The following is a 72,089-nucleotide window of genomic DNA, read 5'->3' on the forward strand; positions in this document are numbered from 1 at the left end:
GGTGTGCAGGCTTGACCTGTGGCCTGAGCTATCCCAATTTGCGATAGAACTTCTGGCCTGCCCCGCTTCAAGTGTCCTGTCAGAAAGGACCTTCAGTGCAGCAGGAGGTATTGTCACTGAGAAGAGAAGTCGCCTAGGTCAAAAAAGTCTAGATTACCTCACCTTTATTAAGATGAATGAGGGATGGATCCCGAAGGGACTGACACTGGGCGATACATTCGCTTAAAAAAGGCCTGATGAGATGAGCTGCCTTGGGCTAAAAATGGTCCACACGCTGCTGTATTTTAGCTCTGAATGACGTTTGACTTGCGTGACTTATCCGCCACAACTAGGGTTCAAGCCGCCATGTTTTAGGGCACTTTCTGCCTGTGAAACAAACATCAATTTTTCTGGCCGCTGCTACAGCAGCGGCTGCAACAATACCAAATTTTTCAGGCATGTGTACATGCCTAATTTTTAGGCCCACTGGTGCAGCACTGTGGCTTCAAAAACCAAACCCCAAAAAAATCCTCCAAGATGGCACCAATATACCAGTGGTCTAAGCATCTTCCCACCTTGGCCTAAAAAGGGGAGGTGATTCAACAATTAAAAATCTCTGCCATTTACACGTCCACTGATAGGAGACGCGGAAGGTATTAAACTGATATGAACAATACTCCACTCCTATCAGTAGGTCCGTCCCATTGTGATTTATGCCCCCCACCCACCGCGCAGGGATGAGGGCCGGGGGGGAGGAAAGTAGGCCCCCCCATTGTGATTTATGGCCCCCACCCACCGCGCAGGGGTGGGGGCCGAGGGGGGGAGGACAGTAGGTCCCCCCATTGTGATTTATGGCCCCCACCGCGCAGGGGTTGGGGAGGACAGTAGCTCCCCCCAGTGTGTATCATGGGCTTTGAGGACAGGTGTCAATCCATACCTGCCAAGTGACCCTATGTAGGGGTAACAGTCCCTATTCTGCTCTGTGTCAGTGTGTATCATGGTCTCTGTGGACGGGGAACAGTCTCTATTCTGCTCTGTGTCAGTGTGTATCAGGGGTTTTGAGGACAGGTGTCAATCCATATCTGCCAAGTGACCCTATGTAGGAGGAACAGTCCCTATTCTGCTCTGTGTCAGTGTGTATCAGGGGTTTTGAGGACAGGTGTCAATCCATATCTGCCAAGTGACCCTATGTAGGGGGAACAGTCCCTATTCTGCTCTGTGTCAGTGTGTATCATGGTCTCTGTGGACGGTGAACAGTCTCTATTCTGCTCTGTGTCAGTGTGTATCATGGTCTCTGTGGACAGGGAACAGTCTCTATTCTGCTCTGTGTCAGTGTGTATCAGGGGTTTTGAGGACAGGTGTCAATCCATATCTGCCAAGTGACCCTATGTAGGGGGAACAGTCCCTATTCTGCTCTGTGTCAGTGTGTATCAGGGGTTTTGAGGACAGGTGTCAATTCATATCTGCCAAGTGACCCTATGTAGGGGGAACAGTCCCTATTCTGCTCTGTGTCAGTGTGTATCAGGGGTTTTGAGGACAGGTGTCAATCCATATCTGCCAAGTGACCCTATGTAGGAGGAACAGTCCCTATTCTTCTCTGTGTCAGTGTGTATCAGGGGTTTTGAGGACAGGTGTCAATCCATATCTGCCAAGTGACCCTATGTAGGGGGAACAGTCCCTATTCTGCTCTGTGTCAGTGTGTATCATGGTCTCTGTGGACGGTGAACAGTCTCTATTCTGCTCTGTGTCAGTGTGTATCATGGTCTCTGTGGACGGTGAACAGTCTCTATTCTGCTCTGTGTCATTGTGTATCGTGGTCTCTGTGGACAGGGAACAGTCTCTATTCTGCTCTGTGTCAGTGTGTATCAGGGGTTTTGAGGACAGGTGTCAATCCATATCTGCCAAGTGACCCTATGTAGGGGGAACAGTCCCTATTCTGCTCTGTGTCAGTGTGTATCAGGGGTTTTGAGGACAGGTGTCAATCCATATCTGCCAAGTGACCCTATGTAGGAGGAACAGTCCCTATTCTGCTCTGTGTCAGTGTGTATCAGGGGATTTGAGGACAGGTGTCAATCCATATCTGCCAAGTGACCCTATGTAGGGGGAACAGTCCCTATTCTGCTCTGTGTCAGTGTGTATCAGGGGTTTTGAGGACAGGTGTCAATCCATATCTGCCAAGTGACCCTATGTAGGGGGAACAGTCTCTATTCTGCTCTGTGTCAGTGTGTATCAGGGATCATTAGGATAGGTGTCAATCCATATCTGCCAAGTAACCCTATGTAGGGGGAACAGTCCATATTCTGCTCTGTGTCAGTGTGTATCAGGGATTTGACTATCTTTATTCAGATTGAAAAATTACAATTCCAGGAAAAATTTTACAAACATTTACAAGAACATGTTATGCACATCATAGAAACAACGTAAACCTCTTTAAAGCCACAAACTTAAGACAAAAAATACGTACACACAATGTGTAAGGGTTTTAAAGAATATTCTGAATCCTTACACGTTTACTTTATCGTTTGTTTGATTTTTGTGAACCATATATAAACTACAAGCAGCGTGAAAACTATAAAAACTCAAGTGGCCATGCTGATCAAATTAAATAGTATGCTTTACACAGCGTATAAGGGTGATGTCACAGCACAACGGGAATCTAACAGGGGAAGAGGTGAAAGTCATCCTCCCCCTCCCACGACCCCGCCATATCTGCCAAGTGACCCTATGTAGGGGTAACAGTCTCTATTCTGCTCTGTGTCAGTGTGTATCATGGTCTCTGAGGACGGGGAACAGTCTCTATTCTGCTCTGTGTCAGTGTGTATCAGGGCAGGGCTTTGAGGACAGGTGTCAATGTTAGGTGATTTCTGCCCTTTATGGATTAAAAGCAGACTCTGCATCAACTGTGCAATTTTCCATGGGAGTTTTGCCATGGATCCCCCTCCGGCATGCCACAGTCCAGGTGTTAGTCCCCTTGAAACAACTTTTCCATCACTTTTGTGGCCAGAAAGAGTCCCTGTTGGTTTTAAAATTCGCCTGCCCATTGAAGTCAATGGCGGTTTGCGCGGTTCGTGAACATTTGCGGAAGTTCGCGTTTGCCGTTCGCGAACCGAAAATTTCGGGTTCGCGACAACACTATTGAGGACTGTTGGCATTTACTGTTGTGCAATTGCACCTGTTTGAATTGTACATTTTTAGCTGTTGCTAAAAGAGGATTCCTATCTGTTTTTGAAGACTTGGATTTTAGGGGAATCTTTTCAGAATTACACATTGGGGAGAAATAACAAAATAAAAAAGTAGTGGAGACATGAAGTTGTTGAAAATATATAGTTGTCAGTCTGGCTGTTGAGGACTGTTTTCCATGATTTATGTGCATTTTATGTTGTAGTTGCATGTAAACAGGGTTTTCTGTAATTGTAAAACACTATTGTTGAACTGTACGTTTTGAACTATTGCAAAGAGAGACTTATCTTTTGTTGATTGTAGGACATTTTTGTTTTACTTTTTACAAGTTTCGTATCTGCAAAATCTAATTTTCTCAAGGGACAGATTGGTTGGTAATAGTCCAATACATTAATTGTTGGGATGTGTATTTTAATGGCTTTCATATAAGGTTGAAAGTGGGGAAGAAAAAGGAGACTAAGATTTGAGTGAGGATTGCTCTGTTTCATGAACTGATTCACAAGTTTTAAAGATGTTTTCTGAATGAGATAATGAGCTTCTCTGATTTCTGACTAGGATAGTTTGCCGTTTTATGGATGGGCTATTTTTAAACTGTGTTGAAAGGAAAACAGTGAGATTAAAATTACATCTCTTTTGTATCTTCAAAACATTTTTAATGAAATAATCCATACAAGAACAGTTACACCATGCACTATACAAAGGATTTATGATTTTCAGTTTTACAAAAAAGAAACAGAAGTAAACCAATGGGCTATCAAGATAGATAAGGAAGTATATGACAAAATCATTAGATAATATATTATGGTCTCAAAGATATAGGCATTCTTATTAGATGATTACACAGGATAAATGTTTCTACTACATAAATATTCCATGCACCATAACCACTACAGCATGCTACAATGCTTATGGTGCCGTGAGTGCCGAAATAGTGTATTCCTCACACTATAGTATCCCTTTAACGACTAGAGCATATTGTAGTGGTTATTGGCTAAATCATATAATTGCAATATACAACTTCTTCCGAAACACCTGTGGAAAAATAAAATTAACTTAACTTTTGGATACTTGCTTCCCTCAAGTTACCTCCCAAATTGGTAACTGTATATAATATATTATAGAATACAAATAGAATAGGGATCCAGCTTGTATCACTAAAACATAAACATAAAATACAACATAGTGTGATATTGTTATAGCCTTATTAATCGCTCAATGCTTCAAGGTTGCACTCACAGATTGATGGTGTAAGTAAAGCCTTCAGGGTGCCTCCCATATGGTCAGGGGGTAATCAGGAAATCCACACACTCCAAATGGTTGGATGTAGAAAAAGGATCAATTTATTGGCATAAAATATAATTAAGAATATAAAAAAACAGTCCTACGCATTTCGTTCCCTTTAGGAAACTTCCTCAGGGACCAGAGTTAAAATACATGCAATAAAATACACTGCAACAAACATTGACAAGTGTACCAATAAGCCTACTTTCTCCCTCCCTTCCCTCCCCTTAAAAATGATGGAAGCTGGAAGTCCATTGGTGCTGTAGTGGGTGTTATCCCATATTTCTCTCTGATTGGACTCCTTGTCCGTCGGTGGTTACCTCAGTAGATTGTCCCAGCTGTTTCTGTTCGGTGATTTCTTTTTCGCTGCAAATGTTCCCCTTCCGTGGCTCACTTCCGGTAGGTGGACGTCCCCTTTCCATGATGCACTTCCGTGAGTTCCACTCGTTCTTCTATTGAAATGGCCGTGCGTTCCAATTTACCTGGTCGTGGATGTTCTTTTTATTGCCATCTGGTGGTCGCCGGAGGTATTGTAATAATTTTAGCACTTAGTGTAGTCCAACCCAATCATATAATTCCTTTATTCACAATCCCTAGCAAACCAACCAATAAATAATTCACAGCTCCTTCGTAATAAGTAAAGCCAATAGTAAGATAAAATATTATTTTGTGGGTGAAATCAGGTCCCATACTGAATACATATCAGCTTGTGGAATACTACAATATTCACAAATATTGTAATGTATTAATCATTATCTGCCCTTCTGTCGGACAAATGAACCCCTATAGTCTCCCTTGATAAACATAGGTGCAATTTGTTCACATTTTAATGTACATAAAATAAGAGTTGATGTCAGGGCTCTGTGCAGGCCAGTCAAGTTCTTCCACACTAATTTCATGCAACCATATCTTTATGGACTTTGCTTTTGTACACTGAGGCACAGTTGTGCTGGAATAGAAAATATCCTTCCAAAAACAGTTCCCACACAGCATTGTCCAAAATGTCTCAGGTGTCCAGGGTAGTGTTTATCCTATGGAATAAATGGTTTAATTGATGGAATAGAGATCTTTGGCACTATTTAGGCCCCACTCTTGCCCTTAAAAGGTGAGTTTACTTACCTGTATTCCAGCTCTGCCCCCACTCTGCCTCCTTGGCTGAGTTTATCTAACTTGATGATCTTTGTGCAGCACTACCCCCAAGAAGCACCTCTAGTGACCGTTTGAGTAACAGCACTAGGGTTGTTCTTGGGCAGTCATGTAAACAGTGCCTTTCCTCTTTAAAAAACATGCAGGGACATTCTATACACATCAGAACAACTACATCAAGCTATATGGATTTTAAAGTCTGGTTTTACACGCAAATAGCTTATGCATCTTCTGCATAAAACGAGATATGCTAGTTCTGAGTTACATTGTGCATTTGTATGCTTATACTGTGCAGAATATCTGTGGTCTGGCACTTCTTTTATTCCCTATGTACTCTCTTACTCCCTCCATACCTGTTCACACATTGCTTTTACTTTCACATACCTACATTCACTGTTAGCCACTGTTTTCCTAAAAATAGTTCTGAACATCTTTAGTTGCTCTTGATCATATGACACTTGCAATGCAGAATGTCATTTGGTTTTCATGACAGTTGTTGCCTCAACTACCAGGCTGTGTAGATCAAGCTACAAGGCACAGACGTAGTGGGTAGAAAAGGCCACAGTCATTTTTTTTATTAAGAGTCATTGCCTCCAATTAACATTAAATATATAGTGAACCTTATAACAACATTAGGCAATGACAACGTTTTTTAGCACAGGGTTAACATAACCCCAAATAACTTCCAGACTGTAATTTGCATAATTAACCATTAACAATTTAGCTTTTCCAGCACCAGCTTGCTCCCAGGGATCCCCGCGTTGGAACCGATCCAACCGCTGGAACAGAACCGTCTGCCCAGCCCCCATTTAGGCTAAGAGCCCCTTTTCCGGCTCAATACCTCGCACCAAGCCTTCATTAGGCTATCACCACATCCTCATTGTGAAGCCTAGACCATCCCCAGGAGCAAGCTACCTCCAATGCTGCGACAACGATCTCCTCCGGCACTGCCGATCCAACTGCTGTGACAGAACCATCTGTCCAGCCCCCATTTTGTCTGAGAGCTCCTCTTCCGGCTCAAAACCTTTCACCAAGCCTCCGTTAGGCTATCACCACATACGAGCAAGCCACTGCCAAGGCTGCGACAACGATCTTCTCCGGCACTGCCGTCCTAGTGACCTGTCGTCTCTGAAAGAGAAAGGAAAAAACGTCAGAACATGGAAGTATTACCTCAACAGCACAAGCCCCATAAACCACCAAACTAGGAAGGGAGGGACAACAACAAAAGGGTACAGTTTCAAAACTAAAATGGCTTAAGTGTAACTGTTACACCAATTAGACATAAACAAGTTAGATATTCAACAAGTGCTATCCAGACATATAGAAGGGTGAGAAACTAGGTTTTTCAACATGGTATAAGACCAGAGTATGTTTACAAGTGACTGGCAGCATGTCTAATGAAGAAAATAATTATTTTAAAGCAAACATTTCCAAAAAATCTCCAACTATTTTGGTAAAGTTGGAAAATATGGATAGAAGTCATGATTTTATGAAAGCATCTCATCCTGTCACTTTTGGTATCTTGCATATTACAAGCATTGTTGTGTTTTTCTACTTATAATCCAGCTTGCCCTAAAATGTATTATCATTTTTCTTAAGGTCTTCCTGATCAACAACCCTATGGTGGAGGTTATGGAGCAATACCTCCTGTCCAGAATCAACCTGGTGTACCTTTATCAACTTTGATGCCGGTACCTCCTGCTATTCTCAACTGTCCAGCAGGTTTGGAGTACCTTACCCAGGTATCTTGGTTTCCCAAATTAAAGCTCAACATTTTGAGACCTGAGCTTTTGTCCCTTCTCAAAATTTTCTCTGTTTTTGTTGCAATGGATTTTCTTAGGCCCTAAGTTAAAAGAGTATTCCAGGAGTAGAACCGGTGCTTACTGTATCTAGAAGGATATCAGTTACACCACGCTGATAAGGCCAAAACTATTTTCCAGGGTTGCTGCAGAGGGAACTTGCCAGTATTTTGGGTCTGGACTTCCATTATAGACAGGATCAGTCTGATATGCAAATGGAATAGTTTCTCATACATCATAATTGCCAACATTTGACAAAAAATTCCAGGGACACTTTGTAGCACAGCTATCAATTAACTACCTTAAAAATGTACCACATCCACTGCCGCAAAGCTCCGCCCACTTTGTCCAACCCACATAATTAATCTCCGCCTACTTATCAGATTACAGGGTCTACTCAATAAAGGGTAAATTACAGGGACCTAAAGTTTGAAATTCCTATCTCAATTCCATGCAATTCTCTCTTTACTGATACAGTATACAGGTATACAGTAAGCACACAAGCTCTCTGATACACAAGCTCAAAGACAGACAAGTTCACTGACACAAAACACAAACTCATTGATACACACAAATAGGCTTACTGACAGACAAAACTCCGACTTACACACAAGCTTACTACAGACAAACCCACTAGTATAGACACACAAGCAGGGGCGGACTGACAGGTCGGGCAGATCGGTCACTGACCGAGGGCCCGAGTCTGTCAGGGGCCCGGCAGCACAGCCATGCTTCTGCTGTGGAGATCTCCACAGCAGAAGTTATGCAAAAAAAAAAGTGCTGTAAGAAGGTTGCAGGGGCCCATAATGACTCGAAGGGCCCCTGCAACACATCAATCTGCTAATAACCTCCCCCCCCCATCCAGTGAGAGACCTGGCAGCTTACCTCTTACTGCCAGGTCTCCTCTCTGCAGCGCTCAGTGTGAGGATGGGAGGCGGGGCAGGAAGTGACATCACACCCCCTGCTTCCCTCTCACACGGAGCACACTGACAGCATGGATAGAGGGTGAGAAGGAGCCTGTCTGCCCCACTGCTGCTGGAGGAAGATGGAGGGAGAAAACATCACATTGTACAGGTAAGCAGGCCCATACATACATACACTGCCCTCCCCATACACACAGTGCCTCCCCATACACACACTGCCCCCCCCATACACACACAGTGCCCCCCCCCACATACACACACTGCCCCCCATATACACACACACTGCCCCCCCATATACACACACACTGCCCACCCATATATATACACTGCCCAACCATATACATACACTGCCCACACATATATATATATATACACACATACACACTGCCCACCCATATACATACACTGCCCACCCATATACATACACTGCCCACATAGATACACCCATATATATGCACACACACTGCACACACGGCCCCCCACACACATACACTGCACACCCATACATATACATATCCCACCCATATATGCACACACTGCCCCCATCCATATATACGCACACACTGCATACACTGCCCACCCATAGATATACACACACACACACACTGCCCACCCATAGACACACACACACACACACACACACACACACTGCCCACCCATAGATACACACACACACACACACACTGCCCACCCATATATACACACACACACACACACTGCCCACCTATATATACACACGATGCACACACTGCCCACCCATATTTACACACACACACTGCCCACTCATATATACACACACACACACACACTGCATACACTGCCCACCCATATATATATATGTATATATGTATATATATATATATACACACACACACACACACTGCCCACCCATATACACACACACACACACACTGCCCACCCATATACACACACACACACACTGCCCACCCATATACACACACACACACACACTGCCCACCCATATACACACACACACACACACTGCCCACCCATATACACACACACACACACACACTGCCCACCCATATACACACACACACACACACACACACACTGCCCACCCATATATACACATACACTGCACACCCATATATACACACACACTGCACACACTGCCCACCCATATATTCACACACTGCCCCCATACACACATTGCCCCACACACACATGCACTGCCAACACACACACACACATACATTGCCCCACACACCCTACACATTCACTCACTACACCCCCCACCCCACCCATACACACTGAACCTTTCACACACACACCACTGCTCCTATGCCCTACTACAGCCTCATGTCCCAGCAGACCCCAGGTAAGTTGTCAAACTGTTCTCAAACGGTTTGACTACTTACTTTAAAATTATTTTTACCATTTACTTAGTCCTTAAAGCGGCACTGTCATGCCGAATCCCGTTTTTTTTTTAACCCCCCTCCCGCCTCCACTACATCCAATTGACCCCCTAGTCACCCCCAAATGCCCCTAAGCCCCCCAGATTACCTATTTTTAAATCTGTATCTTCTGCCCCGATCTTTATTCAGGGCGCCGCCATCTTTGTGTGGGTAGGTGAAGTCCCTGTGGGACACGTCATCTACCCACACTAGACAGACTGTGAGATTCCCGCACATGCCCAGTGAAACATCTGGACATGCGAACGGGAATTTCATCTATTCATTCATTCATCAGACAGACGAATGAATGAATAGAAAAAATCAGACGAACAAACTAACACTGAGTATCAGTGTTCGTTTGTTCGTTCAGTTTATTACAAGGAGGGAGCTACCGACGTGCAGCTCCCTCCTTGTAATATGTAAAGACAGAAGCGGTGGGGAGCTGTGCTCCCCACCACTTCATAAGCCCCCCAGGTCCCCCCCTCACTCTATGGGGGTCAATATGACCCCCATAATAGCACAAGGGAGATTAAAATCTCCCCAATGCCCCTACTCGCTATACCGCGAGTAGGGGCATGTCCACTAAACAGTGAGCAGCCTGTGGCTGCTCACTGTAAAAACATAAATGGTAATAAGGGGGGGGACCTACTGTCCTCCCCCCTGGCCCCCACCCCTGTGCGGTGGGTGGGGGCACTAATAAAATAATAAGGGGGGGGGAACCTACTGTCCTCCCCCCCGGCCCCCACCCCTGCGCGGTGTGTGGGGGCCCTAATAAAACAATAAGGGGGGGGACCTACTGTCCTCCCCCCGGCCCCCACCCCTGCGCGGTGGGTGGGGGCCCTAATAAAACAATAAGGGGGGGGCCTACTGTCCGGCCCCCACCCCTGCGCGGTGGGTGGGGGCCCTAATAAAACAATAGGGGGGGGACCTACTGTCCTCCCCCCCGGCCCCCACCCCTGCGCGGTGGGTGGGGGCCCTAATAAAATAATAAGGGGGGGGGACCTACTGTCCTCCCCTCCCTGGCCCCCACCCCTGCGCGGTGCGTGGGGGCCCTAATAAAATAATAAGGGGGGGACCTACTGTCCTCCCCCCTGGCCCCCACCCCTGCGCGGTGGGTGGGGGCCCTAAATAAAGATAGGGGGGGGACCTACTGTCCTCCCCCCTGGCCCCCACCCCTGCGCGGTGGGTGGGGGCCCTAATAAAATAATAAGGGGGGGGACCTACTGTCCTCCCCCCTGGCCCCCACCCCTGAGCGGTGGGTGGGGGCCCTAAATGAACCCCCCCCCCCATCAAGGTGACTAGGGGTCCCAAGCCCCTAGTCACCCCCCCACCCCAAAACATTCTAACCCCTACCTACCCCCCTCACCCTAAAAATAGTGAGGGGGGAATAAAATAACTAACCTGTAAAAAAAATAATTAAACTTACCATTTGACGTCTTCTTTTTTCTAAATTCTTCTTTCTTCAGCCCCCAAAAAGGCCAAATAAAAATCCATCATACCCGTCGCACTTTAAAAAAAAAAAAAAAAAAAAAACGAGCGCAAAAAAAAAAATTAATCCATGTTCACCCATGGAGGGCACGCCGCGTACTGAGCTCCGCAGGGCGGGTCAAGGCTTATATAGCCTTGCCCCGCCCTGCAATTAGGCTTAGAACACACTGATTGGTTGGTTTTAGCCAATCAGAGTGCTCTGTGTCATTTTACAAGCGTGGGAAAATTCCAAAGAACTTTCCCACGCTTGTAAAATGACACAGAGCACTGTGATAGGATGGTTTTCAAGCCATCCAATCACAGTGCTCTGTGTAATTTTACAAGCTTGGGAAAGTTCTTTGGAATTTTCCCACGCTTGTAAAATGACACAGAGCACTGTTATTGGATGGCTTGAAATCCATCCTATCACAGTGCTCTGTGTCATTTTACAAGCGTGGGAAAGTTCTTTGGAATTTTCCCACGCTTGTAAAATGACACAGAGCACTGTGATTGGATGGCTTGAAAACCATCCAATCACAGTGATCTGAATTTTACACAGCGTGGGAAAGTTCTTTTGAATTTTCCCACGCTGTGTAAAATGACACAGAGCACTCTGATTGGCTTAAACCAACCAATCAGTGTGTTCTAAGCCTAATTGCAGGGCGGGGCAAGGCTATATAAGCCTTGATCCGCCCTGCGGAGCTCAGTACGCGGCGTGCCCTCCATTGGTGAACATGGATTAATTTTTTTTTTGCGCTCGTTTTTTTTTTTGTTTTTTTTTAAAGTGCGACGGGTATGATGGATTTTTATTTGGCTTTTTTGGGGGCTGAAGAAAGAAGAATTTAGAAAAAAGAAGACGTCAAATGGTAAGTTTAATTTTTTTTTTTTTTACAGGTTAGTTATTTTATTCCCCCCTCACTATTTTTAGGGTGAGGGGGGTAGGTAGGGGATAGAATGTTTTGGGTGGGGGGGGGGTGACTAGGGGCTTGGGACCCCTAGTCACCTTGATGGGGGGGGGGTTCATTTAGGGCCCCCACCCACCGCTCAGGGGTGGGGGCCAGGGGGGGGAGGACAGTAGGTCCCCCCCCCTTATTATTTTATTAGGGCCCCCACCCACAGCGCAGGGGTGGGGGCCAGGGGGGGAGGACAGTAGGTCCCCCCCCCTTATTATTTTATTAGGGCCCCCACCCACAGCGCAGGGGTGGGGGCCAGGGGGGGAGGACAGTAGGTCCCCCCCTTATTATTTTATTAAGGCCCCCACCCACAGCGCAGGGGTGGGGGCCAGGGGGGGAGGACAGTAGGTCCCCCCCCCTTATTATTTTATTAGGGCCCCCACCCACAGCGCAGGGGTGGGGGCCAGGGGGGGAGGACAGTAGGTCCCCCCCCTTATTATTTTATTAGGGCCCCCACCCACAGCGCAGGGGTGGGGGCCAGGGGGGGAGGACAGTAGGTCCCCCCTTATTATTTTATTAGGGCCCCCACCCACAGCGCAGGGGGGGAGGACAGTAGGTCCCCCCCCCTTATTATTTTATTAGGGCCCCCACCCACAGCGCAGGGGTGGGGGCCAGGGGGGGGAGGACAGTAGGTCCCCCCCCTTATTATTTTATTAGGGCCCCCACCCACAGCGCAGGGGTGGGGGCCAGGGGGGGAGGACAGTAGGTCCCCCCCCTTATTATTTTATTAGGACCCCCACCCACAGCGCAGGGGTGGGGGCCAGGGGGGAGGACAGTAGGTCCCCCCCCTTATTATTTTATTAGGGCCCCCACCCACCGCGCAGGGGTGGGGGCCAGGGGGGAGGACAGTAGGTCCCCCCCATCTTTAACCCCCGCGCAGGGGGGGGGGGGGGTTATTAGGTGTTTTTTTGTTTTTGTTTTTACAGTGAGCAGCCACAGGCTGCTCACTGCTTACTAGACATGCCCCTACTCGCGGTATAGCGAGTAGGGGCATATTATTTACTAATACTAAGTAATCTTTACTTAGTATTAGTACATTTGGCTTCAAGACCAATTCAGGTCTTTCAGCCTTTTAGTAGATAGCTCCCTGATACCGTGGGAATTAGGGAGTTATCTACTAAGCGGCTGCAAGATGCAGCCACAGCAATGAATAGGATCGGAGTTTCATTCATTAGAATGAAATTCCGATCCGAACAAAGTACCGAATTGCATCCTAACACCAATGGAAAAACAGTGCTCATTCTGTTAGGATGCAATTCGGCAGTTTTGCCGGCGTTCTGTCTAAGTGACAGGACTTTCGGCAATACTGACAGGAAGCATTGTGGGAATTGGGAGGAAAGCTAGGGATCATGGGAAAATTGGTCTTACCAGCGGAAATTAAGCACACTTTGCTCCTCCGCTGGTCAGAGCTGGTCAAGCGGAGGAATCCTCCATAAGTCAGAGTCCCTACTTTGTCTTATGATTTTAAAGAAAACTAAAGAAGAATGGAAGAAAAGAATAACAGATCCTGAGAGAGGGGGAGAAGAGGAAGAGATTGAGGAAAGGTAAGTTCGGCATGACAGTGCCGCTTTAAAGGACCACTATAGGCACCCAGACCACTTCAGCTCAATGAAGTGGTCTGGGTGCCAGGTCCCTCTAGTTTTAACCCTGCAGCTGAAAACATAGCAGTTTCAGAGAAACTGCTATGTTTCACTAAGGGTTAATCCAGCTTCTAGTGGCGGTCTCACTGACAGCCGCTAGAGGCGCTTCCGCGATTCTCACAGCGAGAAGACAAGCTGGACATCCATAGGAAAGCATTTAGTAATGCTTTCCTATGGGCGGTTTGAATGCGTGTGCGTCTCTTGACGCGAATGCGCATTCGAATCTGACGTCGGCAGAGGAAGGAGAATTCACCAGAGCCGAGGGAGCCCGGCGCAGGAGAAAGGTAAGTGGCTGAAAGGGTTTTAACCCCTTCAGCCCAGCGGCAGGGGGGCCCTGAGGGTGGGGGGAGACATAATGACCCTATAGTGCCAGAAAAACAAGTTTGTTTTCCTGGCACTATAGTGCTCCTTTAATATTTTGTCTTCGAAGGGCCCTGGATCTAATTTTGTCCGAGGGCCCAGAAGGCTGTCAGTCCATCCCTGCACACAAGGCTCACTACAGACAAGCTCAGTGACACACACAAGTTTACTACAGACAAGCTCACTGACACACACAAGTTGACTAAATAGAGGCTCACTGACACACACAAGCTCACTAAATACAAGCTTACTGACACACACATACCCACTGCTGAGTACACACATACAGACTGCTGAGTACTTACACACAGTACACTGAATACACACACAAAAACACACAGAGACTACTAAATACACACACAGGCTGTTGAATGCACACAGGCTGCTGAATACACACACACAGACAGTTGAATACACACACGCATACTGCTGAATACACACACACACAGACTGCTGAATACATACAGACTGCTGAATACATACAGACTGCTGAATGCACACAGACTGCTGAACATACACAGGCTGCTCTATACACACACACACAGACTGCTGAATATACCCAGACTACTGAATACACACAGACTGCAGTGAGGGGTACAGTGTATGTGTGTGAGGGGTGCTGTGTGTGTGATGGGCCCTGTGTTTATGTGTAAGGGGTGTAGTGTTTGAAGGGTGCTGTATGTGTGAGAGGGGTGCAGTGTGTAACGGGTGCTGTGTGAGCACTGCAGTGTGTGTGCATGAGGGGTGCTGTGTGTGGGTGTGAGGGGATGCTGAGTGTGTGTCAGAGGTGCTGTGTGTGAGGGGTGCTTTGTGTCATTGGTGCTGTGTGTGTGTTAAGGGTGGGCTGCCCTGGTGGTCCAGTGGTTGTGGTGAACTCCTCTGGCTGCAGACTCTCTTCACTAATCCCGCATGCAGCATGCTGTGTCGGAGCATTGTCATGGTAACACATGGCAAGGCTCCATACAGCATGCTCGCGGGAGGAGTGCCCTGCCTCCCAGGTCCTCCAGCCCTCCCTGTCACTAACGAAGGGCCTTTGGGATATTTGATCTTCTCACTGGCTCAAGAGGGCCCACAGCAAGAAAGCAGGTCTCCTCTGCTGGCCTGGTCATTGACACACACACACACACAAGCTCACTACAGACAAGCTCACACACACACACACACACAAGCTTTCTCACTAGCAGACACACAAGCTTTCTCACTAGCAGACACATACAGATACAGAGATACACACACACACACACACACACAAGGCTATTTAAGTAGAGTATTTAAGGCCTACCTGGCACTGAAGGCTGTTGTTGGGAGGTCAGGTATCCATCTTGGTCCTCTTCCTTCTGCAGCAAGGTCTGCTGCTTAGCAGGGACGGAGCTTTCGTGCGGGAGGCAGAGTTACAATATGGGGGCGGATCTTGTGTTGTGGGGGCGGAGCCTGCGTCCGCGAGGCAGAGCAGGAGCAGCTGCTGGGAAATCGGAAGGGAGACTGTCAGTGCTCCCTCCAGCCCTAGCAACCTTAATGCAGCCACTCCAGCCCCCAGCAACTCTCTACAGCCCCCAGCATGTCTGTACAGCCCCAGCAGTTCTCTCCTGAATTCCCTCGGACTGTAACAGGCTGTTACAGTCCGAGGAAACATAATAAAAGCACATGGACAGCAAGTTGCTGGGACTGTCCCGGGAGGGTGATTTACCCAGGACAGACTCCAACTTGCCAGGACTGTCCCTGCAAAAATGGGATAGTTGGCAACTATGATACTTTTTATGAGACCTGCGCTGTTTTTCCCATTCTCAGAGTTCTCATATTCTTTGTTTTTGTTGCAATAAAACTCAAGGCTCCCCAAAGTCTAAGTTATTGTCAGGAAGAAATTGTAGCATCTGATCACAGGTGTCTTCAAGATTTTGTTATAAATGCACTATAGAGCTTTCTGTGTAATAAATTGTTTATATTGTAAACCTATCTATCTCTAAAAATAATGATGTTTTTAAGTAAACCTATAGCTCAAGCTTATTTTGCAATATATTTCATTTTACACCAGTTTGAAGTTGGTAAAATTATATTTTCTATATCTACATTGATAGCTAAATTTACATAGTAACAAATTTGAAGAAATACTCAAATGCATCAAGTTCAATCCTTAACACAGTACTCACATTTATAAAAGTTGGATTGAAAAAACATATTGTATATTTTACTCCTCTTCTCTGGTTTCTCCTACCCTCCACTTGATCCTGTAAGGAAATTATACAGGAGTGATCCTTACCAACTGACTCTAGGCCACACGGAGGACCTTTAAAAGAATGCACTATAACAACTACAGTGTGGCATACTGGGTCCTCTGATAGTAAATGTCTGCTTTTCAGAGAGTGGGAACTCTGCCTGAACTAAGCCAATGTGCTTAGCTCATTGGCTAAAAGTAATTAACTGTGGGGTTCCCAGCTCCCTGTATTTGCAGAGGGGACCCAGCAGACTGCAGCAGTACATTACAGCTCTTCCCTCTCTCTAACTCCCACGAGCGTGGTGTGCGTGCTGCGCAGAGTGTTGCCATGGTAACCAGGCCCTGCACACTGTAGTGGTTATGGTGCTTGGAGTGTTGGAGTATTCCAACTAGTCATCCAGGTGTCCTTTTCGGATTCCTAGTAGTTTGTTTGCTTATTCATTTACGGAAGTGGCCTACTAATATGTTTACATCCCAAACAATCTAGTTGATTCCTTAAGATTGCAAAGAGAGCAAATCATTTGCTTCAAATTACATTTAATCCCACTAGTAAAAGTTTTTACTTTTTAGAAATCTGTAGAATTTTAGTGATGTGAGGTTTGAAAACAGTGCAAACTTTGTAATTTTATGAATACATTTTAATTTGTGTAGATGATGAAATTTCTAAACTTGTAATATTGGTCCTATATCCAAAGTTATATAACTTGTTTAATGTAAGTAGAAGGAATAAGTCAAACAACAATATACAGGTTGCGCCAAGAAAAATACTCCAAACATAATAGTATATAATAATAAGAGAAATAAAAAACACACCGGATAAAAGAGTCCACAATAAAACGTAAAAGAATATAAAATGCCAAATGGTACAGCACAGTCTCAAAGGTGGCAATAGATCTTCTAGTGCTGGTATGGGACTTTTTTGGTAGCTTTGCTTAATAGCAGTATATTAAATAGAAGCAAAAACATAGGCAAACCAATAGTGCAATATGGTAATACGTAGTAGGACAAACGACACTTAGATAAGATGTCAACATAGAAACATAGAATGTGACGGCGGATAAGAACCATTCAGCCCATCTACTCTGCCCAATTTTTTTTAAATACTTTCATTAGTCCCTGGCCTTATCTTATAGTTAGGATAGCCTTATGCATATCCCACGCATGCTGAAACACGTTTACTGTGCTAACCTCTACCACTTCTGCTGGAAGCCTATTCCATGCATCCACTCCCTCTCAGTAAATCAATAAAATAAAAATTCCGGATATGTTTTTTAAACCTTTGCCCCTCTAATTTAAGAGTATGTCCTCTTGTTGTGGTAGTTTTTCTTCTTTTAAATATAGTCGCCTCCTTTACCGTGTTGATTCCCTTTATGTATTTAAATGTTTCTATCATATCCCCCGTCTCATCTTTCCTCCAAGCTATACATGTTAAGTTCCTTTAACCTTTCCTTGAAAGTTTTATCCTGCAATCCATGAACCAGTTTAGTAGCCCTTCTCTGAACTCTCTCTAAAGTATCAATATCCTTCTGGAGATACGGTCTCCAGTACTGCGCACAATACTCCAAGTGAGGTCTCACCAGTGTTCTGTACAATGGCATGAGCTCTTCCCTCTTTCTACTGCTAATACCTCTCCCTATACAAACCAAGCATTCTGCTAGCATTTCCTGCTGCTCTATTACATTGTCTGCCTACCTTTAAGTCATCAGAAATAATCACCCCTAAATCCCTTTCCTCAGATGTTGAGAATTGGACTCTATCAAATATTCTGTACTCTGCCCTTGGGTTTTTACATCCAAGATGCATTATCTTGCACTTAGCCACATTAAATGTCAGTTGCCATAACTCTGACCATTTTTCTAGTTTACCTAAATCATTTGCCATTTGGCTTATCCCTCCTGGAACATCAACCCTGTTACATATCTTAGTAACATCAGCAAAAAGACATACCTTACCATCAAGACCTTCTACAATATCACTAAAAAAACATTAAAGAGAATTGGTCCAAGTACAGATCCCTGAGGTACCCCACTGGTGACAAGCCAATGCTTCGAATATATTCCATTGACTACAACCCTCTGTTGCCTGTCACTCAGCCTCTGCCTTACAATATTGGAATCCAAACTTAAAGATTGCAGTTCTATGTGTAACAGTGTCAAAAGCCTTACTGAAATCTAGGTAAGCAATGTCTACTGCACCACCCTGATCTATTATTTTAGTTACCCAATCAAAAAAAAATAAGATTAGTTTGGCATGATCTCCCTGAAGTAAACCCATGTTGTCTCTGATCTTGAAATCCATGTATTTTTAGATGTTCAACAATCCGATCCTTTAACATGGTTTCCATTACTTTCCCCACTACTGAAGTAAGGCTTACTGGCCTATAGTTGCCTGACTCCTCCCTACTACCTTTCTTGTGAATGGGCACAACATTTGCTAACTTCCAATCTTCTGGGACTACTCATATTAACAATGATTGGTTAAATAAATCTGTTAATGGTTTTGCTAGTACACCACTAAGCTCTCTTAAAGGACCACTATAGTGCCAGGAAAACATACTTGTTTTCCTAGCATTATAGTGCCCTGAGGGTGCCCCCACCCTCAGGGTCCCACTCCCGCCGGGCCTTTCTCCAGTGCCGGGCTCCCTCGGTGCTGGAGACTCTCCTCCTCCTTTCCCCGTCATCGGCTGAATGCACATGCGCGGCAATTCAGAATGCTTTCCTATGGATGCTGGCGTCTTCTCACTGTGAAAATCACAGTGAGAAGCGCGGAAGCGCCTCTAGCGGCTGTCAATGAGACAGCCACTAGAGGCTGGATTAACCCTAAAGTTAACATAGCAGTTTCTCTGAAACTGCTATGTTTACAGCAGAAAGGGTTAATCCTAGGTGGACCTGGCACCCAGACTACTTCATTAAGCTGAAGTGGTCTGGGTGCCTATAGTGGTCCTTTAATAACTTTGGGTGTATTCCATCAGGTCCCATTGACTTATTTGTCTTTACTTTTGACAGTTGAAATAGAACCTCTTCCTCTGTAAACTCACATGTAACAAATGACTCATTTGTCCTTTTTCCAAACTTAGGCCCCTGTCCTTAATTTTCATCTGTAAATACTGAACAGAAATATTCATTGAGGCAGTCAGCTAGACCTTTATCCTCTTCTACATACCTTCCTTCTTTTGTTTTTAATCTAACTAATCCTTGTTTTACTTTCCTTTTCTCATTTATATACTGACTGTGCTATTTTCTCTTGTGTGTGTGATTTGGAAGCTCTTATAACTTGCTTAGCCTCTTTCTGCCTAATCTTATAGATCATTCTGTCTTCCTCACTCTGTTTTTTTTTTTTTTATAATTACTAAATGCTAACTATTTGTTTTTAACTATTTTGGCTACATCTGCGGAGTACCACAGTGGTTTCTTGAATTGTCTCCTTTTACTGACAAGCCTAATGCAATTTTATGTTGCCTTCAGCAGTGCAACTTTTAAATAATCCAATTTCTACTGGACTCCATTTACATTGCTCCAGTCTGATAATGACTCCTTTACAAATATTCCAATTTTAGAAAAGTTTGTTTTTCTAAAGTCTAAAACTTTTGTTTTTGTGTGGTGTGACTCAGTCACTGTTCTAACTGCACTGTCTAATAACCCACACTGACTGATGATCACTGGATCCTAAACTTTCACCTACAGTAATATCTGATACCAAATCTCCATTTGTTAACACTAAATCTAGTATGGCCTCCTTACGAGTTGGCTCCTTAACGACTTGTTTTAGAGACAATCCCAGTAGGGAGTTTAGAATATGTGTGCTCCTGGCACAAGCAGCTATTTTGGTTTTCCTATTCACATCAGGAAGATTAAAGTCACCCATGATGATAACTTCCCCCTTCATTGTAATTTTAGCTATTTCCTCAACTCACATATGGTAGAGCTATAACCAGCTCTAGGTAAAACAGCATGCAGTTTTATGCAATCCCCACTTTCAGGATATCCCTCTGGTTTTGGTACACAGTAGAATGATAGTAAATCACAACTGGATTACCATAAGGTAGATCATATGGAATGACAAAAAAAGCAGCCAATGGTGCTCTCTATATAGATAGGTACGTATCAATAAGGAAAATAAAAATACACTTACAATAGAGAAGACTAACCGCTCTATGTATCAAGCCTGGGTGGTATAGATTTATTTGGTTGGTTGTCCGCAGTAGGTAATGGGTCCAGATGTTGGGTAAAAGTATAAAAATAAATAATACGTTTTTTTGTAAAAAAAATATTGCTAAAAGACAGGTAGTGAGGTAGCCAAAATACTTTATTTAACAACAGCATAAAAACCACAACACGTTTCTCCCCTTAAGGCTTTCTCACCACTTGAGACTGTGCCGTACCATTTGGTATTTTTTATTCTTTCAAGTTTTATTGTGGATCCTGTGTGATTTTTATTGCTCCTATTGCTTTTATTCTATTATTATATACTATTGTGTTTGGAGTATTTTTCTTGGCGCTACCTGCATATTGTTGTTTGACCTTGTTCTTCTTTCTTGGGGGTTGGAGAGATTCCCATATTATCAGGTGTGCTGCCTCCAATCCTAGTGTTCTTAGTTTGTTTAGCACGACTCTATTCCTTGTTAAGTAGAAGGCATACTTTGCTAATTTTAAATTTTTTATTTATTTAGATCGATCAGGTTCTAGTTCACCAACAAGTGGAACTGTTGGAAGGTATGCATGTTTTTCTTCTCTACCTACTCAGGGCTGGATTCCCAGAGTAGGCTCCTGCCTACAGGCACATGTCCTCTAGGGGGTGTCTGTTTTCATCCCATATAGTGTGCTTTTTTGGAGATTTATTGGGCTGTTATGTAGATAAGGGTTGAACAATAAGTACCAGTATCTTTGCTCAGTGCCTTCTGTATCCTCCTATACTTGATAGGTTTTAGAGGGGGTAAAACTTTTTGTTCAAGCTCCACATACAGGAAGTGCCTTTCAGGAGTAGGAGTGAGTGCATTCAGTGATACACACTGTATAACAGCTACTGCAGTTCAACAATCAATTATAGGAATACAAAAGACATAGGAGGATTCAGTACTTTGCAAATAATCCTTTGAACTTCACCCAGAAATCAGGACTGTCCCGCTGGATCTGAGAATGTTGTGATTTTCTGGCCATCTAATGCATTTAAATAATTCTGGGAGTTGTTGGTCATTTGCATTAAGGAGGGGGAGAGGGTATAGAGGTTCCTACTGTCAGTGTCATCTTTGTAAAAAAAAATATATATATATTTCATGTGAATGTCTATGCCCCTAGTCAACAAGACTTTCTTGTTGTATGGTAAGTGGTAGTAGCCACTAAGTGAACACCTATTAATTTGTATCTTAATATGAATGGATCCTCCACCAGATTTGAATCTTAATTTGTGTGTAGAGCATATCAAATATTACTTACTAGCGTGCACAAATCTTATTTTATTTTTTTCTCTATTCTCTTCTCATTTCCAGCCCTACTTGGGATTGAAATTAATAATAAATATGAAGTAAAAAACTCTGTGGGTCAGAGAGTGTACTTTGCTGCAGAACAAAGCAATTGCTGCCTCCGTATGTTCTGTGGACCTTCCCGCCCCTTTGTCATAACTATTGTTGACAATACAGGTCGTGAAGTCATAAAATTACTCAGACCATTAAGATGTTCCTACTGTTTTATACCTTGTTTCCTGCAGAAAGTAAGTATGTACTTTGCAATTTGCTAAAATTCATACATTATATACACAAGCTTTTGTGGCTTAAAGTCCAACTTATAGGAACACTCCAAGCACCATATCCATGATAGCTTGTTGTAGTGGTTATGGTGCCAGGAGTGCCATGGCACCCTCTCAGAGCAAGTAATCAAACTATTTAAGAACCGTTTGAAAACTTGCCTGCTGTGCGCATGCTGCTGCCTCCCTGGTGTTGCAAGCTCCTTGAGGGGATTTAAGAATATAGAAGACTAATAATTAACCTGCCCACCCACCAATGCTAGATTTACACCTCCACCCAATGCCCATGGGTAGGCACACAAGGAAGACTAGTGCCAGATTTCCCTCGCAGTATTTGACACACCCCATCCCCATGAGTTAGGGCCATTGCTAGCTGCACATGCCCTTGATTTAATAACAGTGAGCAGCAGCTAGCTGTTCACTGTTTACTAGACATGCTCCCACCCATGAGAGAGGGCATAAGGTAGTTGTTCAACCTCCCTTAAAGTAATATGAAGGTCATATTGACTCTCATAGGCTTTTTATTTACATTTTAATGTGATGGCTTGCCTTCAAGCACTGGTGAGTTGCCACATGGTTAACCTGACGCTGCCTAGATTTTTTTTTTATTTTAACTATTTGTCCACTAGTTTTATTGTTGCCACATAGAACATAATTTGTAATTTAAAGGGACTCTAGAGACACCAGAACAACTACAGCTTATTATATTTGTTCTGGTGAGTAGAATTTAGGCGTTTTGCAGTAAACACAGTTTTTTCAGAGAAAAGGCATTGTTTACATTACAGCCTTGGGATACCTCCACTGGCCACTCCAAATATGGCTACTGGAAATGCTTCCAGGGGCAGTACAGCACATGGTGCGCGAGCGGCATCAGAACTGTTCAGCTTGGCAGGAGAGTAGCGGCTTCCAGCTCCGGCATCCTTCCGGGATTAGTTAATCGTTCTTCGTTTTTACATTTCAGCCAGAACCGGGTATGACAGGAGGACCTGGGCAGTAAAGTCTCACCAACTACTGTACACCAATGCTAAACTCGTGGTCTCTTGGAAACAAGTACCACAATACGTTAATGTAAGGGTTCCTTTTGGGGGAGAGGTTTTTTTTAATTTTCCGTAATAAACACAGTGTTACACTATGTGGATCTCGTTGTATTTTTTTTAAGGTACGGTGAACACTGTTGCAAGCTGTCAATTCAAAGATTGTAGATCCAACATGTGTGGCAATATCACCCCCCTACAAACTACCTAAGGACTCTTGGACATTACAGTATATGATTTATTTTTTTAAGGAGTATGTGCTGTGACATATATGTTGCTGATTTGTTTGAAGTAATTTATTTTTTACTAATTTTATAGGTGCATACATTGCTATTCTGCTTCATAGATTACATGTGGATTACCTGGATTGTGCAATTAGGGTTTTTCCACCATAGCGCTGACACTTTATTGTAAAGAAAAACATATACCATGTTTTATTCAGCCATCCAGGTTCTCAATATTTCACAAAGAAATAGAGAATATGTCATTTTTGGCCAATGAACAAAATGTTATGGCAATTTATGAACAATATATATTTTTACCGATTGGTATTAATAAAGGTTTAAGAGAAAAAAATATGAACATGTATTTACAAAAGTATTTCATCTCTTCTTTGATTTTCTTTTACTACAGCTTGAAGTGCAGGCACCACCAGGAGTCACAATTGGTTACGTCAAACAAAATTGGGATGCTTGTCTGCCAAAATTTTCTATCCTAAATGAGAGAGAAGAAGAGGTCTTAAAAATCAGTGGACCATTTATGCCCTGTAACTGTTGTTCAGATGTTAATTTTGAGGTAATAGTAAATTAATCTGAATAATGTTATTTAGAATGTTACTAATCCACTCTACCTTATGCACTCAAAAAAAGTAAATTTCTGCGTATGCTGCTATTATATATGGTTTCCTATGTGAAATTGGTCCACGTAAAAGTGCATTTTTGCATTGCAGTTATATATAGTGTATTACTTTTTTTGTAATTAGATGCTAACTGAATGAATGACAACCTTTTTACATGAGTTGAAATCACTTATTAATATTGAGGGTTCGGCACAATGTGCTCGTTATCAAAAATATTCCTACTCTGTGCACATTGTGAATTTAGAAGAGAGAAGAAGAAACACCTCTGCATGAATTCATGGTTTGACTTCCAAACTGTCTGTCAGTGCCGCTCCCTGCATTTTTCTTTCTGGTCTTGAGAGTAGACATGTGCAATTAGTTTAGAATGCTTACTAATGTCTGAAGTGCCGAACCGAATTACATTGGTCCGAATTGCCAAAGTGCTTCGGATTTCTGAAAAGTGGCAAAACAAGAGAGAAGGAGGGAAAATTACATGAATGATGACAGGAATCTTGACCAATAAGCTAATTCCTGGCACTGGGAGCCCTACAGATGTGAAAGTGGTAGTGGTGGTAGTCCTGGCACTGGGAGCCCTACAGATGTGTAAGTGGTTGTGGTAGCAATCTGCCCATTATGGGCAGGGAGCTCCCAGTGCCAGGACTGAAACCACAACCACTTACACATCTGTAGAGCTCTGTCAGGATTATGATCCAGCACGTAGAATTGTGTAACACAGAGGACTGACAGGTAACGTATACCGGACCTTAGAATGGCCGGACTAACGTACCAAGTAATAGTCAGGAATAGCCGAGGTTAAGGGACACAGAAAGAGACACAACGATAAGGAAAAGCCAGGGGTCAGGGATGCCAGAAATCAGGGAAGTCATAATCAATGCCAAAGTCAAATAACCAGAAAAAACAGAATCAATAACGCGCTCTCGGACAACCACAAGGGAAACCACGACAGGGCACTGAGCAAGAGGAGAACTGGGCCTAAATACCCCGTCAGTGGATCTGATTAGTTGTAACCGGCCTTTGACCCCAAAGGCAGTTACCAGGTTCCGATTTGCAGAACAGTAAATGCCATTAATCACATTTTTATGTGCGGAATACGTGACAAACTCCCAGTGCCAGCATTGCCACCACAACCACTTACACATCTATAGGGCTCCCAGTGCCAGGATTGCCACCACAACCACTTAAACATCTGAAGGGCTCCCAGTCCCCAGACTGCCAGAACAACCAATTACACATTGATAGGGTTCCCAGTGCCCGGACTGCCACCACAACCACTTACCAGACATTCTCCTGCTTACGAATGTCCGAAGTTCCGAATTGCTGAAGTTTGGTAGTTCGGAAGTGCCGAACCGAACCAAATGCCATTGGTCCAAATTTCTGAAGCAGACACATTTTTTTACTTACCCGAATTTCTGAACCGAATTTTTTGCCCATGCACATCCCTACATGAGAGTTGGAAACACCTGCAAAGAGCTCCTGTTAACTCCCCTGAGCTAAACCGCACAGCCAACTCTGACTAATCACTATAAATGAGCTAAGCCCTACACCACTGGACATAGCTCAAAGCTTTGGCTGTCATTCAGGCAGAAAGCAGTACGCAGCAGACCCCAGGTAAGAAGTCAAAGCACTGACTATAGTAGTTTTGGTGATTGGAGTGTTCATTTAATTTTAAATTTCCGACCTCAGAAAAACATATTTACTAAATATAAGGTGTTAAGTAAACAGAATATTAAACATCTGGGGAAGTGGCAGTTTTCCTTTAAACGTGTTTGTAAGAGTACCTTTAACCCCTTAACCCCTTCAGGACGGGTGACGGACGAGGTCCGTCATCCAGGGGATACCCTTAACGACGGATGACGGACCTCGTCCGTCACGCGGTAAAATTAACCCCAGATCGCCGCAATCGCGGCGATCGTTGGGTTAATGGTGCTCCGGTCTGCCTCTGCATTAGAGGCAGACCGGGAGCACCGGATCGGGCTATCCCAGCACATGTGCCCGCTCTGACAGCATGTCAGAGCGGGCACATGTGCTCTGTATACTCACCTCCGCCTCCCTGCACTTCCGGGTTCAGTGTGAAGTGCAGGGAGACGGATCTTCAGTGATCCTGCCCCCTGGTGTGTAAAAAAAAAAGTTAAATTAAAATCCCACCCCCCTTTACCCATATTAATAAAAAATTAACCCCTTCCCTGCCAATTGATCACTGACTACAGTGATCAATTGGCAGGGATTAAATTTTAATATGATCTGTTTTTTTTTTAACCCCTGAGGGTTAATTCTTTTTTTTTTTTTTTTAACCCTCAGGGGTTAAATTTATTTTATTAATTAATTTAAATATTTTAAAATTATAAATTTAGCTAGCTGGGGAGGGTGGAAGTTAGTGAGAATTGGGGGAATTAGTGTTAGGCTAACTAGGGGTTAACGTTAAAAAAAGTTTTAAAATAAGCTTTAAAAAGTTAAAAAATTAAGTTAAAAAAAGTTTTAATAACGTTTATGTAAAAAATTAAAAAAAATAAACCCTTTACCCAGTCCAAATAAAAATTAACCCCTTCCCTGCCAGTCTATCACTGCCTACAGTGATCAAAATACAGATCACAGTATTATACTGTGATATAATTTTTTTTTTTTAACCCCTGACGATTAACTTTTATTTATTTGTTAACCCTCAGGGGTTAAATTTATTTAATTAACTAATTTAAATATTGTATAATTAAATATTTTGCTAGCTGGGGTGGGTGGGAGTTATGGGAAAATGGGGAATTTACTGTTAGTGCTGCTTACTGCTAGTTAGGGGTTAACGGTAAAAGAAAAAGCTTTGAAAAATGTTATATCTGTAAAAAAAAGTTTTACGAAAGTTTAGGAAACTTTAAAAAAATTAATAAGCAAAACAAAAGTTTAAAAAATAGTTTTAAAAAGTAAAAACAGTTTTAAAAAGTTAAAAAAAATTTATTTAATAATGCTCATTACCACTACACCTGGTACAAGCTAGCGGAAAAATTATCCCACGCTAAGGTTCAAAATATGCCTTTTGAGGGGCGGGGCCTAACCGCCATTCTGAGCGGCCGCACATGAAGTGAGCTCCTGGCTAAACTATACGAAAAAGCTGATAAACTGACTCAATATCCAAGCAAATCTGACAAATCCTACTGAGGACACCCTGAGCCACAATCTACGGCATATTACCGATCGAATGGTGATTTTACCTCGACGCATCTCCGAGAAAAAACGGTGGAGACAGCTGGTGAGAAACGGCCGTTCTCCTTGCTGATACTCTGCCTGACAAGGAGAAGCAATCGGAATTCCCGTTCCCCACCCTGCCGGTGAGGGACATCCCGGTAAATAATCGACTGTCCATCGAAAAGAGGGGACCTATGTAATCCCGCAGAAGCCCTAGTAAGCTGAGGCCTTTCAAATCAGCCGTCCCAAAATGGCGGATGCGCCATGTGAAGGCAGCCTTGCGACTTCCATGAAGCGCCTGGACGAAATCTTCGCCAATTTCTGGCGCAAACTCGCAGTCAGGCAAGAGCAACGAGAGGAGAGGGAACGGGACGACAGCTCACTGCAAAGGGCGAAGTCGCCGTCCGCCACTCACCGACCTGCTAAACATGCAACCTCCACGCCACACACTCTTCACCAGCGGAGGCGACGCAACCGACCCTCGGGCACTTACAGAAGCCCAAAAGCCACTAAAATTCAGCACCGCTACCCCGGGCTGAAAATAGCAAGAGTGAGCCTCCCGGCGCACCTCCAGGGGATGAGGCTTCAAGCGCAAGCCTGCAATGCACCGCACCGAGCCAGCGGAGGAGCTGCACACAACCAAACCGGCAGGAACCGGAGCCCGACGCAAGTATGGGAAAGACAACACACCAAGATCAGGGCCATTGAGACTCTCATACCTCGAAGAAGCCAGGTACCAAGACGAGGGATGGGGGTGATCGACCACTAGTAAGCAGCCTGGACATTTCAGTTACCGTCCCGCTCTTCTCTCACGGACTGATTTGTACCGATCCACACCTGGACTATTTACGCTACCTGGCCCACTTAAGTGACCGTTATTTCCAACAACCCTCAAAGCGTGAATGTTCCTAATTGTTCAATTGTTTTCATGTGTTTAAGTGTTTCATTGTTAGGCATCCTCATGGTATTTTCTTAATACTTAAATGATGACATATAACTCACACCAGTCACACACCCTCAATCACGGCATAGCTTGTAGCCAACCTGCAGACATACACACTCATAAAACACACAGTACTAGTGATGATTGTCAGTTAATATAGCTTGAATACCACACAAACTTGTTTAACTACCTACTGACACTTATTATTATTGTTAAGATACTATACCCCACCTGCAACCCCTATATATGAAAATGTGCAATCTTTATTAATGCCAGGCTCATCATATATCCTGCCTATTTTACTGTACTGGTTGGAGCTGTTGTGACATACTTTCTCATTCACCTCAAAGTCTAGATAGATTTACACACTCTGACAGCAAACACCACAATATAGATCTAGACCGTTTTACTAAGCATGTTCATTAACTTGTCAATACCTTTTTTTAAAAATGTGCAAAAGTTTTTATCAATGCCTTACTATGTGTAAACCATGTACCATGTCTCTTTGTCAATTGCTGTTGGGGCATGACAAACTTGTATGGAATTCACTGCACAACAAAATAAAGAATTAAAAAAAAAAAATGCCTTTTGAAATACCCTGGGATGTCTTCTTTAAGAAATGGTATGGCTTTATGGGGTATTTGGATTATATAGCCTGGTAAAATACTCTAAAATGGGACATGGGCACAGCGTAAAAATTTAAAGTTTGAAAAAAAATGGAATGGCTGTGTCCCAAATGTGCCCCTCCGATGTCCACATATACCTGGCAAAGGTACATACAGGGGTATTTTTGTACTCAGCCGACATAGCTGAGCAACATATAAAGTATTATAGAGTGGTGGTACACATAAGGTTTGCAAAATATACTGTGCAAACTCACTTTGTGTGTCAAAAAGGCAGAAAAAACGCTTATTACCACTACACCTGGTACAAGCTAGCGGATAAATGATCCCACGCTAAGGTTCAAAATATGCCTTTTGAAATACCCTGGGATGTCTTCTTTAAGAAATGGTATGCCTTTGTGGGGTAGTTTGAATTATATAGCCTGGTAAAATACTCTAAAATGGGACATGGGCACAGCGTAAAAATTTAAAGTTTGAAAAAAACTGGAATGACTATGTCCCAAATGTGCCCCTCTGATGTCCACATATACCTAGCAAAGGTACATACGGGGGTATTTTTGTACTCAGCTGACATAGCTGAGCAACATATGAAGTATTATACAGTCGTAGCACACATAAGGTTTGCAAAATATACTGTGCAAACTCACTTTGTGTGTCAAAAAGGCAGAAAAAACGCTTATGACCACTACACCTGGTACAAGCTAGCGGAAAAATGATCCCACGCTAAGGTTCAAAATATGCCTTTTGAAATACCATGGGGTGTCTACTTTAAGAAATGGTAGGCCTTTGTGGGGTAGTTTGAATTATATAGCCTGGTAAAATACTCTAAAATGGGACATGGGCACAGCGTAAAAATTAAAAGTTTTAAAAAAACTGGAATGACTATGTCCCAAATGTGCCCCTCTGATGTCCACATATACCTGGCAAAGGTACATACGGGGGTATTTTTGTACTCAGCTGACATAGCTGAGCAACATATGAAGTATTATACAGTCGTAGCACACATAAGGTTTGCAAAATATACTGTGCAAACTCACTTTGTGTGTCAAAAAAGGCAGAAAAAACGCTTATGACCACTACACCTGGTACAAGCTAGCGGAAAAATGATCCCACGCTAAGGTTCAAAATATGCCTTTTGAAATACCATGGGGTGTCTACTTTAAGAAATGGTAGGCCTTTGTGGGGTAGTTTGAATTTAAAACCTGCGAAGATGCTTGGAAATTGCACATAGGCCCAGCGTCAAAATTCAAAGTTCTGTAAAAACTGATATGGCTTGGTCTCCAATATGCCACTGTAGCTTCACAAAATAGTGCCAAAGACATTCATTGGGGATGTCTTTTTACTCAGAAGACTTAGCTGAGCATAATTTGGAGGTTTTGAACTTAGTGGCACATATGAAATATACAAAATGCCCAGCAAAAATGCAATCCGTATGTCAAAAAATGCACAAAATTATTTTTTACCACATACTTTGGCATATATTGGTGAAAAAATGGGGGCATGCTAAGGCACAATATGCACCTTATGATATACCCTGGAGTGTCTACTTTTACAAATGGTAGGCCTTTGTGTTTTTTTTTTGAACAGTCAAACTGTTATAATACCCCAAATGGAAGCATAGGCTCATTAAATCCGTCTCTCAAAATTCTACTGTGAATACTGAAAAGGACAGGTCTCCTGTATGGCACTGTAGCTTCACGAAATAGTGCCTTAGACATACAATGGGGGTGTCCTTTTACTCAGAAGACTTAGCTGAGCATAATTTGGGGGGTTTGAACTTAGTGGCATATATGAAATATACAAAATGCCCAGCAAAAATGCAATCCGTATGTAAAAAATGCACAAAATTATTTTTTACCACCTACTTTGGCATGTAATGGTAAAAAAATGGGGGCATGTTAAGGCACAATATGCACCTTATGAGATACCCTGGAGTGTCTACTTTTACAAATGGTAGGCCTTTGTGGGGGTTTTTGAACAGTCAAACTGTTATAATACCCCAAATGGAAGCATAGGCTCATTAAATCCGTCTCTCAAAATTCGACTGTGAATACTGAAAAGGACAGGTCTCCTATATGGCACTGTAGCTTCACAAAATAGTGCCAAAGACATACAATGGGGGTACCGTTGTACTCAGCAGTAACTGAACATATAATAAAACTTTGTACAGGAATAGCACACACCAACTTTACAAAATACACATGAGAAGTTCTTTGTTATACGTTTGTGTGCGAAAACCCCCAAAAAACACAATTTTACTTCAATATTTAGCAGAGGTTGGCGGTAAAATGGCTAAGTAGAAAGTGTCAAAACAACCTTAGGTAAATAGCCTGTGATGTCTACTTTATATAAATATATACTTTTGTGTGGCAATTTTGTTTTCTTTTATGGCTATTAGGCTTACAAGACAAACATACCAAATTCTAAAATCGCTCCACATTAAAATTTTATTTTACTCCTTGTGCTTTGTGACCTGTAACTACCAAAAAAAACTTAAAATCCCAGACACATTATATATTTTGTAAATCAGAACAAATAAATGAATTTATTTTTAATTACTTTCCTTAACCTGCACTAATTATGCACACATTATGATTGCAAAAACTGTAAAAAAAAACCAATATTTTTCATTTTTTTTGCATTTTTCTGTATTTTTTTATAATAAGTAAGCATTTATATATATATATCTTATATCAAATTAAAGCCCTTTCTGTCCTTTAAAAAACAGTATATAATATGTGTCGGTGCAATAAATGAGAGAGATGCAAATTGCAGTTGAACGCAAACAGCAAGAAAATGCAAAAATTGCTTGTGTCATTAAGCGTAAGTCAAGCTTCTGAAGCTGTGTCCTTAAGGGGTTAAGGACACATGACATGTGTGACATGTCATGATTCCCTTGAATTCCAGAAGTTTGGTCCTTAAGGGGTTAAAGGCACACTATAGTGCCAGGAATACAAATTTATTCCTGGCACCATAGCTTCCTCTGCCTCCCCCGTCCCTTACGCCCCTCCTCCCCGGTGAATAAAGTGTTAAAAAACATTTATTTACCTACCTTTTCCCAGCGTCGAGGGACAACGGCCCGCAATGAGTTGGCGCTAATGCGCATGTACAGCAAATAACGCGTGCGCATTATACCTCACCATACCAAAGCACTAAATCACTGCTTTCCTATGGGGGGAAAAATCTGACGCTGGATATCCTCACGCAGAGCGTGAGGATGTCCACCATCAGATACCGGGCCAAAGGTCCATTTTGATTCAGGAAGCCCTCTGGTGGCTATCTGGTAGACAGCCACTGTGGGCAGTCTTAGAGCTGCAATGTAAACATGTTTAACATTGCAGCTCTAAATGCAATAGGTACACTGCACCTAGACCACTTCAATCAGCTGCAGTGTCCCTTTAATGAATAGGGCAGTGTATGCAACCGTTTGTAACTGCACGTTAGCATCAAGTACCAGCTATATTGTATATGAAGTGATTACTGCAATACAAAAATACACAACACACTGATGTCTGTATTAATATAGAAGTGATATATTTATTATCTGTGAAAGAATGCATATAAAGATAAAATGTTTGGGGGCGGGGCCTGGACATCAAGGCGGCTAGATGTGCCTCGTATGAGCTCCGAGCTCAATCTACTCACCAAGCCTGATTAACCGCACACCAGCCAGCCAGGACATAAAAGCCTGTAACCAGGACATACCTACCTCAGGAGTCAGCAGAGGTGCCCCGGGTCTGCCGTGTTCCACTCCCTCGGGACCGGTGGTGGTTATCCCGGTCCACCCCAGCTTATACGTGGCACCAAGCAAACCAAAGCGACTCCCATCCCAGGGGTATACCCTGTATACCGATCGCTCCCAAGCTACTGCGACATTCCAAAATGGCGGACGAACGCCAATCCAGCACAGGGGGCCCAGGGCCACCAGAGCAAACCCCACACAGCACCATTCCAAGCATACTGCAGCGGCTGGATGACATCCTTCAAGCCTTTTGGCGCAAACTGCAGGACCGCACCACAGCCCACCCACCTTACCCGCAAAACAAGGGCCAGATCGGACTCCCTCGGGAGAAACTGGAGCCACAAGCGACGACTCGCTATGCGACCACCCTACCGGGGCTGAGAGCTCTCTGAGGCCTAGCCTCCACACACCGCCACACAGGCTGGAAGGCCCCCACAGAAGGCGAACACCTCCGATCAGATATCACAGCTACCCCAGGCAGGGGAAAGACTTGGCTCCACAATGTCTCCAGGTCAGTGGAACACAGGGGCTGGCTCTCTGTACCGCCCAGGGTTGGAGGACAGGACCTACCGACCGTACAAGGGCTGCGGACTATCCCTCCATCCAACACCAACCCTGCCGCCGATAGGGATCGACTGACCGCCGAAAAGGACACCAGACACAAAAGGCTAAACCTCAAGCTGACGGACACTACCTGCTTGGCGCAACATTAACCAAGCGAACTGACCGAAAGATATGTTTAACACCATGTTTTGTGTTTACAGCCACTATGCCTAAGTTTTACCAGTTAAGTTTGTATTTGGCAGGGGCCTTAACTTGACCAGCCATGTTATCTCTGGGCTGCATATTTAAATCACATGACCCCTAGGCGGCACTTTCCTGTGTCTTACCGCCATAATTATACAAAAGCATCGTTAAGACACCTCACTTTCTGTACATCAGCGGCTTGTTTAGCGACATCGATATATAAGATATGCCATGTTGCCAGCCATACTACTGGTACACGTATATTGCTAATCTTTCTTATATATCATTATAGTCTAATGATTCTCATACTACAGTCTACCTAGAACGACATAGTTAGCAGACTAGCGTGTTCATAACATAACATTTTAAAAAATGTGCCGATACTCTCTTGCCATAAATGTAAAACTACTGTGTTTATATCTTTTAAATATGCTGTTGAGGCATTAACAAACGTACTGTAATTCCTTGCACAAAGAAAAATAAAGAATAATAATTAAAAAAAAAGATAAAATTTTATATTCAGTGTAATCTGCAACACTTTCCAAAGGACATACACAACATGCAAGTGGATAGTGACATGAAATTTTACCAATGTATTATGGCTTACATTGCCAGTGCATACCACCCAGTGCTATGCCTGCACTTAATTTGTGTTTGTCGTAATATTAGTTAACTCCTGGCTGTCCATCATAGGTCATAAAATCATTAGCGTGATCCTTGGCACTGGATAAGATGGTCATTTTTTTTAACATATATATATATATATATATATATATATATATATATATATATATACAGTTGCAAGAAAAAGTATGTGAACCCTTTGGAATTATATGAATTTCTGCACAAATTGGTCATAAAATGTGATCTGATCATCATCTAAGTCACAACAATAGACAATCACAGTCTGCTTAAACTAATAACACACAAAGAATGAAATGTTGCCATGTTTTTATTGAACACACCATGTAAAAATTCACAGTACAGGTGAAAAAAGTATGTGAACCCTTGGATTTAATAACTGGTTGAACCTCCTTTGGCAGCAATAACTTCAACCAAACGTTTCCTGTAGTTGCAGATCAGACGTGCACAACGGTCAGGAGTAATTCTTGACCATTCCTCTTTACAGAACTGTTTCAGTTCAGCAATATTCTTGGGATGTCTGGTGTGAATCGCTTTCTTGAGGTCATGCCACAGCATCTCAATCAGTTTGAGGTCAAGACTCTGACTGGGCCGCTTCAGAAGGCGTATTTTCTTCTGTTTAAGCCATTCTGTTGTTGATTTACTTCTATGCTTTGGGTCATTGTCCTGTTGCAACACCCATCTTCTGTTGAGCTTCAGCTGGTAGACAGATGGCCTTAAGTTCTCCTGCAAAATTACTTGATAAACTTGGGAATTAATTTTTCCTTCGATGATAGCAATCCGTCCAGGCCCTGACGCAGCAAAGCAGCCCCAAACCATGATGCCCCCACCACCATACTTCACAGTTGGGATTAAGTTTTGATGTTGGTGTGCTGTGCCTCTTTTTCGCCACACATAGTGTTGTGTGTTTCTTCCAAACAACTCAACTTTGGTTTCATCTGTCCACAGAATATTTTGCTGTGGAACATCCAGGTGCTCTTGTGCAAACTGTAAACATGCAGCAATATTTTGTTTGGACAGCAGAGGCTTCCTCTGTGGTACCCTCCCATGAAATCCATTCTTGTTTAGTGTTTTACATATTGTAGATTCGCTAACAGGAATGTTAGCATTTGCCAGTGACTTTTGTAAGTCTTTAGCGGACGCTCTAGGATTCTTCTTCACCTCATTGAGCAGTCTGCACTGTGCTCTTGCAGTCATCTTTACAGGACGGCCACTCCTAGGGAGAGTAGCAGCAGTGCTGAACTTTCTCGATTTATAGACAATTTGTCTTACCGTTGACTGATGAACAGCAAGGCTTTTGGATATACTTTTATTACCCTTTCCAGCTTCATGCAAGTCAATAATTCTTAATCGTAGGTTTTCTGAGAGCTCTTTTGTGCAAGGCATCATTCACATCAGGCAATGCTTCTTGTGAAAAGCAAACCCAGAACTGGTGTGTTTTTTTATAGGGCAGGGCAGCTGTAACCAACACCTCCAATCTCATCTCATTGATCGGACTCCAGTTGGCTAACATCTCACTCCAATTAGCTCTTGGAGAGGTCATTAGTCTAGGGGTTCACATACTTTTCCCACCTGCACTGTGAATGTGTACATGGTGTGTTCAATAAAAACATGGCAACATTTCATTCTTTGTGTGTTATTAGTTTAAGCAGACTGTGATTGTCTATTATTGTGACTTAGATGATCAGATCACATTTTATGACCAATTTGTGCAGAAATCCATATCATGCCAAAGGGTTCACATACTTTTTCTTGCAACTGTATATATACATATATATATATATATATATATATATATATATATATATATATGTATTAAGGCCGTTTGGCCTGTAATTGTGGGAGGGGCTTAAGTTAATTCATTCACCTATATAAGGTATATCTGACTCCATACCGCTTGAGGTCAGCTTCTGAATGCACTTCTGGTTCATCCAGTCGCCATTTTGGAATTCCTTTTGCTTTCTCATGAGGTCTTCCACGCTGAGCTGTGTCCAGGAATCCAGCCGCAGGCTTTTCCGTCCGACCAGCTTCTTGCCTCTTTCCATAGCCGCAGATAATGTCCTAGTGACTCTCAAACCGTAAGTTGACCTACCCGTTACCCCAGGCAACAGTTCCACGGCATCATTCACGGGTCAGGTCCTCACTTTACGGTTATGTTTGGATATTACAATGCTTATACAGGCTGTTTGTATATATACAGCCTTTAGTTTACACGGCCATTTCGGTTATATTATGCTCCATGTATTTAGCCCCGCTCGGGCTTTCGTATACTCCCGAACGGGTACCGTACTGACAATTTCAGTTGTGGAGTCATCTCTGTTCGTGCATTTCAACCGCACGAACGGTCATATATGTGTCCTAAGCTAATTGATTAAAACTTGCCACACGCAGGCTGTTCGCATGCTCCCGAACGGAGACAAGTCTTTTTTCATTGAAATAAATTGCCGTTTAGTGCTGTGCAACCGCACGAACGGGGAAAGACCTTAAGGTTACAATTTCTTTTTCTGTAGGCAGGCTTTCGCATACTCCCAAACGGCCATACATTTTACATGTTTTATGTGAAGTACTGGCCAATTTGTGCAGTTCAATGCACGAACGGGCAGATGTGGGATTTAAACCATGTTTGCATTTTATGTATTACCTGCCGTACGGGAACAACGGGTACCTAAATATATATTGCCTAAATCAACCATGTACAGGCATCACATATAATCCTAACACAGGACTCTTGTTAGATACTGTACTACGTCCACCGTGCTACAACATTTTGCCTACAGCAAACTCAGTACGGACGCAATTGCACGTTTCATTAATAAAGGTTTAAATACACCTAGACCAACAGTGGTTCTACCAACACTGCCGCCTTTAGGTCTGCAAGTACATTGATAATTTACTGAGAGTTACAAACATCATCTTCACTGACCTCTAAACGGTCAACAGCCAAACAGCAACGTTCACATACCAATCCCTATACTACCAAACTGATATACGTACATATATTTTCATACAGTAGCCAATAAAATATAGAACATATGTACCCAGTATGCCATACATAGACAAGTACATACCACACGGTGGCTTATCTACACATATATCTCCCCTAAACAATACAACGTACACATAGAAGGGAATAGAATATACTTCTACATACAGTATACAAGGGGTTAAAAAAAGTGGTACATTTTACACCATCATGGCTACATTGTTGATATTTTTTACCGTTAAAAGTACCATACTACATCATAATGCACATAAATTAAGGTAAAACTTGGTTTGTGCCAGAATTTCTTGAATTTCATACGGTCTCCATCTATTTAGTTTACAGGTACTAACTGAAACCTATACGGACTGTCAGGTTTCAAAACCATACTTCCAGGTACGTACACCTGCTAACAGTATACCTGTAACGAGAATATACCCCAACACGCAGGATCCAGCTAAACAGAAGACAAGACAGAGGGGAGATACGTCTACCGGTCCTTAGAGTGGCCGGACTCGACGTATATAGTAGAAGTACAGAGTCAGGAACGATCCGAGGTCAAGGGCACAAAGAGACACCGTAAACTAGGACTAGCCGGGGTCTGGTACACAATAAACAGCAAGCCGGCAAACAGAACAGATAAGGATAAAGAGTAAACGAAGTCAGAAAACAAAGCCAAGGTCAAATATGAAGGAACACAACTGAACACAACAAGCGCTAAAGGGAACTGCAACAGAAACCACGATAGGGCAAGGAACTAAGGGAAAGAGGTAAGTATATATAACTAAACATCTATTTTGATTGGTCCCTGTCATATCCACGCCCCCAAAAGGTAATTGTATGGGGAGTGTGGCATGACAGGGACCAATGGGAGGCCTTTTCTAATTTAGGCTCCCACTGTCCCTTTAAGAGCGCACCCGAGACTCTTGGCGCGCTCTTAGAGTCAGGCGGGACACGTGACCACTTCTCGCGGTCACTGCCCGCCTTCCAGTTCCAGCCGTCGGATGAGCCGCGCGCGGCTCGTGCAGCAGCAGACCCGCGCGCGGCTTGAACAGAGGACCCCGGTCGGCACCTGGAAAGGGTAAGTACCGCTACAATACCATATCTGATGTCCCAAGAAATAGATATAGACTACTGGCAATTAGGGTCATAGGGGCCAATAGTTATTACTCCTCTTTCTCTGCACTATGCTTCGGATTAGTGGTCCTGCGAGGCCAACACCCCACCTCACTTTCGGAGGCAAACCCCTCTGGCCACTCATGAGCTAGCCACCTCACATATCATAGAGAGGGCCTCACTTGTGGCCACAAAAAAAAAAAAACTCGCGACAACGTATAGATAGAGCCTCTCAAGCCACTAGGCAACTAGCAGGGCCTCACCAGTCACCAAAAAACAATGCGCATAATGGTTTTGCCTCACGGCATAGCTAACAAGCCAGTACTAGACCCCTTGGTTCATATAATAATTTTATCTTATTATTATTTAAGTATGTCTCACAGAAGGTGGTGAAGCACCCCGGCTAGAATCGAGACTCCTTCACGTAGGGGAGATGTTGTCAGTCCAGCATCAATCAGATCCTGGACAATCCCATGCATCTCCACCGAGCTAAGGAGGCGACAAATCCCCTACCCTGCCACGGCAAGAAAAGCAGAGTTATTCAAACTCCTCAGCACAACAACGGACAACACGGGGGCAGGGGAAGGCCCCAGCAACCCCAACTCGGGTGACATCCAGGCTATGCTGGCCTCGCTCATGAACTCCATGGGCAAGGTTAACGACAGACTGGCTAATCTCGATGGCGGTCACCACAGCCCTCACCAAGTCTGGCCTTCCCAATACCGTACAACCAGCACCAACTGAACCTCAGTTCACGCGTAATATTAACTCTTCCGATACTCAGGACGTTGACCCTGCACACATGATTCCAGCACACATAAAGAGGGACATCCTGGAGGGTAAAGATGTCAACCTAGCATCCCTACTAATTGCCTCCCGGGATGTGGTAGAAAATAAAACTTACACGTATGATGAAGTATCTGTGGTGGTCAGATCCAAGGATGCCAGGTTAAACCGGAAACTGACCATCCCTGAATTTGTTCTGGCATTTGGTATATTTAGAGATGTCATCTGTGAAGTGTACCCTAATAGAATGGAAGAATTCGACCGTTACATGCACAAGCTGCTGGACCTGGGAAACCACAATCAGTCACCTAGCACTAGCAACAAATTATTATTATTATTGCCATTTATATAGCGCCAACAGATTCCGTAGCGCTTTACAATATTATGAGAGGGGATTTAACTATAAATAGGACAATTACAAATAAACTGACGGGAACAATAGGTTGAAGAGGACCCTGCTCAATCGTGCTTACATTCGTTAGGAAGTGGCGTGTAAAGCACATTAGGACAGGAATTTGCAGTCAAATAAGGTGGGCTGCCCTTTAGGAGAGGGCAAGAGACAGGTATGTGAGGTAGGGGTTAGTCTTGGAGGCAATAAGCTTTCCTAAAGATATGGGTTTTAAGGCACTTCTTAAAAGATGCAAGACTAGGGGAGAGTCTGATGGCGGTAGGCAGGCTATTCCATAGGAAGGTAGCCGCCCGCGAGAAGTCCTGCAAGCGTGAGTTGGCCGTACGGGTGCGGACAACGTACAGGAGGTGGTCACGGGCAGAGTGAGGAGATATAAGAGGGGCTAGAGTTGTTCTGTGCTTTATAGGTGTGAGTCAGTACCTTGAATTGACTACTATAGCATACAGGAAGCCAATGTAAGGACTAGCAGATGGGTGAGGTGTGAGAGAAACGACTAGAGAGCAAAATCAGTCTAGTAGCAGCGTTCATTATGGACTGTAGGGGTTCAGTACTGCTTTTGGGAAGACCAATCAAGAGAGGGTTACAATAATCCATGCAGGAAATTACTAGAGCATGGACAAGCTCCTTGGTAGTATCTGGTGCAAGAAAGGTGCGGATGCGGGCTATGTTTTTAAGATGGAATCTACAGGATTTGGCAACATGCTGGATGTGAGGCTCAAAGGTGAGACCAGAGTCAAGTATGACGCCAAGACAGCGCGCTTGCAAGGATGGACTGATGTGGGTAGCACAAACTTGAAGGGAGAGCGAAAGAGGAGGATCAGTATTAGGAGGAGGAAAGACAAGGAGCTCAGTTTTAGAGAGATTGAGTTTCAGAAAGCGGGAGGACATCCAGTCAGAGATGGAAGAAAGGCAAGCAGTGACACGTTGCAGGACTAAGTTTGCCAAGAGAGGCAATATAAAGAGAAAATAGAAGGGGACCAAGGACAGAGCCTTGGGGGACTCCAACCGAGACAGGATGAGGAGAGGAGGTATCATTAGAAAAAGAGACAGTGAATGAGCGTTGGGAGAGATAAGAGGAAAACCACGAAAGGACAGAGAGCCAAGCGATTGAAGAGTTTGAAGAAGGAGAGCATGATCAACGGTGTCAAAGGCCGCTGAGAGGTCAAGAAGAATTAGTATGGAGTAGTGGCCTTTGGCCATCATTTTCTTTGGCAAGTCCCAGATTTGCAACAATTTCAATGTGGGTACATGTAGCTTTAGCGCATGTATATTATTGCATATTTGTTCAAAATGTTTCAGAGCACATGCAAAAACCATGTGTCCAAATAAAATGTACCCTAAACCGAACCTAACGTCTGTTAACATTCATGTCTTCTCAGCACTACTGACTACTCACCCATCCAGACATTTGGTAGATTTTCTCATTTCTGGATTTTAAGAGGGGTTCCATACAGGCATCATACATATGCCCACAGGCCATCTCGAATGTCCTAATTTACAATCAGCGCAACAGAACCCTACGGCCGTAACCACACTCATAGCCCATGAACTGGCAGAAGGGTTTTTGTTTGGGCCTTTTAAAACCCCACCATTTACTGCATGGCGCACAAATCCCATTAGGAAATCTTCCCTTAAACAGAGACTTATCATAGATCTATCAGCCCCTCACACCTCTACTGCCCCAAGTCTCAACTCCCTCATTCCCTCCAAGGAGTTTTCCCTACAATATGCCACTATAGATCATGCCATTACAGCCATCACCCAAGCAGGGGTTGGAGCCTGGTTAAGTAAGACAGACATCACAAATGCCTTTAAACTCCTACCAATCCACCCTATACTCTGGCACTTACATGGTATCAAGTGGGGAGACAACTATTACTTTTTCTCCCACTTAACCTTTGGGTCAAAAAGTAGCCCCAAAATCTTTGACACATTTGCAGAATCACTTTGCTGGTTGTTACTAAACATTTCCAGATGCCCCATTGTCATCCATTATCTAGATGACTTTCTGCTGGTTGAAGAAAACTCCTTTCTCCCCAGAAGCCTCAAAGAAGCCATTAGTCTGTTTGGCCACTTGGGTGTCCCAGTATCCCCTAAGAAAACCAAAGGTCCAGACACCATCATTACATTTCTGGGTATACAACTTGACTCAGCCTCCATGCAAGCTAGCTTACCACAAGAGAAAATTACAAACATTCTCAACAGCATCAACCACTACATCTTGCTGGGTACTTGCAACCGCAAGGAACTTCAATCTCTCATAGGTTCCTTAAACTTTGCCATGTGCATCATTCCACAAGGGCGGGCTTTCATATCCAGACTTCTTTGTCTTTTCCCACATTTCAGACACGACGACCATAGACTGTCCCTGGATATGCAGACTACAGCAGACCTGCATATGTGGAGAGAATTCTTAACCACCTTGAATGGTAAAAGCTTATTCCTCCCAGGATTGTCTGACATGTCACCAACCATATGGTCAGACACGGCGTCTACCACGGGTTTCGCAGCAATCTTTGGGAACGAATGGCTTTGGGGTAGGTGGCCTGAAGAAGTCCATGACTTAGAAGGATTTTTTACAACCTCAGCTCTTTTTGAGATCTACCCCATTTTAGTGGCTGCTGTGGCTTGTGGGCATTTATGGTCAGGCTTGTCAGTTCGTTGCTACTCAGACAACCAGGCCACATGTCACATCATTAACAAAGGCCGTTCGTCATCCCTAGCAATCATGAGATTTCTCAGGAAACTCACTTGGTTGGCAGCATGTCATAATTTCTTCTTGGTTTGCGTTCATGTTCCAAGCATTAGTAACAAAGCAGCTGACAATCTGTCTCGTTTCAACTTTCAGGCTTTTCATCAAGCACTACAGTCAGCCACTCAAGCAGCCACAGCCACCCCTCCGTTTCAACAGCTAACCATGGACTAGATCTAATTATGCTATATAGCAGGGATCTGTCCAAATTAGCACTTTCATCCAACACTCGCAAAACATACAACAGAGCCTTCACACTGTTTACAAGATTTCTATCGGACCACGACATATCCCAACCTTTTGTCATGACATCTATCATAGCCTTCGCTTCTTTTTACCACCTTAAATTACACTTATCTTACAACACCGTCAAATTATATCTTACAGGCATTCAACATCACATGCTAACCCTCTGGCCTAATACACATAGCTTCATGTCATCTTATAAAAAAAAAAAAAACATACTCAGAGGTATTCAGAAATCCGTTCCACCACGTCCCCCGCAGAGATTACCTATAGACAATACACTTTTCCAGTCATAATCCAACCTATTAGACTCCAAACCTTTCCACTCTTCCACCAACTCAGTCATCAAAGCTGCAATGTACATAGCCTCCTACGGGTTCCACAGGCCAAGAGAATTCACTACTATCACCACCACTCAGACAGACAGATGTCTACGCACACACCTACGCAAACATATGGACCATTACATACTGGCACTACCCCAGTCCAAAACAAGCCAACACACACCTACAGTGGAAATCACTTATTACCCTACCGACAACAAATGGTGTCCGGTGGCAGCTCTAGATTCCTACCTTCTACATATCACATCACTACCATATCAACATTTATTCACACTACAAGGCTCTGTACGGACTACCACTACTTTCATGAGTGTGGCGAAACCAACCTCGCCACTGGGCCCTGGAGAAGCCTGTTTGCTAGCCTCCTACCTGCTGACTATGGCCCCTGGGTTATTTGGGGCATATTGTACTGTATATTGCTGCTACTGGCCCTTTTAACAGCATCTATGGACATATTGGGACTTTTGGGACTACTGTCCCTTTAAGACTGTGATACATATTCTAGTGTACTGCCTGTAATATTATATGTGTATTTGTGTGTTAAGTTTAACCTGGGATATGTATGCAGCATTCATCTGATTGTTCGGTAGAATCACTCCATTTATTATATTGAGTGAAACTACCGAACAACCAGACCACCCAGGAATAAGTGTGCCTCCAATTACAGTTTGCAACAATGTTGCAAACGGGTAATTGGCAATCAGTGTAATGTATTCTTTGTCCTCTGGGTGGCCGCCATTCGGGAAACAAACACGTGGCGGCGGCCATCTTAAACTACCGAACAGCGGTGTTTTGCCGTCGAGTGTCTGGAACTAAAATCGGACACTTGACTAGGCAAACACCGCTGAGACCTCCATACTTCCAGAAATTCGTATGGAAACTACCGAATGACCCGCCGTTCGGTAGAAAGAACCCCATAAACAAGGGAATTCATTCAAACCCTCTCCAGGCTCTATAACACAGGCAATTCGCCTGTTTTCATTCCCTTGTTTGTGACCGACCGCAGGGCCAAAATGCATGGAACTGTTTTCGGATACTTTACCCATGCGGTCGGTCAAATCTTTGGAACCCCATATCTCACGAACCATTCATCCGAATTACTTGAATTTTGGATATGTTGTCCCCCTGAATAAGGGCTATCCAGCGATGCTGGATTTAAAGGTGTACCCCCGGGTTTTGGGGTACATCCAGAACTTGGCTGAAAAAGTGTACCGGATAATTGAGTTTAATGTTATCTGAGGGGAGGGGATGTGTGGGCTGAACCATGTATGTGATTGGTTATTTTATGCCTCCCCCTGGGTGTGGCCTGTATGTGGATTAGTGTAATAAAAGCCAGGCTGGATGAGCCAGTCCAGAGTTCCTGTTTTAACCTCAAAGTGATGTGTCGTCTCATTATTGGGGGAAGGATTTATTGTATGCTGTTCCAGTTGACTGCTAGGAGTACAAGCCTATTCGTATGGTTCCTATTCAATGGTCTACAGCATTCATACGCTTGGGAGAATTTAAAGGTTTCTCGGATTCGGTGATTATGGTGTCTGCCAGAGTGCTTGGAGTCCTCAGGAAGCGCTAGGAGCATCTTTCAACGGAGGTACCAAGTCGGGGTGCCAGGCGATCCGTTACATTGGTGGCAAGCGGTGGGATGGCGTCCTAGTGTGAGGTAAAGCAGCTCAGAGACACTGTTCTGATTTACAAATTGAGGGCAACGCTAGCAGTCGTGCAGCACCCCTGGGAGCAGACAAGTATGGAAGGTTCTGGCTCTGGAGATGATTGGCTGGCCGAGGTGAGGCAGCGAGTGGCCGAGTATGGGGATGATATACCCATGGAGACACGCCGGGTGATCTGGAACCAGGTCATGGCTGAGCGAAACACAAGGCTGGACCGAGAATTCCGGTTGGCGAAAGAGAGGAAGTATGCTCAGCAGCAGGAGCGTTACAGCAGCCGAGTAGAGGCTGCATCCGAGGAGGTTAGCCGTCTTTCCCTGAGGCGGCGGGAGGAACCCGAAGTGGGGGTCCTCATAGACTGGTCCTGTGAGGAACCACAACAGGCAGGTAGAGATGGGACCAAGGTCTCTCCACCGGGATGCTGGGCAGCCGGCCCAGATCCCCAGCAGCAGCCAGAGTTGCCAGGTGGGGAAGCAGGTGGCCCTTACTCACAAATGTTGAGGGGCCTCACGGATTGGTCCTGGGAAGACCCACAGATGGCAGGTGGAGATGGGACTGCGGTCTCTCTACCGGCCCTACAGGGATGCTGGGCAGTCGGCCCAGATCCCCAGCGGCAGTGTGCGTCACAGGGAGCTGAAAGTGCCGTTCTTGCTCCCCAGCGGCAGTCTACGGTGCAGGGAGAGGAGCCTGTTATCCCCTCTCCCCAGCGGTTGAAGGTGTGTAAGGGAGAGGAGTTTGTTACCCCCTCTCCCCACCGACAACCTAACCCACCAAGGGGAGACAGTAAACCCCTCACCAGCGCAGATGGGACCGTGGTCTCTGCGCCCAAGTTACAGGGAGCTGAAGGGGCCGTCCTCCCTCCCCAGCGGCAGTGTGATTTGTTGGGAATTGGGAGCCCAGTCTCCATTCCCCAGCGGCAGGCTGAGTTACAGGGGACAGAGGTAGTTGGTCCTACCCCCCAGCAGCAGAGTGATATGCCGGGAAGGCAGTGTGAAGTGCAGGGAGAGGAGAGCAGCGTCCTCCCTCCCCAGCGGCAGGCTGAGTTACAGGGGGCAGAGGTAGTTGGTCCTACCCCCCAGCAGCAGCGTGATTTTTTGGGAATAGAGAGCCCAGTCTCCGTTCCCCAGCAGCAGGACACTGAATTGGGAGGAGAGACAGTCGGTCTCCCTCCACAAAGACTGAAAGTAGGCATGGGAGAGGAGATTGTTACCTCCTCTCCCCAGCGGCAGATCATCAATGGGCAGAGTGTTCTAATGGGAGAGGAGATTGTTACCACCTCTCCCCAGCGGCGGATCATCAATGGGCAGAGTGTTCTAATGGGAGAGGAGCTGGTTACCACCTCTCCCCAGCGGCAGCTTAATGTACCAGGGGGAGACTGTAAGCCCCACACCTGTGCAGATGGGACCGTGGTCTCTGCACTTCCAGCACAGGGGGTAGGGACGGTCGGTCCTGCCCCCCCACAACAGGGCTGTTTAGCCAAAGGGGAGACAGTCTGTCTCCAGCAGCAGAGCTGTGTAACTAAAGGGGAGACAGTCGGTCTCCAGCAGCAGAGCTGTGTAACTCAAGGGGAGACAGTCGGTCTCCAGCAGCAGAGCTGTGTAACTAAAGGGGAGACAGTCGGTCTCCAGCAGCAGAGCTGTGTAACTCAAGGGGAGACAGTCGGTCTCCAGCAGCAGAGCTGTGTAACTCAAGGGGAGACAGTCGGTCTCCAGCAGCAGAGCTGCGCAGCTAAAGGGGAGGCAGTCGGTCTCCAGCAAGGCTCCAACCAGACTACTCCCGGGGTAGTGCTGGCACCAGGGCAGAGTACCGCTGGGCTCTGCCCACTCAGCAACCCACCAAAACAGCCTACCAGTCCCCCACACAGCCATGGTGAGGCACCTGGACCTGGACAAGTTTTTCTCTTACTCAGGTGTAGTAACCATTTATTGTGGGTGGGCTGTACTGCTGTTTCTGTTTTGTGGGTGGGCTGCTGGACTAACAAGGGCACTGACCGGCAAGAGGTCAGGTACCCTGTTAGTCTGTTTGGAAAAGGGGAGAAATGTGGCGAAACCAACCTCGCCACTGGGCCCTGGAGAAGCCTGTTTGCTAGCCTCCTACCTGCTGACTATGGCCCCTGGGTTATTTGGGGCATATTGTACTGTATATTGCTGCTACTGGCCCTTTTAACAGCATCTATGGACATATTGGGACTTTTGGGACTACTGTCCCTTTAAGACTGTGATACATATTCTAGTGTACTGCCTGTAATATTATATGTGTATTTGTGTGTTAAGTTTAACCTGGGATATGTATGCAGCATTCATCTGATTGTTCGGTAGAATCACTCCATTTATTATATTGAGTGAAACTACCGAACAACCAGACCACCCAGGAATAAGTGTGCCTCCAATTACAGTTTGCAACAATGTTGCAAACGGGTAATTGGCAATCAGTGTAATGTATTCTTTGTCCTCTGGGTGGCCGCCATTCGGGAAACAAACACGTGGCGGCGGCCATCTTAAACTACCGAACAGCGGTGTTTTGCCGTCGAGTGTCTGGAACTAAAATCGGACACTTGACTAGGCAAACACCGCTGAGACCTCCATACTTCCAGAAATTCGTATGGAAACTACCGAATGACCCGCCGTTCGGTAGAAAGAACCCCATAAACAAGGGAATTCATTCAAACCCTCTCCAGGCTCTATAACACAGGCAATTCGCCTGTTTTCATTCCCTTGTTTGTGACCGACCGCAGGGCCAAAATGCATGGAACTGTTTTCGGATACTTTACCCATGCGGTCGGTCAAATCTTTGGAACCCCATATCTCACGAACCATTCATCCGAATTACTTGAATTTTGGATATGTTGTCCCCCTGAATAAGGGCTATCCAGCGATGCTGGATTTAAAGGTGTACCCCCAGGTTTTGGGGTACATCCAGAACTTGGCTGAAAAAGTGTACCGGATAATTGAGTTTAATGTTATCTGAGGGGAGGGGATGTGTGGGCTGAACCATGTATGTGATTGGTTATTTTATGCCTCCCCCTGGGTGTGGCCTGTATGTGGATTAGTGTAATAAAAGCCAGGCTGGATGAGCCAGTCCAGAGTTCCTGTTTTAACCTCAAAGTGATGTGTTGTCTCATTATTGGGGGAAGGATTTATTGTATGCTGTTCCAGTTGACTGCTAGGAGTACAAGCCTATTCGTATGGTTCCTATTCAATGGTCTACAGCATTCATACGCTTGGGAGAATTTAAAGGTTTCTCGGATTCGGTGATTATGGTGTCTGCCAGAGTGCTTGGAGTCCTCAGGAAGCGCTAGGAGCATCTTTCAACGGAGGTACCAAGTCGGGGTGCCAGGCGATCCGTTACAATGAGATACATCAGATCCCTGTTAACCATGCTAGGTTTAAACCCTTCTACCTACTCAGGTCACTCTTTTGGTATAGACGTGGCCCCCACAGCCTCCAGCGCTAACATACCAGTTCACATCATTAAATCAATAGGGCATTGGAAATCATCTGCTTACACGACTTACATACCCAAACCAACACAGTGTCAGGGTTTCTTTGCTGTTTTAAACAGCAACCCTTCCTTTTTCTGTGTCTGAGTTTCAGCTGATACTAACGATCAGCTCCTTCAGTATGTTGCCACGGTTACTCACCTGATAGTAGTAACCAGCCATGCTGCTAATCAGGCAGCCTATTTAAGCAGCGAATCCCAGTACCTCCTTGCCCTTGCGTGGTTTCCTGTTCCCCAGAAGTCTCATTGTTCCTGTGAGTTCCTGTTTGTTCCTGGTTCCTGGTTCCTGACTCTGGCCTTGTTCCTGACTTCGCTACTCTCCGTTCTCCTGATCCTGGCTCGTCTGACTACCCGCTTTGGTGCCTGACCCCTGCTTGCCTCCTGGACCTTGCTTTTGGTTATTACTTTATTTTCTATTTATTAATAAAGGTGTTTTTGCATCTAGCTCTGTCTCTGTCTGGTTCCTGGTCCCTAACACACAGGAATTAAGAAATGCTTTCAAAGAAATGTCTGTGTAATTGTATATATTTGTTGACTGTATTAAATCCTTTTGATTATTAATTTTTGCCCTCTTTATTTACAGGCCTACCGTATAGTCGGTCTCGGCACACCACAACCGACTTTGCTCTTTTATACTATCCAACGCTCATATTGGTACCTTACTCCATATACGGCTATTTGGCCTGTAATTGTGGAGGGGCTTAAGTTAATTAATTCACATATATAAAGTACAACCCTTACCTGACTCCATACCGCTCGAGGTCAGCTTCTGAATGACCCTCCCACCACTCCTCAATTTCAACACTTTCTTTTCTCTTTTCATTTTACATATCTTAGTACTTGGTGGGCCCTCTTTATTTACAGGCCTACTGCATCGTTGGTCTCGGCACACCACAACCGACTTTGCTCTTTTATACTATCCAGCGCTCATATTGGAACCTTACTCCATATACGGCTATTTGCCCCTAACACAAATATATATATATATATATATATATATATATATATATATATATATATATATATATGTTATACATCATGAATACAGAATTTGTTTTGTGATGGCAGGATCTTTGACATGATCATACCGTGCATGATGTACATAACATTTTGTAATGAGTAGGATTAAAGGAAGGGGAAGGATTAAAGGAGCACTATAGTGCCAGGCAAATAAACTCGTTTTCCTGGCACTATGTAGTCCTTAGGTCCCCCCCACCCTCATGGCCCCCCTCCCGTTGGGCTGAAGGGATTAAAACCCCTTCAGCCACTTACCTTTCTCCAGTGCCGGTCTCCCTCGGCACTGGGGAACTCTCCTCCTCCTGCCGACATCAGCGCCGAAAGCGCATGCACGGCAAGAGCCACGCACTCATTTAAACTGCCCATAGGAAAGCATTACTCAATGGTTTCCTATGGACGTCAGCGTCTTCTCACTGTGATTTTCACAGTGAGAATCGCGGAAGCGGCCTCTAGTGGCTGTCAGTGAGACAGCCACTAGAGGCTGGATTAACCCTCAGTGTAAACATAGCAGTTTCTCTGAAACTCCTATGTTTTCAGCTGCAGGGTTAAAACTAGAGGGACCTGGCACCCAGACCACTTCATTGAACATATAGTGGTCCTTTAAATGCTGGTGAATAACTTGGATAGCTAACTGACTTAAAAGGATTACAAGGGAGGTGTATTTAGAACGGAGACTCTGGAGAGACGATATATGTGTAAAGTAACAACTACCTACACACGTGTGTAAGAGAACAAAAAAATGATACCTTATGGTTATCGATGCTGGTTCTGCTATCACATGACGACGTCTCTTGGCCTTCTATCTTAGGGACATACACCACTTTCACAAGTGCAGCAGAAGCAGAGATGGATTGTGTGTCCTATGCAATTGGTAGCACAGGAAGCATGACAGTAAAGTTACTGTTATTAAAAGAAGATGCACACCTGCCTCTTTTTTCTGATAGGTTTCACTTCAAGTATATATTCCACCATAGATAAGTGTATGCAGTGGCTGCATCCTAGATAATGTGTCTCAAGATAACACAGTCAAACACAGGATGTAGGCATGCAACTTCCGGTGATGACCATATTTGTTTTATAAATGTGTATTGCTGCGTAATTCTCAGAGTTAGCTGCCTAACACTGATGTACAGTGATTCAGTTTATGCACTTTAAAGCTTTAAAGTTTTACAGTTTTCACAGCGTTCAACACCAAAGTTGGGTACCTGGGCTCCTATCTCCACTGCCTCCTCTCTTCTATGCTTAACCACCATACAGAACAGGAATTGTAGATCTGGGTACCTGTGATCAGCTGTTAAAAAATCAACAACATTTACATTGATCTATAATCCAGTACTGGAACAGACTCCTTACTGCAACCTGATCTGCAGTTAGAAATGGCAATGTTCTACTTTATTAGAGAAAAGGGGAAAATGTCTATGCACCAAAACCACTATATTAAGATGAGCCGTTTTTTGGTATTAAACTATGCCTTTAACATGGCATTGTATAGTTAAATAGCCTATAAAGTGTTTTATAGACTGATTTATTAAGATTTTTGTCCTTTAGTTGACAACACTTGATGGGACTTCTCAAATTGGAAGGATTGTTAACCAGTGGGCCGGTCTTACACAGGAACTTTTTACAGATGCAGACAACTTTGGAGTTCAGTTTCCAATGGATCTCGATGTGAAAATGAAAGCCGTTGTGCTTGGTGCCTGTTTCCTTATTGTGAGTTGTCTTTTGAACATTTAAATATTATTGTATTGTTGTTCATGTATTTTCCATATGCTTATGTTGAATACATTTGGCAGATTGCATGGGAAAGAGTAAGTTGTGCGCATTATTTTTAAATTTCAGTTGTATCCTGTAGTATTAACTAGCAATGCAGCATTTTGCTTTTCCATTCTGCTAGTTATTTTGTGTTTAGATCTTCGAAAAGTGGTCAAAGGTATCTGCTTATATATGTTTAGACTAGTGATTTTAGCACATCCTATAGTATAGTAATTGTTGCAGACCATTGGTATTTGTAAAGCACCAACATATAAGCTACAATGCTCTTTAATAGACAGAAACAAACAGATACAACACATTTGACCTACTGGATCAAAAAGTAATAAAGGCTCTGTCCAAATAAATGCATACCTTAATCTCATTAGAATATACATTCAATTAATTTTGTATGTTTTATGGCTTTACATTTAACTCACTCTTAAATTTAAATAAACTCAATCTTAAGTTAAATGAATACCTAAATATCCTTAGAATATCCATGCAATTGGATCTGTATGGTTTATAGCTTTACATTTAGTTGTTAAAAATTACTAACCAATATGTAATAGGTCTTTTCAAACTGAGTCGCTGTAACATGCAAAAATGCCAATTTCTGTATTCAGCTGTGTAAACTATTATTATTCAATTTACAGCTCTGTGGTCTTTAAATGCGTAAAATAAATGTTTTGTTTATTTATTTATTTATTTTAATCCTTTTCTTTTTCTTGCTTTCTCTGCTGCAGGATTTCATGTATTATGAACAAAGCAAATAATGAAAAAGGTTGAAGGTTTCTTTACAGATTTCCATTACCCCCATATATACTGTTATGTTGAGATGTATACAAAAGGTTTACATTTTACAGATTTGGACTACAATACCTTTTTTTTTATTTTGTTTTTCTAGAAGTATGATTTTTAAATTCTTTATGCAACAAAATACATTTACTAGTCATCTAGTTCTACTACTTTCTTGTATTTTTTTAGATGGTCTCAATATGTTTAAATGTTTCTATCTATGTTTGGTATTTTTATCATGGTCAGGCATCAGTGATATTTATATACACAACTTAGTCTATTAAAGCGGTTCTGGCACTCCCAACCTCCAAAATGAAAGAAAAAGTATTTCATGAAGATAAAATCTTTATGAAATACTTACATTGAGTAGGAATTTTATCAATTTGTCTTATCAATTTTTCCTACAATTAACAAAAAGTCAGAACTACAGTAGTCAAGCCCCAAGCCATAACTAGTGACTACTGTGGGGAAAAGGCTCTGTATATATGCACTCCCGCCGGAAAGCTGAAGAGGATCTTACAGGAAGAAGATGGTAGTGACCACTAGGGAAAGCTACAGGTAAGTAAAACCTACATTTCACTGAACCCCTTGGCCACTGCACAGCAAGCGGCAATGTCACCAAAATAAGAGAGTGTTTAGAAAAATAACCAAAACTGTAACATTAATATTTAACAGTACTTTGTCCTACAATTTTTAAGTCGGTTTTCCACCGCAACTGTATGGTCAGTGAGTACTCCCTTTAGTGTTCATTAGAGTAAATCATTTTGCACCTAAAACAGAATGCATATCGTAAATTGCAGCAGTGTTTTAATAACTCCTGCTCATTACCAGTAGTAGGGCAGAAATATTTCTAACAATGGATTACATTTACATATCTTGATCTAGATATAGCTGTGAATTTAGCATTAATACTTCACTAGCATACATATGCTACCATATTTATTTTACATTTACCAAACAGCTAACATTTGTACATGCTGTCCAATGTCACAGGAAAATGTAATCTGGCTGAATGTAATAAGGCAGAGAAAAATTGGTTTATCAATGCAGTTCCTGTGAAATCCCCGAATTAAATAATTCCCATGTAATGTCCAAGGCATGATGAAATTAGAGCTGACTAGGAAAATGCTGTCAAGCCTAATTAGCGTCTTTCAGTGGTTCTCATTTTAAAGGAAGATGTTGGCTATCATTAATGTAAAAAGAAAAAAAATCTGAAAAAAATGTTTTCAGATAAAAATGATCTTTTATGGCCCATTTTTTTTTTTTTTTTTTACCTAAGTGCATTTCAGGGGCATTTACTTGACTGGTTATATGCTTCATCAACTTACCTTAACTGCCCTTTACCTCTTTTATAATATATCTGGCACAATAGTTTGGTTTTATCCAAGTTACATGTGTCATATATTTAACATTAAGCACAACTTAGAAAATGTAAATACATAACAGTCTGTATGTTTCAGTACTTTGCCTGACTGCTAGGTATTTCTGTTGGGGGACATTGTGACAAATATACAATTGAGACTAAAACTGCTGGAAAACATGTTTTTTCATGTTTGTAAATCTCTGCATGTTGAGCATGTTCCGTCTGTTCTCTCTCTGTAACTGTTTAGTGCTAAATACAAATGTAAGTCCTGTGATCAGAAGGAGATTTAACAACTGCTGGAATGTTTTGATCATCTTATAAAATACACATTATGAAATGTACTTAATGTTAGCTTGTTACTTTTAAGTATGACATGTTGGGAAAATAAATAACACTATCCATAAAAGTTGTGATGTGAATTTATTTCTAATCTTTTGCACAGTTTCTGTTTTAACGCATTCTAGGTTTCATGGAAACCTCCTTCTCAGAAGACCAAATACACTCACCCAGAGTGATATTCAAACTAGAAAATATTCAGTTACTTACAATTATTTATATAATGCCAACAAGAAGAGCGTCAACACAAATGATCCCAGCACATTTTGACAGACTACTCTGGGGTGGCACGACACACTTTAGGTACCATAACCCCTACTGTAGTGGTTATGCTGCTTGGAGTGTTCCTTTATTTCTAATAATGTGTAAAAAACAGACTTTTATAAAGTCAGAAGTTTTATAGTATTGTTAAGTATGGTTTCAAAGACCTGGCACTACAAAAGCTTGTTATAAATACATCCTAACAAAAACTAAACACCTAGTTAAACTATATAAACTCGAACAGTGAAAATAGGACATGTATTAAATACTTATCCGTCCCTCCCATGCTAGCTAACTATAACCTTAGCTAATCACAAACATAAATATATCTAACACTAACCCTAACCAAACACTGTTAAGTCGATTGCGTACCAGGACGAGTGATCACAGTGAGATCCTGGTGATGCCATCATTGGCTCCCAGTGTGATCACTCAGCTTGTGGGCTAATACGGTAGTACTGCTGGTCAGCTTCATTGAGAATCAATCCAGCAGTAGCCTGGTACAGGCTGATTACGACTTATAAAGGGCACAAATCCAGCCTGAAAATGGATTTGTCCTACTTTTCAGATAGCTCAGATAGTTCATTCAGATAGTTTCCCTTTGACTAGATATCAATTTATCAGAGTTTTTCACTATTGATTCCAATAGTTGGATTTAGGTCCTAAGGATTTTTCACCCTGGTTGTTCAGAAGACCCTCAGTTTGTTCTGAAAATGTGGAGCATGTTATAAAGTGCTATGGTAACTCTGGGTCACTATATCCTGCCTCACTTCTTTATTCTCATGTGGATTTCTACAAAACATACACAGAATAAACACGCATTTGATTGTTATTGTTGTCAGAGCTGGCACTACTGTAACAATTAGAAAAGCTTAGAGCCCACAGCAAAAATTAGACAGATGATACCAAGTATAAGGAGCAAGTTAGGTGTAGCCATCCCCAGTGGTTACAGCAGCATATAGCAGTATACAAAAAGAAACATCCCACTTCATATCAAATATTTATAAAAAAAAAAAAAAGTACATCTTTATTTAATCCAATATTTAAAAATCAGAGTATAAAAACAAAGTGCTTATATATCAATACACATATTGCATCACTGTAGTGAACATTGTGTAAAATAATAAAACTGCATGTAATGTTACCTTATGAAAATGACAGAGCCAGCACCAGATGTTTTGGCTATAAAACCTATATCAAATATGAGTATCCTCCATGAAACATTTTATAATAGCCCCTAGTCAGTGCTAATGTCGGTAAGCCCACCCCTGATAGTCCCAACATTCACTCCTTGTTGCTAAGCAACCCTAAAACAAACGGCAACCAGATTTGATTGGTAAGTTGCCAAAATACTGCTGAGTACACCTCACCATTTGAAAATCCCCAAGCCCGTAGTCACCTACCCAATAAAAAATACTCTGCAATATTGAGAGCCCCAAAAAATGACAAATGTAAATTCATAAGGTTGCGTGAAACTATTAAAATAAGTTGACAGCCCTAATGATTATTATGATCAATCCTCCCCTCGGACTTTGCCGGCCTGTGAGTCCGAGGGGAGGGAGGAGCTGCGGGCTGGTGTGGCTGCCAGCGGCCGCAGGGAGACCAGTCAGTCTCCCTGCACAGTCTAAAACTATTTTGTCCGCATGCCCCGCTTCCAAACGGAAGCTCCGTCTCCCACCCACAAGCTCCGCCCCCACGCATGTTGTGGGAAAGCTGCCTACCGGACCAAGAGGAAACTAAAAGGCATTTACCTTTTTACAGCCCCTACTCACTATACAGCCCCCCTACCCACTATACAGCCCCCTACCCACCTCACAGCCCCCTACCCACTATACAGCCACCCTACCCACTATACAGCCCCCTACCCACCTCACAGCCCCCTACTCACTATACAGCCCCCTACCCACCTCACAGTCCCCCTACCCACTATACAGCACCCCTTCCCACTATACAGTCCCTCTACCAACTATACAGTCCCCCCTACCCACTATACAGTCCCCCCTACCCACTATACAGTCCCCCTACCCACCATACAGCCCCTCTATCCACTATATGGCCCCTTACCCACTTCATAGCCCCCATACCCACTCACAGTGCCCCTACCCACTCACAGTTCCCCTACCCACCATACAGTCCCCCTACAAAGCTTACAGGACACCTACCCACCTCACGGTCCCCCCATCCACCTCACAGTCCCCCATCTACCTTACAACCACCCCTACCCACCATATTAGAGAGATATATGCCTTGTCACCCCAGATGATCGAGATATATATATAATATGTGTGTATATTAATCAATCATCTGGGGTGGCAACACATAGCCGTTCGTATTACATGTGACAATACATGGCGCAGTGACTTATGGGTCTGGCATCGATTTTTTTTCCAGGGCTGCTTTGTATCCCCAGCCCGGCCCTGTTTAGCTCATCCTATTTTGAATCTATTTCTTCATATTCTTTGCAGGAAATCAAACTATCCATTTTAAACTCTATTTGGGTCAGAAATTATGAAAATATATACTTCTGAATTACTATCTTTTGTATGTTAACTGATCTGTGATAAATCTACAGAAATATTCAGTTGAACGAGGAAGTGAATGAAACATTTTAGCCAGTCCATAGTATACACTGAAAATAGAAAAGAAAGAGGAGAATGATTGCATATGATGGACATCACAAGGGGAATGCAAATTATGTGCTTCCCAGTCCAACAATGCTGCAAGAGCTTGTAATCATATGAACGTATAGGCTAAGGCTATGCTTGGTTTAGACGTACGGGATACACTGCACATGCAAAATAATACATTCACAGCTGTACAAGCACTACAAAATTGTTTAAAACCAATTATATGAAAATCATCCCATGACTGAATGGGATTTGGATCCAATTGCTATTTGTAGCATGTGCAGGGTTCTATTTAAAAAACAGTGATTTGTGAACAATCATTCTGCAATATGTATGTCAAAATAGGAGAATTGGGAAAATATATCCAACTCCCCACAATCCATTTTAGTGGATAAACTGAAAGCAAAGATAAATATCAATATAAGAAATTGTTTATGCATTCATTGTCATTAAATATGGAAATGAGACAGTAAAAACAATGCCAGGTCATCATAAATCACAAATAACATAATCTTTATATTGCTTATGGTTATTTTGTATATACTGTGACCACACCAAAGCAATCTTAGAACCAGGAGACTCTTAGAATAAATGCATGCTTTGAGGCTGTAATCAAAAACATTGCAGTTGGCAGTACTTGAAATATGTAGGGAGTATGCGTGTTTTAGAAGTCTTCCTGCTTTAATTTTGACCACCCATCCTGAAATGAGGAAGATGCAATCCCCTACACGAAGTGAGATATTAATGAATTTCTACAGGAGCTCAAGCACCTTCAGGTGACATAAGGTAGGTTCGGGAGGAACTGCACACCCTTGGAGGTTGCTCCACCACCATGGAAAAATACGTAAGAGAGACTTTAATCAATATTGCACAAGCGCAGCTACTACCCAGGCTCATCTATAGACCACATTTGATGCCATGCAGGATTGAATGGCATTCCTGGATGGTATCCATCGCAAGCATATCAAAATTAGAGGCATGACCTTTCATACACTACCCTGCTACAGCACAGTTCTTTCAGTCATGTCATTAAGCTTCTTCATAAAAAAGACATTGTTTAAATCCTTGGTCCCTAATAGTGTAACGCAATAATGTTGTGCTCAAGATGGTTCATGCTGTAGAAGCGCCTGCTTTCCTGAAGGAACTGTTGTTGCCACTTACCGCTACCTGTGGTACGTCTGGACAGACAACTTAGGAGTTGAATGAGGTCCTCCCTCTAGGTACAGTTGCTACTAAGCCTGTATCTGACATGAAAGTTATTGGAACCTTCTTACCTAATAACTCTTCCATAGTGTTAAATGAGATGGCCGATTTAAATTTTTACATTTTCTACCCTCAATTTCAGATTTTTATAAGGAACAAAAAAGCTGTATTATATGTTTGTTTTCATATATTTACTATTTATAATGCTTTACTTTTTATAATTGCACATACCGGTATTAGTTGCACTTTGAGTGCTCTTGTGTAGATGGGAGTCTGGCAGTGCTGACTTCTCTCAAGACCTAAATATTATGCTAATTGAATCATATTAGCCATATTTGCTTTTCATGTATGCCTCTGTGCCTGCATATCATTAAAAAATATATATTTTTAAAAAATCTGATATTTCGATCCTTCGTTATTAAAGTTGCTTGGTGCATAGACCAAAACAATCAACTTATTTAATATTAATAATGGCATTTTACATATGTAAACAGTGGGACATTGAAGAGCACTGGAAGCCTGGTTGAAAAACATGTGATAGTGTATCAACTTGCATTAAGGAAGATGCCATGACAGTAAGTACCAATTTGTAAAGGTTATATGGAGAAAGGTCATTGAGTTCAGAATAAGGTCTGGGAATTGTTCTAATTTAAATGACCCCTTTTAGAAACCTAACCTAATGCATCCATTATGGTTAGCAGAATTAACCCCTTTACTACCAAATTCTTTATAGAAATAAATCTGCCACCAGTATTCAGATTTCATACTAGCAAATAAGCCATTGCCTGTGTCAGCAGACACATGCCACTTGTATATTCAAGAGGTTGCTTGACAGTGGATTAATCGGCTAACAAATTAAGATTTTCTACCCTTTATACAATATTAAATGGCAGCACACAAAATTAAACTCTGTGCTCAAACTCCAACCACTTCCAGGCAGCAGCAATAGCTACATCAGCACAAACACATAGAACAAAAGCAACGGCAACAAAAAGAAGTTACCTGCACACTATCCCAAATAGCTATGCCCATTCAAATAGCTGCAGGTTTGCAAGTACCAAGCTCAAGTGTAAGCTCAACTGCTCCATCAAGGCAAACCTCTTAGGTGAGTCCTACACTAACAATTTACCTTGCTAATTTCAGCTCAAGGCAAAATCTTGGATGAGATAGAAATAGTTATTATTATAAACCCCTACACATTTATTAACCCTTAGTGGGATACACATCAGGTGAACGCACAAAATTAAATCCCACCACTCCCTTGCAGCAGCTGGCTCTCTTACCCGAAGAGTTAGCCCTGAACTACAGGGCTTAACCGAAGAGACTTAAAGGACCACTATAGGCCCGAGACCACTTCAGCTTAATGAAGTGGTCTGGGTGCCTGGTCCAGCTAGGTTTAACCCTTTTTTCTGTAAACATAGCAGTTTCAGAGAAACTGCTATGATTACCTATGGGTTAATCCAGCCTCTAGTGGCTGTCTCATTGACAGCCGCTAGAGGGCTTCTGCGCTCACTCTTGCTGCGCATGCGCATTCAGCAGGTGTTGGAAGAAGAGGGAGGAGAGTCCCAGCCCGGTGCTGGAAAAAAGGTAAGGGATTAACCCCTTCCTCCCCCTTCAGCGCCACGGGAGTGGGAACCCTGAGGGTGGGGTCACCCTCTGGGCACTATAGTGCCAGGAAATCGAGTATGTTTTCCTGGCACTATAGTGGTCCTTTAAGAGAAGCCCCTAGCAGGAGTTTCGGGCTTTCAGCACTGGAAGGAAAGATACAGGGAGTGGTGCTTGGTGAACCCCAGGTAACAAGTCAACCTGTTACTAACTAGTTTGACTATTTACAATTTGGATTGCTTGCAGCATACTGTAGTTGTTATGGTGCTTGGGGTGCTCCTTTCATTAACTTGTTCCCACAATGTCAATTGGTGGTGTAAACATTAACATTACATTAAATAAGACTGAACAAGCAACAATAAGGAGCCACTTACTGCTGGTCAATCCCATTAATCTAAATAAAACAGATTACTTTTAAACAGACAGATTAGACATAAATTAGTCATGGAGATTGAATTGTATTCAAAAGGCTTCTGCCAAGAGGAGTGACTCCTGAAATGAAAGTAAAATGTAAAGGTTTTGAATAGATACAAATATATCATTATTTGGGATACTTTTTTTTTTTTTTTTTAAACATTATTTATATAGTTCTGGATTGTGCAGTACAGAAGAAAAATATTGCACACGTTAATTAACATTTTACAATGAACAAAAAGGATCGAGTGGAAACCGTAGCTGTCTGCCATATTACATAGAACAAATTTAAAGGGACACTATAGAGAAAATGCTATGTTTACATTTGGGGTTAATCCAGCCTCTAGTGGCCGTCTTCCGGACAGCCACTAGAGGCGCATATCCGATGCTGGAAAGCAAATTTCGCATCCATCGCGCAGAGAGTCCATAGGAAAGCATTGAGATGCTTTCCTATGGACTCTTTGAATGCGCGCGCTGCACTTGCCACGCATGCGCATTTCGCTCCACTATGGAACTGACGTCGGACGGGGAGGAGAGGTCACCAGCGCCGAGAGAGCCCGGCTGCTGAAAGGGTTTTAACCCCTTCTACGCCACGGGAGGGGGACCCTAAGGGTGGGGGCACCCTCAGGGTACTATAGTGTCAGGAAAACCGCTTTGTTTTCCTGACACTATAGTGATCCTTTAAAGACAAACCACAGAACATAATACAAAAATGTGGTAGCTATACATTTTATTCACATGTTTAGTACATGAGAGTATATTTGACTCCTAAAATGGAACAAGTGTTTTTTCTTTTTTAGAAGAAACCAGATTCTCACATTTATATGAGTTAGATAACTAACCACTTGGTTAGTGCCAGCGTAGCGAGTAAAACCTTTGTAAGAAATTATGACCCTCTTACAAGGATATTCTTTTGGGGAATGTGTGACAAATAAGGCACAAACACAAGTGTGTAATAAAATGTATTGTTAATATTGATTTAGGATACTGTTACATATTTTAGCATATAAACAATACACATTATAACCACATCCAGTCCAAAACCAATAGATGCATAGTAAAAGGGCAATACTTAGACATTTAAATGAAGATCTTCCCCTTGCGCCGCCATCTTTGGTAGTCTGGGACAGTCTCTCTCAGTTCACCATGGCACCACTGCTTGCTGCGCTGTCCTCTCCAAAAGAGAGAGGAGCCTAACCTCCTTGGCTGTTGTTCTTTTTAAAGACTGATTCTTGCGGTCATTAACTACAATTCCCAGAATCCCTTTCACCTTCCAAAAGTTTATCCCGCCCTCTTTTCCCAGAGAGTTCCATCTTTACACAAGTCATTTTGTTTGATCTCTCTGATACTATAACATTCTGTAAGAAGTGACTAGTAAGGGTTGGTTTCTGGGTAGATTGGACAGAATGGCTTGGGAACACGCAAGCTTCATGGCAGGGCCGGTGCAAGGATTTTTGCCGCCCTAGGCAAAAACAATTTTGCCGCCCCCCCCCCATATGTCCTGCCCACCATGTGACATCACAATACCCCGCCCATATGCTCTGCCATATGGGCCAACGCCAGTCTTCACAAAGTGTCTTTTATCTGAAAAGACAGTATGTTTACATTAAAAAGCCTACAGGCACAGGCTATAGACACCAGAACCACTACATTATGCTGTAGTGCTTCTGGTGACTATAGTATCCATTTAATGTGAGGTAAATTAGAGATTAGTGCCACTAATAATATATTGGATTGCCTACTTACCACCAGATGAGGACAAGAGGCTGATGATGGGCTCAGTCTGGCTCCACAGGTCTGGTGTAGAAGAGGCTCTCTGTTTTTAACAGTGCTCACAACAATTAACGAACAGGAAGCAGCTCAATTTTTTAGGGCCCCTTACACAGCTCAAGGTCTGGGCCCCCAGGGGGCATATGCCTACAATGCCCACCCATAAATCCACCTACATGGCCCATCCATGAGTTGGGGATTTTTTACGTGGGCAATTTGTGTAAGGGATGTAGTGTGTTTATATGGGATGTAGTGTGTGTTTGCGTGTAAGGAATGCATTGTATGTTTCTGTGTGTGTGTGTGTAAGGGGTGCAAGGTTTGTTTCTGTGTATGTAATTGAATGCAGTGTGTGTCTGTAAGGGGTGCATTAATTATGTAAGAGAACGTAAGGGATGTATTGTGTGTGAGTAGGAATGCATTGTATGTTTCTGTGTGTGTGTGTCTCACTTAGTGCTCTCCCTTGGCCCCCTGTCCCTCTGCAGTCCCCCCTTGGTGGTCTTCTCACTCCGCTCTCCCCCCCTTAGTGGTCCTCCCTCTCCCAAACCCCTTAGTGGTCCTCCCTCTCTCAAACCCCTTAGTAGACCTTCCCCTACTCCCACCACCCCCTTAGTGGTAATCTCCCCCCCTTAGTGGTCCTTACCCTCCTTCCCTCTCCTTAGTAGTCCTCCCTCCTTACCCCCCTTTGGTGGTCCTTCCCCCCCTTAGTGGTCCTCCCTCTCCCAAACACTTAGTGGACCTCCCCTCCTCCTCCCTCAGTGGTCCTTACCTTCCCACCCCGTTCCCCCTGTGTTCCTTCACCCCCCTCCCCCAGTGGTCCTGACTCACCCCTCCCCTAGTGGTCCTTACCCTCCCCTCCCCTAGTGGTCCTTCCTCCCTCCTCCCCTCCCGTAGTAGCCCTTACCCTCCCTCCCCTCCCCTAGTGGTCCTTCCTCCCCCTCCTCTAGTGGTCCTTACCCCCCCAGTGGTTCTTACCCCCCTGGTCCTTACCCACCCCCAGGGGTCCTTATCCACCCCCCTCCCTCCCCTAGTGGTCCTTATCCCCCCTCTCCCTCCCTCCCGTAGTGGTCCTTATCCTCCCAACCCTCCGCTAGTGGTCCTTACCGCCCCCTCATGGTCCTTACCCCCCCAGTGGTCCTTACCCACCCCAGTGGTCCTTTTCCACCCCCTCCCTCCCCTATTGGTCCTTATCCCCCCTCTCCCTCCCTCCCCTAGTGGTCCTTATCCCCCCTCTCCCTCCCTCCCCTAGTGGTCCTTATCCTCCCTCCCCTCCCCTAGTGGTCCTTACCCCCCCCCCGGTCCTTACCCACCCCCAGTGGTCCTTATCCCCCCCTCTCCCTCCCTCCCCTAGTGGTCCTTATCCTCCCTCCCCTCCCCTAGTGGTCCTTTCCCCCCCGGTCCTTACCTCCCTCCCCTCCCCTAGTGGTCCTTTCCCCCCCCCTGGTCCTTACCCACCCCCAGTGGTCCTTATCCCCCCCTCTCCCTCCCCTAGTGGTCCGTTATTCCCCCCCTCCCCTAGTGGTCCGTTATCCCCCCCCACCCCTAGTGGTCCGTTATTCCCCCCCCCACCCCCCTCCCATAGTGGTCCGTTATTCCCCACCCCCCCTCCCATAGTGGTCCGTTATTCCCTCCCCCACCCCCCCTCCCATAGTGGTCCGTTATTCCCCCCCACCCATAGTGGTCCGTTATTCCCCCCCCCACCCATAGTGGTCCATTATTCCCCCCCACCCCCCCTCCAATAGTGGTCCGTTATTCCCCCCCCACCCATAGTGGTCCGTTATTCCCCCCCACCCCCCTCCCATAGTGGTCCGTTATTCCCCCCCCCCCACCCCCCCCTCCCATAGTGGTCCTTACCCTCCCCTCCTGCCCATGTAGCGTGGCCGGGCGGCGCGGAACCCGGGACAGGAACCTCTGTTTCCTGTACCCGGCCGCCGGCGGACTGACAGGAAGTGCTCACTCAGTGCTCACTCAGCCCGGCCACGCTACATGGAGAGACCGGCAGGAGGGAGCGCTCTGCGCTTCCCTCCTGCCGGTCACTGAAACCCGGCCGCCCTCCATGCAGCAGTGCTGCGCCACCTGGGGCTTGTTAAAGCGCTCAGGCGGCGCAGCATGAGGAGGCGCACCGGGGACAGGGATCCGGCGCCCCCTGATAAGTTGCGCCCTAGGCGGCTGCCTAGGTCGCCTTACAGGTGGCGCCGGCCCTGCTTCATGGTTACACCAAGATGTTAATTACTATCTTCTGATCTCCTTATAACATGCATGGAAAACTGGTTGGCAGGCGAACTGCTGGTGGGATGTAAGCTATTGTTTTAGCTGGGTGGTGTAAAATGCAACTGAAAGCATTATCACACTGTTATCAAGTAGATGACCCCAAGTTGTGGAACCAGTCACATACAAAGAAAGTTTTATACAATATTGCAGTTTTGCATATCAATTTCTTCTACCTTCATAACTATTTGTGTTTTTAAAAAAACATTAAATATTCTTTATTTATGCTCGGCTCACACGTGTGAGAGGGCATTTGCACAAGTTGCATTAGAGACCTAAAAGACAATATGCACATTTGTAAAAACAAGCATCAATACAGGTAGCGTAACACATTCACAGAGGGTTTTAGTTGTTTATAGCTAGAGACTATTTCTATAAGGACCTACCACTGGCTGATCAAAAGGGGGCCATAACTGAAATACTATAGATGCTTTTGTAACAATATTTGGGCCAGTTGTAATATCTCAAAGTTTACAGCCAGTAAGCACAAAAGAAAGGTAATATTAGTTGTGGGAAAACATACTAATGCTAACAAAGCTAAAATATTAAAGTGACATCACTGTGGCAAAAATGCCTGTCAAGCTGAAAAAGAGCTTGGTTTAGCGAAGAGGCTCATGACTGCAGGCGTTAGCTTGGTCATATGCACACCTCCAGAGCTCTGCTATACCTGCGGGTCTGAATTGAGTGAAGAGGTGGGGGGGGGGGAGGGTAAGGGAGTCCTGCGGGTGGCAGAGGTATACAAAGGCATGAATCGCCTTCTGTTAGGCTTTGGTACAAAAAGTAATGTTAAAGCTTTTGAACATAAAATGAAACTAACTTCGAACCGCAATTACCACAAGTCCCTGGTAAGAGTCAGGTTGGTGCCAAAAGTAATATCCAGAGCGTCAGGTGGTAACTGTTGTGTATGTATCAGGCACTGCTCTCTGTGGTACAAATGGAGTGACATTCGCCGGGTCCCATCTGTGCACCCCTGAGGTTGATTCTCGAGGCCTACGCTGTGGAAAAAAGTTCTCTGGCAAGCCTAGTGTTCGCAGAAGAGCAGCTGCTCCCCTCAAACAGTTTGTTTTAAACAAACGATATAAACCAAACTAAAGCATGAACAGTTTAAATTCACTCAACATGTAACTTAGAGATTTGGGATACATTTTTAATGCCTTTCCTCAAGTTTTAAAATGTACTCTTGTTGCTATGCATCATGGGCTTTAGGTCTGGTTTACTTAAAAGGTTAAAAACCTCTAAGAATATTTATTGATGATTAATAACAATGCTTTGTTTCAGTGAAAATCAAAACGCCAAAAAAAACAAAAAATCTTTTCTCCCTTCTTTCATCCACTTTCTCCCAATCCTTTCATTAATGACCTTTAGTATTCCTTACCCTTCCCTACTTTTTTTTCCCCATTCTCCCATATTGTCTCGTTCTATATTCCTATTATTTAACGACTTATTTAATTTTGAAGAGAGTACTAAGTTGAAGAGGACCCTGCTCGAGCAAGCTTAAAGTACAGAACAATTAACCTGTGATTCCTGCATTTATTAAACTATTTAAAATACAAAGTCAGCTTTTCCCAACATTGCAACCTGAGATAAATGACGAATTAATGATGATGTGATGTCATTAAAATCTCATAATTTCTACAGTATAAGTAAATGTCTGTCTACAAAATTCATTCTTTTAATACCCTATATTGTGTATAGATCTGACAGTTTCTTTGGAGCAATATGAAGAAATTATACTAAATGTGTTCAATGCATATCTGATATTTTAAAAGTAAACATAACTATAATAAATAGTGATGCCGCGAATATAAAATTTTCGGTTTGCGAACGCGAATTTCCGCAAATGTTCGCGAACGGGCGAACCCGAAGAACCGCCATAGACTTCAATAGGCAGGCGAATTTTAAAACCCACAGGGACTCTTTCTGGTCACAATAGTGATGGAAAAGTTGTTTCAAGGGGGACTAACACCTGGACTGTGGCATGTATCTCTATATTACACACAGTATCCCTGTATTACACTCTCTGTATTACACACAGTATCCCTGTATTACACACAGTATCTCTATATTTTAAGGGGGGACCTAATGTCCTCCCCCCTGGCCCCCACCCCTGAGCGGTGGGTGGGGGCCCTAAATACTAATAAGGGGGGTACCTAATGTCCTCCCTCCTGGCCCCCACCGCTGAGCGGCGGGTGGGGGCCCTAAATACTAAAAAGGGGAGGGGACCTAAGGTCCTCCCCCCTGACCCCCACCCCTGAGCGTTGGGTGGGGGCCCTAAATAATAATAAGGGGGGTACCTAATGTCCTCCCTCCTGGGCCCCACCCCTGAGCGGCGGGTGGGGGCCCTAAATACTAAAAAGGGGAGGGGACCTAATGTCCTCCCCCCTGGCCCCCACCCCTGAGCGGCGGGTGGGGGCCCTAAATACCAATAGGGGGGGACCTATTGTCCTCCCCCCCGGCCCCCACCCCTGAGCGGCGGGTGGGGGCCCTAAAAAAAAATGTCCCCCCCAGGTGACTAGGGGTCCCCCCCAAAAAAGTATCCCCTTACCTACCCCCCTAACCCTAAAAATAATGAGGGGAGGACCTTTACCTAAGAATCTGTAAAGAAAAAGAAAAAAAACTTACCATTTGATGTTTTCTTTCTTCTACAATCTTCTTTTTTCAGCCCCAAAAAAGGGCAAATAAAAAACCATAATAACCGACGCAATTTAAAAAAAAAAAAAAAAAACGAGCGCAAAAAAAAATTAGCCATCTTCACCCATGGAGGGCTCCGCGCAGACTGAGCTCTGCAGGGCGGGGGAAGGCTTATAAAGCCTTGCCCCGCCCTTCAATTAGGCTCAGAGCACTCAGATTGGTGGGTTTAAGCCATCCAATCAGAGTGCTCTGACAGGTAAATGAAGAGACTGTCAGGTAAGTCTCTACATTTACCTGTCACAGCACTCTGATTGGTTGGTTTGAAATCCACCAATCAGAGTGCTCTGTGTCATTTTACACAGCGTGGGAAAGTTCTTTGGAATTTTCCCACGCTGTGTAATTTGACTCATAACACTCTGCTTGGTGGATTAAGTAACCAATCAGAGTGTTATGAGTCAAATTACACAGCGTGGGAAAATTCTTTGGAATTTTCCCACGCTGTGTAAAATGACAAAGAGCACTATGATTGGCTTAACAAGCCAATCAGAGTGTTCTTAGCCTAATTGCAGCCCTCCATGGGTGCCTTCCAAACATTGTTATACAGGGGAATATTCACTAAATGCCAAACATTGTTATACAGGGGAATATTCACTAAATGCCAAACATTGTTATATAGGGGAATATTCACTAAATGCCAAACATTGTTATATAGGGGAATATTCACTAAATGCCAAACATTGTTATATAGGGGAATATTCACTAAATGCCAAACATTGTTATATAGGGGAATATTCACTAAATGCCAAACATTGTTATATAGGGGAATATTCACTAAATGCCAAACATTGTAATACAGGGGAATATTCACTAAATGCAAAACATTGTTATACAGGGGAATATTCACTAAATGCCAAACAGTGTTATATAGGGGAATATAACAATGTTTGGCATTTAGTGAATATTCCCCTATATACCAATGTTTGGCATTTAGTGAATATTCCCATATATACCAATGTTTTGCATTTAGAATAAAAAAAAAAATTGCAGCTTCCGAAAGAATCTAAAATGGATGCTGTCCAGTAGGTGGGAGGGTCTGCTAGGGAGGGTCTGCTGCTGATTGGCTGTAATGTGTCTGCTGACTGTGAGGTACAGGGTCAAAGTTTACTCAATGATGACGAATAGGGAGCGGACCGAACGGCGCATGCGAACATGCTATGTTCGCCAGGAACTATTCGCCAGCGAATAGTTCGGGACATCACTAATAACTAGAAAAGCTACAATTTCTGGGGAAATTGTGTGAAGTGTTCTTGCCTCCACCAGTAGTCTACAACTGGAGTGGGCAGAGTAACTGTTATTATTTATTTATATAGCACATTTAATTGCAACGTTGTTGCCCAAAGTGCTTCACAGTTACATTAAAACATACAGTTATAAAAACATTAGCAGGTGTACAAAAGGCCCTGTCTATGACATCACTTGCTGCTGCAGCCTGGCACAGGTCAGAGTATTTTTGCAGTTGCCATCTTCAAACGGTCGTATTTTAAAAACTATAAATCCTACAGTGAAGAGCTTTATATTGGGAGAATCACAAGACCCAGACCTACATTTTGATGTATAGTATGTCTCTGAGATATTAACAATGAAGGCACAGTCGCAGTTTAGAAATTGCCCTTCAAATGTGAGCTTTGCAGAGTGGAGTTTCAATGAATGTCAATGGACTGCGTGAGTTGCAAACAAATGGCCATATTGTGAAACTATAAGGACTATGGCTTAGCTGTGGACATTTTTAGTGGCAGCAGGGATAGCTGAACGTTTTGATATAAGATTTGTGTAGGTGGGCTTGAAAATGAGGGAGTGGTGGCAGTTTAGAAATCATGTCCTGATTTTTCAGCTTTTGCCAGCTCCCACTCTAGCTTTGTAATTCATTCATATGGGACAAATTTCGCCACAAGAACGACGATATTCCGTGAACCATTCGGCGAAATGTTCCACAAAGTAATAGCAATCCGATCGGGAACAATCTGCAGATTTTGGTATATTTTTGTCTATGTAGTGTAAAAACTGTGGGAGGAGTTAGGGTGGCAAATTTGGCTATAATAATAATAATAACTAGAAAAGCTACAATTTCTGGGGAAATTGTGTGAAGTGTTCTTGCCTCCATCAGTAGTCTACAACTGGAGTGGGCGGAGTAACTGTTATCATTTATATAGCACATTTAATTGCAACGTTGTTGCACAGTTACATTAAAACATACATTTATAAAAACATTAGCAGGTGTACAAAAGGCTTTGTCTATGACATCACTTGCTGCTGCAGTCTGGCACAGGTCAGAGTATTTTTGCGGTTGCCATCTTCAAACGTCGTATTTTAAAAACTATAAATCCTACAGCGAAGAGCTTTATATTGTGAGAATCACAAGACCCGGACCTACATTTTGATGCATAGTATGTCTCTGCAATATTAACAATGAAGGCACAGTCGCAGTTTAGAAATTGCCCTTCAAATGTGAGCTTTGCAGAGTGGAATTTCAATGAATGTCAATGGATGGCGTGAGTTGTAAACAAATGGTCATATTAGGAAAACTATCAGGACTATGGCTTAGCCATGGACATTTTTAGTGGCAGCAGGGATAGCTGAACGTTTTGATATAAGATCTGTGTAGGTGGGCCTGAAAATGAGCGAGTGGTGGCAGTTTAGAAATCATGTCCTGATTTTTCAGCTTTTGCCAGCTCCCACTCTAGCTTTGCCATTCATTCCTATGGGACAAATTTCGCCACAAGAACGACGATATTCCGTGAACCATTCAGTGAAACGTTCCACAAAGTAATAGCAATCCGATCGGGAACAATCTGCACGTTTTGGTAAATTTTTGTCTATGTAGTGTAAAAACTGTGGGAGGAGTTAGGGTGGCAAATTTGGCTATAATAATATATATGTGAGATAACAGTAAGTGGTCTTGCTATGCAAGAACACTTAATAATATATATGTGAGATAACATTAAGTGGTCTTGCTATGCAAGAACACTCAATAAACCAAATAAGATAAATGGTGTGTTATACAAGATATGATGTCATAAACAAATACAGTGCACACATTTCTTTGCAATGCAAACACCATAAAAAGCAATGTAAATATTTAAAACTCTACATTATCTCAGTAAATTGGAATCAATAAAATACATGTGCTTTAACACAATTATAGAAGCATTATTATATCGACAAAAACACAAAGTAGTTTTTAAATTAGCACTTTCACAAAATAAATTTGTCATTTATAGTAATGTACCTAATGCCTCATACAATATCATATTAGTGAGGGGGCAGAGCCAGCACCCATACTGGCTAGACGTGTCTCGTGGGAGTTCCATGCTGGCTAGAGAAATAAAAGCGAAAAATAGTCCTGCCTAACTCTGCAATTGCTTACCCATTCCATGGAAAACACTTCCTCCTACGACTACGGGGTGCAAAAACAAGAAGCATATCGGCAAAGTTCTATGGAGGTCACAGAACCCACTTAAGCCCGTCATGTCGTCCCTCTCGATGGGCCATCCCGGTAATCCAGTGAGGCATCCCTAGCTGATACAGTGGAACTGGAAATGCCGGCTGACAGGAGGAGAGCTGACTTACCTACTGTGCAAGCCAGGGATCCACCTGTGACAGACGGTACACTGGAGACCGTTCTGGACAACCTCCATAGAAATATTGCAACCAACATCAATCTGTTCAAAGAAGAGATCGGTGGAGTGTCAGTGCGTGTCAATGATGCTGAGGTTACCACTGGTGCCCATGAAGTCCATCTCACTAGCCTAGTACACAAGTTAAATGTTCTATGGCGCAAACAGGCCCAAAGCCAAAACTGCATGGCGTCAGTGGGAAAATGTAAAGATGCATGGCCTACCCAACACTCTCGCTATGGCTAAAATTACTCACTTGTTATGGAGGCTGCTCACATCTATTCTCCGGCTGCCAGCCCTGTCAACAAGCACCTCAAGAGTGTCTTCATCTGCTTCCAACATGGTCTGGATAAGCAAGCTTTTATGGCAGCACTCTACAACAAATCGCCATACTGATTCAAAGAGCACTCCCTGCTATTCTTCCCTGATCTAACTAGAGCACTGGACTGGCATAGGTCCTTGCGACCAATAACTGCAGAACTTGCCACAAACAAGATACCTTACAAATGGGGTGCTCGCATATGCCACTTCGATTCTAGGATTTTTAAGGTCCTTGAGGCCACGTTAGAAGGTCCACTACCTCCAGCACACCCACCAGAACTGCCTACCTGGGATGCCGCTATGGTTCGACCATTTGTGCCGGCTTCACAACTGGGATACTCTACATCAGCAGTGATTTTTTTTTTTATTGTAATATTTTCTGAATCCCCCATACTAGCATTCAAACAACCACCCAACCTGAGACAGAGATTGGTCCACAGCAAACTAACCACAGAACAGGAGCTCACACAGAATGGCACTATACGATGCATCAAATCACTCTGCAAACTGTGTCAACCTATATGTGACAATAACACAGCCAGACACAATAACAAAATCATACAACATTCTATTGAAACAAGTACTTTGATAAAGTGAAAAAATAATGATACACTATACACACACAGTGCCTGTACAACCATAATGTGGCACAGGCGGTGCACTGACCTGGGTTGTTGTACTGACCGGTGGCGCAAATTCTGGTTGAACAGCAGGAGGAAAGCAAACAATGTGTTCCCCTCCTGCCAGTCACTTAACGTAGCATGGCAAAGCGGACCACAGTAGAACATCTTCTGTTCTACCCAGTCTGACAGGAAGTGCTCACTGGAGCAGCAAACAGCTGTCAGCGGGTAGAGGATACAAAAGATACTCTACCTTAGTCCGCACGGTCACATTACAAAATCAAGGTACGTTGGCATAAGAGGGGACGGGGGAGAGACTACAAAGGGGCGGGGGGGAGATAAGGAGGCACACAAAAGGGAATTGCAAAAAGAGATATACAGAGGGCAGGAGAAGGAGACAAGGTGCTTGAGGGAGGAGCCAAACAGAAGAGCTTGGGGGAGAAAGAGACACACATAGTTACTGGGGGGAGAAAGAAAGAGACACAGAGGGGCTGGGGGTGATATAGATACACGAGGGGACTGGGGGTAGTAAGAGATACAAAGGGGTTGAGGGAAGTAACACAAGGGGGCTGGAGGGGAGTAAGAGACAAAATGAGGGATAAGATATACTAAAGTGGGTAAGCCATTGAAAAAAGAGGATAAGAAATGCAATAGGGGGTAAAGTGACTTGCATAGAAGGGATCGACTGACCCCAAAATGGTTCTGTTGGCTGGAGTCTCTCTCTTCCCCGGAATACGCAAGGCACGAGGAGAGCCAGAGTTTGGACCCCTAGGCAGACGGACCAGGAGGTACTGGAGCCAGTTGTGGGGTGTCAGGATCGGGACAGGGATCCAACACGCAGAGTACAAAGAGTGGAAAGGTACGTATACCGGGCCTTAGAATGGCCGGACTAACGTACCGAGAGTAAAGAATAGTCAGAGGCAAGCCGAGGTCGAGGGAACGAGAAGACAGATAAGCGAGAGACAAGCCGGGTCAAGGGATAACAGAGAAACAGGGTAGTACAACGAGCCGAGTCAAAACCAATGAAGCAAACTAGAATACCAGAGCACTGAGTGACTAGACAAGCTAGAACCACGACAGGGCAATGAGCTGAAGTAAGGAGTAAGCTTAAATACCCTGGCTCAGGATGGAAATCACGCCTCTGACAAGTACCGATTGGATATCGGACACTTGAGTGACAGATTGCTCGTGCTAGCGTCATGACGTCACGTATTGAGCGTCCTGCTAGAAAAGGACGTGGATTCCTCGCGGCCGGTGTTTAAGTGACTGGATGAACCGCGAGGAACGGAGGAAACAGCTCGCCTGGACGGATACATCACCAAGTCTCTACCTCTCTTAGAGGTAGAGACCTCAGGTACCCTGACAGTACCCCCCCTCTCAGATACGCCCACCGGGCGGAATGAACCGGGGCGAGATGGGAAGCGAAGGTGAAATGCTCTGCGAAGGCGAGAAGCATGGACGTCCTCCTGAGGTACCCAACTCCTCTCCTCAGGACCATATCCCTTCCAGTTGACCAGATATTGCAATTTTCCCCTTGAAATTCTGGAGTCAATGATGGAGTTGACCTCGTACTCCTCCCGACCCTCCACCTGAACAGGACGAGGCGAGGAGACCTTAGAGGAGAATTTGTTGCAAATGAGGGGTTTCAACAAGGAGACATGAAAAGAGTTAGGAATGCGTAAGGCAGGTGGCAGAGCAAGGCGATACGCAACCGGATTGATACGAGTGAGAATCCTGTAAGGGCCTATGTAACGAGGAGCAAATTTCATGGACGGAACTTTTAGG

General features: G+C 43.7%; 1 protein-coding gene across 1 annotated transcript; it reads left to right on the forward strand.

Annotated features, from left to right (window-relative positions):
• The first annotated feature begins 15,704 nt into the window (after positions 1 to 15,704).
• On the forward strand, positions 15,705 to 51,431 carry LOC134585330 (phospholipid scramblase 2-like). Its single transcript, XM_063440740.1, has 6 exons — positions 15,705 to 15,749; positions 21,028 to 21,070; positions 21,844 to 22,064; positions 23,765 to 23,926; positions 50,216 to 50,377; positions 51,163 to 51,431. The coding sequence occupies exons 1-6, from the start codon at positions 15,705 to 15,707 to the stop codon at positions 51,190 to 51,192; spliced, it is 663 nt and encodes a 220-aa protein (XP_063296810.1). The 3' UTR covers positions 51,193 to 51,431.
• Positions 51,432 to 72,089: the final 20,658 nt, after the last annotated feature.

This window comes from Pelobates fuscus, chromosome 2, assembly GCF_036172605.1.
Source record: "Pelobates fuscus isolate aPelFus1 chromosome 2, aPelFus1.pri, whole genome shotgun sequence".
Classification (NCBI taxonomy): Eukaryota; Metazoa; Chordata; class Amphibia; order Anura; family Pelobatidae; genus Pelobates; species Pelobates fuscus.

Coding starts and splice junctions, on each gene's coding strand:
- LOC134585330 (XM_063440740.1), top strand. CDS start 15,705: ATGTCTGTACAGCCCCAGCAGTTCTCTCCTGAATTCCCTCGGACT. Junction 22,065..23,764: donor TACCTTGTTTCCTGCAGAAA/GTAAGTATGTAC, acceptor CTTTTACTACAG/CTTGAAGTGCAGGCACCACC. Junction 50,378..51,162: donor TTGGTGCCTGTTTCCTTATT/GTGAGTTGTCTT, acceptor TCTCTGCTGCAG/GATTTCATGTATTATGAACA.